Below are 51,862 nucleotides of genomic sequence, written 5' to 3' on the forward strand. Positions count from 1 at the left end.
TACAAGTAACCTAGCCCATAAGTGCCAGCATACCAGCATGGTCCAACTCAGCAGCCTTCAAGTGTCAATGTTTCTGGTAATAATGATTTACAGAACCCAACTCAGACATGAATACATTTTTTTCCTTTCTGTATGAAATTTAGGAGGTAATACTGTCATGCTGTACTGGGACTCTATTTTAATAGACAATAGATATAACCAGAATATCGGCTAATTTATAATGCAGTTTTTATCGAAATCAAACACTAGTTTTCAGTGTCATAAAGCACTTATTCATAATTCTTATGAAACAATTATGAACATAGTATGTAAAGAGGAGTCACAAGTTTATTCTACAAGATTTTTATAATAGGTATTCAATTCTGTATAAAAATGCAAACATCACCTTTATTGTTAACATTTACATTTGGTTCTGTAAACAAAGTTGGCAGAAAAATCCTAAGAATTTTTATACATATTTATAAAAATTTCAAGAATATGGTCTTTACCCCCTTTGAAAGGTATTTATTTTTTTAAAGTCTAAAAGCCAGTAAATGTAGAAGTTGAAGGGGAAGAGGAAAACACTGACAACAGATTACTTGACTCTTCCTCCCCCCAAATATCAAATACATCACATATTCCACCATTTTCAGTGTAGCTTGTGAAACCCAAAAATTCTGACGTCTCTTCACTAGTCTGAAATAAGTCCAGTAGAGACTGTGAACTACAAATTCTGTTTTCTTCTTGTGTAATAAGACATTCAGTTCTTTTCTTATCTAAATCTACATTTGGTGACAAATTTTCTTTTTTATTTCTTCCTAATAATATTTTCACTTTCCGACAGATTTTACCAGAAGGTAAGCTATCCATATTCTTGATGTCACATTCACTGGGTTCCTCAGAATGACTCTGGGATGGAGTGTTTGCCTGAAAAGTTAGGTGCTCCCGTGAACTGTTTATTGCGAACAGACCAGAATCATGACCAAATATTAAATGAAGGTCCTTTTCCTTCAGATCCTTTGCCGGAAAAACCATAGCATCTGACTTTTGTTTTGGTTGAGATGCACCATTATCCGTACTGTAATTAGAAACTTCTATAGATGTCTGTAGCTTACATGGACAATGATCTGTTCTTACGTTTTCCAAGTCATTTTCATTTATAATTAACTTATGTTTAGAAACATCAAGAATGCATCCCTGTCCATTTTTATCTGGAGGTAGATGTGTAAAATTTTGTTTTATGTCATTTTCAGCTGGATTTAACATGGAAGATTTATTAGTTGTTTTCTCATCAAGTCCTTTCAATTCGTTTGAAGGGTAAGGGATGTGCTCTGAAATAAACACAAGCTTTTCTTCAGGTTGCTGGGTTTCTTTATACAGGAACCCCTGCTTGATTACCTGTACATTATTGTCCCTGAAGTCCTTCTGAGAAATAGGTTGTAATTCTAGCTTTTCTTTTGGTTCAGACTTTTTCAGCATATTCACAGTAACAGGCGAAAGGGATCCAACACTGTATTTTAATCTTTACAGGGGGAGAAAAAAAAAAAGAATTGCTATAAAAACTTTTAGTAACTGAAAATTAAATTAGTAAAAATGTTTAAAACTATTTACAAAACTTATTTAACTTAGGCAATATTACAAAATACAGAAATCTTAGCATTCAGTCAAACTTACTTTAAATGTTTTTAAAGTAATAAAACTTTGCAAATACTGAAAACTGTAGTGTACCCCTCTTCTAATCCACATTCTTCTCTTTCTCCAGAGGTAACCGTATCTTGAATTTGTGTTTAAAACTATTTTAACCACATAAATCAAAGATGATAGTAAAAAGATTTGTGTCTCTCTTCATTATCCTGAAAAATTTCATAACTTCGATACTGTGGTTTACAGTAATTCTATTTTTTCATTTTAGTTAGCAATGTGAGATGAGTATTTATTGGGAAACCTAAGGCAGAAGCATATATTTATTTATATTTAAGCCTAGAATATCTAATATCACAGGTAGCTGGAAACTTGATATCTTTATACTTCTAAAGTAATCCTTAAGTACCACACACATATTTGAACTGAAACCCTCTTGTTCATGGAGTCTCTTGATATCAGACAATCCTAAATTATACACAAATAGGAATAAACTTAACAGCTTACTAATTATGTTTTATGTTAAACATGTCACAGATAACAGAGAAATACAGAATTCCACCTCCTCCATCAGAACCAGAATAGTTCCTTTTGTATTTATTTGCCCACAGAGATTAAAATTATACATATAATAACATAAATGATTAAGGAATACCTGCTTATTTATAAGTACTAGTTCAGAATTTTGTTGCAAAGATTAAGTTTTTAGGGAATTCTAAATTTTTACAGTAAGTCCATATAATTTTTTTAAATTTACTTTTTCCATCACCATTTATCCCCTCTAAGCTCATATCATTTTAATAGCTGGATATATGCCTCCTCTCCAAATATTGTATTTTAAATCAGTCATGAACAACCATTTTGAACATTACAGAAATATGAGGCTTCGAACTATATTCTACCTAGATACAGTAAAAAGACTTTCTGGTTAATGCTCAGAAACTGTAACTTAGTATCATATTTTCTAATCTTCTTCATGTCTTAAGATTGATCTAAAAATAGATATAAGAACTGAATAACCTATAGAGTTATCACCAATTCTAGGGTATATCCACATGAAAGCATTTCTTTTTATTTTAGATTTACGGGCATAATCTAACCAGGATCATTTTGTTGATGTGCAGTTATTGTACACTGAACAATACAGTATTCAGTGTTTAAAAATCCTGTCAGTACCTTTAGTAATTATTATTGGCAAGCAGAGTTTAAGCAGAAACATCTAATAAAGTACAAACAAGGCTTAAAATAGGTAAGTGAAGGAAGGCTTCTTACAACTTAAGATTAACTAAAAATTCTAGCATTTTTAGTCTAAATGGATTGTAAATTTCATGACTTACCAGGGATTGATAAACTAGAACATGGGCTAAATCTAGTCTGCAGTCTATTTTCCTAAATACAGTTTCATTGGAACAGCCATATCCATTCATTTACCTAATGTCTGCGGCCATTCATTTACCTAATGTCTGTGGCTGCTTTCACTGTACAAAGGCAAAGCTGAGTCTTATGGGTCACAAAGCCTAAAATATTTACTATCTGGTTCTTTTAATTTAAAAAACCCCTCCTCTAGCCCTGGTCAGTTTGGCTTTGCGGTTAGAGTGGAGGCCCGCAGACTAGAGAGCAGTGGGTTCGATTCTGATCAAGGGCACGTACCTTGGTTGCAGTTTGATCCCTGGCCCTGGTCGGGATCCTGCAGGAGGCAACCAATCAATATGCACCCCCCCCCATCCCACCCTCTCACTCTGTCTGAAAATCAATGAAAAAATATCCTCAGGTGAGGATTAAAAAAATAAAATAAAACAACACACCCCTCCTCTACACTATAATGTTAAGAAGAGGACCTTAAAGGTAATCTCAGATAAACACTTTTGGTAGTAGAGAGAAGAAGTAATCTGTTCTTAACCATATTTACATCCTCAAAATATACATTCTTTCTAAGAACAGTAAACTTTGGATTTATTTTTAGTTTAATAAATTAGTTAATATTCTAGCAAAATTTAAAACTTATGTGATAAATTACCTTTTCTTTTTGGGCATGTCCTTTTCATATTCAACAAAGTCCAAAACTAACTTAGATACAATATCATCAACAACTTGATAGCGATTACTCTGTGCAAAGTTTCTGTGTTGCTCAGTTAGGAGATGCTAAAACAAAACAAAAAAGCATATAAATCATAAAGTTGTATTTTTAAACCAATAGATACCTTTTTGTTCAGGTTTTCTAACATTTACACGCCCCTAAAATTAGGTTTCTAATAACTACTCTAAATTAATACCTTTTACTAGAACTTTAAAGGATCTTAAGAAGTAAAAATAAAAATAACTTTTGAGAAACTACCAAAACCACAGTTGACCCTTGAACACAGGGATTAGGGGTGCTGACTCCCTCAAAGTAAAAAAAATAAAAATCTACACATAACTACACCAGTTGTCCCTCTGCATCTGTGGGTATTGGTTCCGTGACCTCCTGCAGACACCAAAATCCTAGAATGCTCAAGTTTTCTATATAAAATAGCATAGATTAATGCAGACAATCAACCCTCAGCATCCATAGACTCCCAATTTCGGATCAAAAACAGTACAAGTAGTTCTTGAAAAAAATCCACATATTTCAGTGAACCAGCACAGTTGAAACCTATTTGTTCAAGGGTCAACCTTACTTTGGTTTTCAGTCTTCAATGAGAAAAGTCAAGTAATAAATTGTGGTTTCAATGTAACTGAAAACAAATGAGCTACATCAGAAAAATGAAGGTAAAGATGGAGAAAGAATAACATTCAACATTTACAGTGTGCTAACATTTCAGAAAACACTTTTTCCTTTACTACTTTATTTTATCCATATACAATTACCACTAAGTAAGGTAGGATTTGTAACATATTCAGTGAATAAAATGTTGTAATTTAACATACAAGAATCCAAAACAAGAAGCTGTAAGGTAGATTAAAACACACAGATGAAGTCCAATGAATGCTGTGAGGTATAAAAAAATTTATAACTGAGGAACACATTTGATTCTGTTACCTCGTGCTTATAATGGAGAAAACAGAGAAGTTATTCTAAATCTTAAGAGTGGTCAAGAACAAAAGTAAACAAGTTCAGTGTATTGGAATAAATAAAACTCACAGGAAACAAAGTTCCTTCTGGACAGGTGAAATCTCCAGGGGAATTCTATTATTTGGCTGTCAGCTATCAGGGAGTTATATCCAAAAGCATGTACCAAGATGATTATGGAAGAACCTCTCTGTTTCCCTAGTTTCATAAAATTTTAACTTTGATGATTTAATTCTATTTCCAAAAACTAAATTCTCTAGTTTTAACAAAAGAACAAGTACAATTACCCTTAAATAACTCGATGTGTGTGAGTGTGTGTGGCGTTAGGAGTCCCAAATCCCTTTGCAGTTGAAAATGTGAGTTTAATTTTTTTTTATCCTCACTCGAGGACATTTTTTATTCAGATAGAGTGGGAGGGAGAGAGAGAGAGAGAAAAACATGGATGTAAAAGGGACACATCGAGTGGTTGCCACCCACACGACTGAACCAGGACCAGGGACAAACCGCAACTGAGGTACGTGCCCTTAGTGGGAACCGAACCAGGGTCTCTCTGGACCGCAGGCCGGCGCTCTAACCACTGACCCAAACCGGCCAGGGCGCGAGTTTAATTTTTGACTTCCTAAAATACTAATAGCCTACTGTTGACTAAAAGCCTTACCAATATAAAGTCAATGAACATATATTTTGTATGTTTGACACCTGTTTATTAGATGCACTATTAGTATCTACATCAATATTGTCTTATATGATATAAAAAGCACTTTAGCCCTGGCCGGTTTGGCTCAGCGGTTAGAGCGTCAGCCTGCGGTACAGAGAGACCCGGGTTCGGTTCCCGGTAGGGGCATGTACCTCGGTTGCAGTTTGTCCCCGGCCCTGGTTGGTCGTGCGGGTGGCAGCCACTTGATGTGTCCCTTCACACCGATGTTTCTCTCTCTCTCTCCCTCCCGCTCTATCTGAACAAAAAATGGAAATGTCCTCGGGTGAGGATAAAAAAAGAAAAAGCACTTTAGATATTACTAACAGTGGACATCAAAGATGAAAAGATAATGTGAAAAAGATTCCTTGTTATCTACAGGTATAATGATTCATGCATTGATAATGAAGCAACAATATGATTACTTCATGGTAGAAAGAAAAATCTCCAAAAATTTCTCCAATATATTTATTGGAAAAAAATCTGCAAATAAGTGGATCTGCACAGTTCAAACCCATGTGTTTAAGGGTCAACTGTATTCTGGAATATATATGTATTCACTCCTTCCTTGTAAAATTTACCACATAAAAATGTCCAGTAATGTTAAATGAATGAAAAAAATGACTAAAATTTAAAAAGAAACATTAAGTTCTGATTCAATTTATTCATGTTCTTGGAAGAAAAAATAATTTATTAATTTAAATAAATAAAGAAAAACAACCAACTTGTGTGTAGTTCCCCTCTATCTACAACTAGCTCTTCTTACTCATCCTGTAAGTGTTGATTTAAATGTCACTTTCTCAGCTGAGTCTTCTGTGTCCCTCATTCTACATTAAGTACCCTCATTATTCACAATTCACTTTGTTTCACTATTTGTGATTCATCCCACTTGCAAATACATGTTTTATATCTATCTTCTCTGCCAGACCATTAAGATGTACAAGGACAGAGAATATATGTCTGCTTAATATCAAGTAATGAATTTTAAAAAAAAATGAATGCCTTGATGCAGACTAAGAAGTATATACATGAAAAATTGTAAAAAAAGTTTTAAATATCAATCCCAACATCTACTTTCATTAATTTTCCTTCGTTGTGGCAACTAGTGACCAAGGTTTGCATTTTCTAGCTGCTCCAACATTATCTGAGCATCAAATTAGGATACAAACTGACATTAAGGAAAGCATCTATTCTAGATTATTCTACTGTAACAGCAAAATACAATTTAAGGACCAATCTATAATTTAAATTTTCAAAATGATTTTTGCGAAGGGGAAATATTTGAGGTAGTTTAGCTTCTGATTAAAAGTAATTTTAAACTAATTGTATTTTTCTCCTTTACTATATAAATAAAACGCAAGCTGACACAAAACACTAAAATATTTTGGGTTATAAAACAAACTTCAATTAAGAGTCAGTAGATAGTTTATGAATCAGATGTTTTTAAATTTTATTCTGTCTCCTTAACTTTTCTACCATCTTCTACCAAAACCAAGCACCAACATAAATCTATCTAGTTACTAGATTCTAGTATATTAAAAATTAACAATTCAAATTATAATAGCTAACACTTAGTAAGCACAGTGCCAGGCACTGCCTAAGGTCACACAAACAGGAAGCCAGGATTCAAACCTGGGCAGCCTGGATCCAAAGCTCTTGCTTTTAAAAATCAGTTTACAAATTATTGCAACAGTTCCCATTTTTCATTTTCTCTTCATCCCACACGTCCTTCCAACTATTCTATTTCTCTTTCTGCTACTTCAAAGAATTGTCTTCACTTTATTCTCATCCTCCCATTGTAAATCACATGCCCATTTTTTAATTGCTCAAGCCTGCAATATTAAAGTCACTCACAACTCATCCTTTCTTAATCCCAACATCAATTCACTGGCAAATCCCCTTGGCCCTACTTTTAAATTATATCCACAATCTGACCATGTCTCTCAACTTCTACCACCACTGCTTAGTCTAGGCCTCCATCATCTGTTCTTTGGTCCCAACAATCAGCTTAATTTAGCACTTTGGTACTGTTTATTCAATATCCATAAGTCTTATTATTCCCTCATTTCTCTCAGGTCTCTACTCAAATATCACCTTATCAGCTAGGTATTCCTTGTCTAGTCTACATAAATAACAACATCACCATTCCTGCTTTATATTTTTTTATAGCACTGACCTAAATGGGTCTCTATAGATACTTCATTATTCTTTTATCTTATGCTCACTTATCACTCATCCCCCTCCATAGAATGTAATCTTCACAAAGGCAGGAAATTGGTCATTATTCAATATTATTTGCCCAGAGCAGTGATTCTTACACAGTAGTTGCATAATAAATATTTGTTGAATAAATTAATAAAAATGATTTTTCAATATACATTTCCTTACTCGGGGTACATAAAATTTCAGATAAGTCTATCAAAAAGAAATACAGCCCTGGCCGGTTTGGCTCAGCGGTTAGAGTGTCCGCCTGCGGTCCGGAGAGACCTGGGTTCGGTTCCCGCTAAGGGCATGTACCTCGGTTGCAGTTTGTCCCCGGCCCTGGTTGGTCGTGTGGGTGGCAGCCACTCGATGTGTCCCTTTCACATCGATGTTTGCCTCTCTCTCTCTCTTCCTCTCTCTCCCTCCCACTCTGTCTATACAAAAAATGGAAAAATGTCCTCGGGGGAGGATTAAAAAAAAAAAAAGAAATACATACTACTTAATAATTTATCAAGCTGCAAACCACAATCAGATATTTATTTATAGTTTTAGAAATATCAACCCCTAAACATAAAATCATGTTTACAGTTTCGAGATCTTCATATTTTTGCAAGCAGCATTCACAATATCCTTTTTTTTTCTTCTCTTTCAATTGAAGTTGAATTGGGATTCCACCACATTTATTGCCATCCGTTTGGATCCTGATAGAAATATATGATAACAGAATTAACTGCTGAACATAATTTTAAAAATTTATAGTCCCCACCGATCAAACAGAATCTTCCATAATCTGCACAGAGATTTATATCAACAAATACTTTTAAGCATATTTCTTTTTAAAACAACTAAGAAGCAAACAAAGAATGTAATGATTCTGGAGCATATTTCAGTTCACTTAAGAGAAATTGCACATTCTAATCATTTGCAAATATTTTCAAGCTCCCCACCTGACCCCATCTATCTAATCTGTCTAAATGTGACACTCTTTGAAAAAGATTCAAACGTCAAGTCTAAAGAAAGAAAAACACAAATATACAGAGGACACGGAACCATGAGGGTGATCTCTCTCTTACACATTAGTGTTCGAACATGTGCGCACGTGTACACACACACACACACACACACACACACCATGGCATTAAATGAATTATGTTCATGTTTGTTTAAATGTATAAAAAAAATTACTTAAAGGTTAAACCAACCTTAGTTTAACCTGAGTTTGCTTTTGGATGTTAGATGGCTTATCTATATCAAATGGACTGGAAGGCTTCTGAATAGAATAATTTATGTAAGGCATACTGGTCAGCTGAAGATAAAACGGTCTATAAAGTCTAAAAGAACAAAAAGAAAAATATATGAAATTTTGATGATAAAAGAAAACATGTCTCATATTTCACATGTATTTAAAAATAATGTAATTCATCTGGAATCTGAAATAAACAACAGAAATCATTTAGACTTTCCTTCTAGCCCCAATTTTTTAAAAACATAACACACCTAACAAAATTTACTACCTTAACTATTTTTTTAAGTGTGGAGTTCAGTCAAATTAAGTACATTCACAATGTTTTGAAATCATTAACACTATCCATCGCCAGACTATTTTCATCTTCCAAAACTGAAACGCTATACCCACTATGGTATAATGATAGATTATTTAATTAATAATTAAACAGTAACTCCCCATTCTCCCTTTTCCACCAGCTCGACTACTACTATTCTACTTCCTGTCTCTATGAATTTAATGACTCTAGGAACCTTATTAAGTGGAGTCACGCAGTGTTTTCTCTTATTTCACTTAGCATAATATACTCAAAGTTCTTCCATGTTGTAGCATGTGTCAGAATTTCATTCCCTCTTATGGTTGAATAATATTTCATTGTATGTATACACCACATTATCCATTCATCTCTCTCTTTTTTTTCTTTATCTTCACCCAAGGACATTTTTCCTTTTTTTGTTCAGATAGAGTAGGAGGGAGGAAGAGAGAAACATGGACGTGAAAGGGACACATCGAGTGGTTGCCACCTGCACAACCCAACCAGGGCCGGGGATAAACCGCAACCGAGGTACATGCCCTTAGCGGGAACCGAACCTGGGTCTCTCTGGATCGCAGGCCAACGCTCTACTGCTGAGCCAAACCGGCCAGAGCTATCCATTCATTTCTTAACATCTGGGTTGCTTTTGCCTCCTGGTTACCTTGAATAGTGTTGTGAACATATATGTATGTGTATGTATCTCTTCAAACCCTATTTTCAATTACTTTGGATATATACCCAGAAGTGGAATTGCTGGATATAGTATTTCTAATTTTTTGAGAAAGCTCCATACTGGTTTTTCCATATTGGATGTACAATTTTCCAATCCCTCCAACAATGAACAAGGGTTCTAATTTCTCCACATTGTCACCAACACTTGTTATTTACTTTTGCAATTTTTATTAATTTTTGTTACAGATGTTTCCTTTTCGCCCCCAGACACTGTCCTCCCTGTCCTGCCCCCGCCACCCCAGCATTGCTGTCTATGTCCATTGTTTACACATATGTGCATATAAGTTCTTTAGTTTATCTCATCTCTCCCCCCAGCTGAGGTTTGTCAGTCTGATCGGTACTCTTTTCTATGTCTCTGGGTCTATTTTGTTCATCAGTTCACTTTGTTAATTATATAAGTGAGATCATCTGTTATTTGCCTTTCTCTGACTGGCTTATTTCGTTTAGCCTAATGCTCTTCAGGTCCTTCCATGTCATCTCAAAGGATAAGAGATCTTTCTTTCTTACGGCTGCTGCACAGTATTCCACTGTGTACATGTACCACGGCTTTTTTTGTCCACTCATCTACTGATGGATGCTTGGGCTGTTTCCAGATCTTAACAACTATAAATAGTGCTGCCATGAACATAGGGGTACACATATTCTTTCTGATTGGTGTTTCAGGCTTCTTAGGATATATTCCTACAAGTGGGATCACTGGGTCAAATGGCAGATCAATTTTTACTTTTTTGAGGTTAACACCATATTGTTTTCCATAGTGGCTGCACCAGTCTGCATTCCCATCAGCACTGTCTACAGTCCCCTTTTCTCCACTCCCTTGCCAGCACTTACTGTTTGATGATTTGTTGATGGCAGCCATTCTGGCAGGTGTGAGGCGCTACCTCATACTTGTTTTAATTTGCATCTCTCGGATGATTAGTGACATTGAACATGTTTTCATATGTCTCTTGGCCATTTGTATGTCCTGTTTGGAGAGGTGTCTATTTAGGCCCTCTGCCCATCTTTTAATTGGTTTTTTTTTGTCTTCCTTTGGTTGAGTTGTATGAGCACTCTATATATTTTGGAAATTAACCCCTTATCTGATATATCATTGGCAATTATGCTCTCCCATATAGTGGGCTCCCTTTCTATTTTGATGCTTGTTTCTTTCACTGTACAGCCTTTTAGTTTGATGTAGTCCTACATATTAATTTTTTCCTCCGTTTCTCTTGCATTAGGCATTGTAGCAGTGAAAAGTCTCTGCTGCATGTGATGTCTGAAACTTTGTTGCCTACATTTTCTTCTAGGATTTTTATGGATTCACGAGTCACATTTAAGTCTTTCATCCTTTTTGAGTTTATTCTTGTGTATGGTGTAAATCGGTGGTCTAGTTTCATTTTTTTTCTCAAGCAGCTATCCAATTTTCCCAACACCATTTATTAATAAGGCTGTCTTTACTCCATCGTATGTTTTTGCCACTGTTGTCAAATATTAGTTGAGCATAATGTCTTGGCTCAATTTCTGGTTTCTCTATTCTGTTCCACTGATCTATATGCTTGGTCTTGTGCCAGTACTAGGCTGTTTTGATTATAGTGGCTTTGTAGTATAACGTGATGTCTGGTATTGTGATCCCTCCAACTTCGTTCTTCTTTTTCAAGACTGCTGTGGCTATTCGGGGTCTCTTTTGGTTCCATATAAACTACTGTAATATTTGTTCTAGTTCTGTGAAATATCATTGGTATTTTGATGGAGATACACTGAATCTATAGATTGCATGGACCTCCTTTTATTTTAGGTATCATAATTTTTTGCAGCAATGGTAAAAGGAGTTATTTTTAGCTTCTCTTTCTGTGATTTCATTATTGGTGTATAAGAATGGCGCTGATTTCTTGATGTTAATTTTGTATACTGGTACTTTGCCAAATTCTTTTATTAAATCTAGATGATTTTTGATGGAGTCTTTAGGGTTTTCTATGTACAATTATCATGTCATCTGTAAATAAATAATGACAGTTTCACTTCCTCCTTTCCAATTTGCATCCCTTTTATTTTTTCTTTATGTCTAATCACTGTGGCCAAGACTTCCAGTATTGTTAAATAAGAGTGGTGAAAGTGGACATCCTTGTTTTGTTCCTGTTCTTAAGGAAAATGCTTTTAGTTTCTGTGCATTCAGTATTCAGTATGATGGTGGCTGTAGGTTTTTCATTTATGGCCTTTATTATGTCAAGATATGATCCCTCTATTCCCACCTTGCTAAGTATTTTCTATCAGAAATTGGTGCTGAATTTTGTTGAATGCTTTTTCTGTCTATTGCTATGTTTTTTATCTTTCATTTTGTTTATGGGGTGTATCACATTTATTGATTTGCAAATATCGTACCAGCCTTGCATCCCTGGGATGAATTCCACATGGTCATGATGGATTATTTTTTTAATGTATTGCTGGATCTAATTTGCTAATATTTTGTTAAAGATTTTGGCACTTATGTTCATCAAGGATACTGGCCTGTAGTTTTTTTTTTTTCCTAGTGTCTTTATCTGGTTTAGGAATTAGAATTATGATGGCCTTGTGAAATGGTTTGGAAGTCTCCCTTCTTCCTGAATTTTTTGGAATGGTTTGAGGAGAACGGGTGTTGTTAGTTCTTTAAATGTTCGGTAAAACTCTCCTGGTAAAGTTGTCCAGGCGTGGCTTGTTTGTTGGGAGATTCCTCGTTATATCTTCAATTTACTTCATTGTCATTGGTCTGTTCAAGTTTTCTATCTCCTACCAGTTCAGTTTTGGGAGACTGTGTGTTTCTAGAAATTTGTCCATTTCACCTAGATTGTCCAATTTGTTGGCATATAATTGTTCATACTATTTTTAAACAATCCTTTGTATTTCTGTGGTGTCAGTTGTTACTTGTCCTCTTTTGTTCTGATTTGAGTCCTGTTTTTTGGTGAGTCTAGAAAGAGTCCATCAATTTTGCTAATCTTTTGAAAGAATCAGCTCTGTTTCACTGATCTTTTGAGAAGTTTTTTTAGTCTATGTCGTGTATTTCTGCTCTGATAATTACATTTCTTTCCTTCTGCTTGCACTGGGTTTTTCTTTTTGTTTTCTAATTCTTTAAGTTATGAGGTTAGATAGTGAATTAGAAAATTTTCTGTTTCTTGATGTAGGTCTGTAGTGCTATAAACTTCCCTCTCAGGACAGCTTTTGCTGTGTCCCGTAGATTTTATTGTTATACAGTATGTTCATTTTCATTGGTTTCCAGGAAGGTTTCAATTTCTTTCTTGATCTCCATGGTAACCCATTCATAATTCAATAACATGCTATTTAGCCTCCATCTGTTCAAATGTCTTTGCATGTTCTTATTGCCACTGATTTCTAGTTTCATGCTATTGTGATCTGAGAAGATGCTTGATATGACTTCAATCTTCTTGAACTTGTAGAGACTTAGTTTGTGTCCTAACATGTGGTCTATCTTTTTTTCTTATCCTCACCCGAGGACATTTTTCCATTTTTTGTTCAGATAGAATGGGAGGGGGAGTTGGAGGGGGAGAGAGGGAGAGGGAGAGGGAGAGAAACATTGACATGAAAGGGACAAATCGAGTGGCTGCCTCCCACACGACCCAACCAGGGCCAGGGACAAACCACAACCGCGGTACATGCCCTTAGTGGGAACCGAACCCGGGTCTCTCTGGACCGCAGGCCAACGCTCTAACCGCTGAGCCAAACTGGCCAGGGTGTGGTCTATCTTTGATAACGTGCCATATGAACTTGAGAAGAACCTGAATTCTGCAGTTTTAGGGCATAACTCTGTAGATATCCATTACAGTTGTCCCTCAACACTTCATGCTTTGACTTTCATGACTTCACTCTATCACAGTTTAATATATCCATTATAAAGTTGATTGAGACAGTGAAAATGATACAGCGTGTACTTGGTTGTCTAATCAATTATACATCCCTGAATTACAATTAAAATTACTCTACGTATGGACTGTAGGCCTATGTATTCAAGCACCCCAGGAATCCTTCAACACCAGGTGCAACCACTAGAGTCTGGAACGGATTAACTGCAATAAACAAGGGAAGACTGTAAATCCATTTGATCTAGTGCATCATTTAGAGTCTCTGTATCCTTGTTAATTTTTTATCTAGACGATCTATCCAGTAATGTCAGCGAGGTGTTCAAGTCTCCTATGATTGCAATGCTGTCAATTTCTCCTTTGAAGTTCTCCGGAAGTTTTTAAATATATTTTGGTGCTCCTGTATTGGGTGAATATACATTTACCAAGGTTACATCTTCTTACTGGATAGATCCTTTCAATATTATCTAGTAGCCTTCTTTGTCTCTAGTTTTGGCCTTTATTTTAAAGTCTATTTTATCAGATATGAGTATTGCTACCCCCGTTTTTTTCCTTTCCATTTGCTTGTAAGATTTTTCCATCCCTTCACACAACCTGTTGAGTCTCTTATTGTGTGGTGGGTCTCTTGTAAACAACGTATATATGAGTCATACTTTCTTATCCATTCAGCTCCTGTGTTTTTTGATCAGAGACTTTAATCCATTTACATTTGTTATTATTGATATTTACTTATTACCATTTTTGTTTATTGTGGTTCTATTTTTCTTCCTATTTCTTCTACTAATTACAACAGTCCTTTTAACATTTCTTGCAGTGCTGGTTTGGTGCTAATATATTCATTTAGCCTTTTTGTTTTGAATGGAAAGCTCTTTATTTCACTTTCTATTTTGAATGATAGCCTTGCTGGATAGAACAGTCTTGGATTCAGATCTTTGCTTTTCAATACCTTACTTCATGACATTCCCTTCTGGCCTATAGTGTTTTGTTGAGAAGTCAGCTGATAGCCTTAGGGGGTTCCTTTGTAGGTAATCTTTTGCTTATCTCTTGCTGCCTTTTGGATTCTCTATAATTTTTGGCATTTTAGTTATTATGTGTCTTGGTGTGGGCCTGTTTGGGTTCTTCTTACTTGGGGTTCTGTGTGCTTCTTGGACTTGTATGCCTTTTTCCTTCACCAAATTAGGTAAGTTTTCTGTCATGATTTCTTCAAATATGTTCCCTAACCCTTGCATATTTTCTTCTTCTGGAACTCCTATGATGCAGATGCTGTTACGTTTCCATTTGTCCCACAGTTCTTAAGCTGTCTTCTTGTTTTTTCATTGTCTTTTCTTTCTGGTTCTGATAGGGTGACTTTTTTCTACCATCTTCTAATTCAGTGCTGTGGTCCTTGGCTTCCTCTACTCTTGCTTATTCCTTCCAATGTTTTTTATTTCTGTTATGTCATTCTTCATTTCTGCTTGGTGGTTTTCCATTTCCAATTGGTTTGATTTCAATGTTTCTATATCTTTACTCATGCTTTCTTTCCTTATTATCATCACTCTGAACTCTACCTGTGATAACTTGCTTAACTGAATTTCATTTCTCTCTTCTTCAGTAGAGTTCTCGTTTTTTCACTGGGGATTTGTTGTTTCAGTATTTTGGCCATCTCAGTGGGTTTTGGTGCCTGCCAAATTTTCACTGTGCATGTGAGTGTTCCACTGGTTGTGACTCCCTCTACTAGGTTTAATGAGTAGACCCATGTAAAACACCACTGTCAAGTCTTACTTTCCTGGGTAGATTTGCAAGCCCAGGAAAGGCTCAATTATCCTCTAGCTTTTTCCCTTGAAGCTATTAGTCTCAGTTGCTTGATGAGTCTTGGGTTGTAGCCCTCAACTGAATGAAAAAATCCTTCAGGTGTTTAGGGTAAGAGAATTTCCAGTTTGTGGGGCAGATGCTTGCTGGCTATTAATGAGCCTCAATTTGCATTTCTCTAGCCTGGCAGGATGGTATTAAATTCCTGAAGAAGGGGCTGTTGCTTCTCCCCAGGACTCTGGGAAGAGGCTCTTTAAGATGGCTACTATAATGTGAGGAAGTGCTTCAGCACAAAACTCCCATTGCCCTGCCAGCTCTCCAAGCTCCTGAGTCTCTCCACATAGTTCCATTCCAGTCAGCCCTCCCTCTGCCGGAACCCAAGGTGAGCAGCTATAGCTAATTTAGTGCTCTGTCCCAGCCCTCTGTGCTATAGAGTCGGCTTGCAATTTTAACTCTGAGGGAGCTGCTCACAGCTAAAACAGCTGCTGTGTGTGGGCTCCCAGTCCACCCTTTCACACCTTTGCAGTTCCTACCATGCTGATTTAGTATCCTTTCTGTCCCTGGTTATATGGGTCCTCTCCAGCTTTTCTGTTGGGTTTTCTCGACGATTGGTTTTTATTTTAGTTGTACTTCACAGTTGGTTTGGAGAGATGGTCTGCGTAGCTTCCATTCACTATGTCACCATTTTAGAATCTCTTTTTATTTTATTTTAACAGTGGCTATTCTAATGGGTGTGAGGTGTAATGTAGTGTAATGATTTGCATTTCTCTGAATAGTGATGTTGCCTATCTTTTCGTATGCCTACTGGCAATTAGTATATCTTTGAAGAAATGTCAAGTCCTTGGTCCATTTTTTAATCAGGTCACTGAGTCTGGCCAGTGTGGCCCAGTGGTTGAGTGTAGACCTGTGCACTAAGAGGTCACTGGTTCAATTCCCGGTCAGAACACATGCTCAGGTTGTCGGGCCTGATCCCCAGTGGAGGGCATGCAGAAGGTGGCCAATCGATGTTTCTATCTCTCCCTCTTACTTCCTCTCTCTCTAAAATCAATAGAGAAAAAAATATTTTTTAAAAAAACCTCCTCCTTAGAAAAAAACAAAACACTAATTTTCTGTTGTTGAATTCTTTATATTAACAGCTTATTAGATAAATGATTTGCAAATATCTTCTCCCACTCCATGGGTTGCCTTTTTACTTTGTTGTGGCCTTGGGTGCAAAGAACTATATAATTTTGATGTAGTCCAATTTATTTCATCTTTTGTTGCTTGTGTTTTTGGTGTCACTTCCAAAAAACCACTACCAAATCCAATGTCATAAAGCTTTCCCCCAGTGTTTTTTCCAGGAGTTTTATAGTTTTAAGTGTTTGATCCACTTTTGAGTTAATTTTATATATGGTAAGGGCCCAACTTCATTCTTTTGTATGTGGATATCTATTTTCCCCAGTACCATCTGTTGAAAAATCAAAAAACCTGTCTTTTCTCCACTGAATGATTTTGACATCCTTGTCAACAATTTTTGATCATATGTGTAAAGATTTATTTCTGGGTTCTTTATTCTTTCCTGCTGGTCTGCATACCTATCTTTATGTCAGCACCAAACTATATTGATGACTGCAGCTTTGTACTAAGTTTTGAAAGCAGGAAGTATAAATCTCCAACTTTGTGCTTCCTTTGCAAAACTGTTTTGGGTGTTCTGAGATTCCAATGAATTTTAGGATGGATTTTTCTCTTTCTGTAAAAAGTTATTGGGATTTTGATAGGGAATGCACTGAATCTGTAGATCACTTTGGGTACTACTAACATCTAACAATATGAAGTCTTCATATCCATAAACATGGAATGTCTTTCCATTTATCGGTGTCTTTTCCAGGCCTAATTTTGAATTGCATTTTCTTCCCACAGTACACAGAAGCGTTTATCACCTCAGTGAGTACCCAAGAGAATTAATTACACATGTCTAGTTGAGTAATTAATCACACATGTGTAACTGAGTAACTGGTAAGTCAAGACAACGTAATCTGATTCTCCGACACCACCTTAATTTACTTACGCCTTAACATTAATATTACCCTATAAAATGTCAGGGTGAGCTTAGGAAAACTACCAAGTAAAATGTTAGACCCAGCCCTAGCCAGGTAGCTCAGCTGGTTAGAACGTTGTCCCGATACATCAAGGTTTTGGGTTTGATCCCTGGTCAGGGCACATACAAAAATCAAACAATACTTAAATAAGTGGAACAACACATCGATGTTTATCTGTCTCTTTCTCTCTCCCCACTCTCTAAAATCAATAAAAAAAGAAAAAAGTTAGACTCAGATTTATATTTCCAAATAGTACCTGATCATTTCTTTTTCATGAAGCAATTGTTAAGCAGTTGTTATAAACCATATGGTACTTAACTGCATTTACCCAGATTAACGGTCATTTGAAATATCAAAGAAATGAGTTGGTCTCAGGGTTGTTCTAAACTGGGCATTTCAAGGGATTATTACCTATAACATACTGAAACAAAATTCAGTCCTTAAACACAATTAATTAATGCTACTTTCTGTTACTTGTGCTACATGCATATTAATATAAATCTAATATCACAGTATTTACAGAGATACATTAATTAGGTAAGATTTTCTCTTTTGATATTGTATTTAAATCACAAAGATTGAACTTAGATACTTACTGGCTCATATCTTCCACCTTTAAAAAAGGTTTTTTGAGTCTACCTGCTTGAAATCATATAAAACAAGGTATTAGATATTAAAACTCCAGAAAAAAAACACTTTTTTTTCCAAACAAAACTACTCTGGCTCAAAAAAAAAAAAAAACCTTTAAAAATCCACCCAACTATGTACCTACCCAATATTCATTTCATTTCAATTAGGAGTTTTAAGTCTCAGGTGAGTTGGTTTACAATGTGAACCCATTTCAAAATACAGAAGCTCTGTCTACATTCTGAGATTCTGAAACTAAATGGATCCTCTAAAGGATCTATGAGTAGCATTCAGAAGGCTCAAAAACTGCAACAGAAAAAAAAAAACCCAAAACACTCAGCTTCTATTTTTACTAACCTCTGATAGAAATTTGACATTTACAGTCACCCCTCACAAGGGACAACTGTATAGTAAATAAAGAATCCTACTTCACGGAAATTCATTTATTGCAGAAGAGTCTGGAACTGATTAACTGCAATAAACAAGGGCCAACTGTACTCTAACTACACATATAATCAACATGACACAGGAGTATTACCAGTGCTAGTAATTTTGATACAAATTAAAATGGGTATTTTCCTATTATATTAATTGCTACAGATATCTCAAAGCATCATTTATTCTCGGGACCGCAGGCCAACACTCTAACCGCTGAGCCAAACCGGCCAGGGCAAAGCATCATTTATTCTCATTGCTTCAAAATTATAATAATCAGAGTCACTTTTAGAGCTTGATTTTAATGTGTAATAAAAGCATGTACATCATCTCATTAAAAATTCTAATAGCTGAATTTCAATATAATTGATTCTCTTAGTAATCTAATAATTTAAAAAATTTATTTAAAAACATTTTACTGAGAAAGGGTCATTTGCAGGCTTCAACCTACTGCCACAGGGGCCAAGGTTCTTAAAAAGGCTAGAAATTACTGAATAAGTCATTTAAAGAGTAATTGACATGATTTTTAAAGAAAATTATGTTCTATTTTCTAAAGCAAACCAAACACATTTTGTATCAAAATACTTACTTCTTGTTTTCTGTGTGCCAACACCTACTCTTTTCCCCTAAAAAAAAAAAATTGATATAGTGAAAATACTGGGTTTGAAAGTACAGTAAAAAGAGCAACTACAGTTATGCTCAATACCCCTAAATTTTTAAAAAACCACCACAGAGGGAAAAAAAAGATAAAAAGCTGATTATTTTGGTTTGTGGGGGACAAAAACGAGAAAAACTTGCTTTTTAAAATTAACTCAACCAAAGAAACGAAAGGAAATGATTATTCGAGAATTAAAGAACTTAACCATTGAAATGGAATTCAGAAATACAAGCTTTATTTTATAATACACCCAACTATAGTACCTTGCATCCTAGCTATAATTTCTGTCTTCACAAAAGAAATCAACTAATAAAGAAAAGGTACAGTTAATGAAATAATCATATAAGTCATTTTTATGCCCTTATTCAGTAGAATCTTTATGATAAACTGGACAAAGGAATTATTTAAAAAGTATTATAGCCCTGGCTGCGTGGCTCAGTTGGTTGGAGCATCGTCCCGTTCACCAAAAGGTTGTGAGTTTGATCCCTGGTCAGGGATACCAATCAATGTTTCTCTCTCACTTGGATGTCTGTCTGCCTGTCCCTCCCTCCCTTCCACTCTCTCTAAAAATCAATGGAAAAAATATCCTCAGGTGAGAATTAACAACAAAAAAGATGGAATACATCCAATATGGTCAATCAATCCCACTGATTACCACTAAAAACTCTACAATACAATTAGCAACCACCTGAAGACTGAAAAATAAACAAAAGTACATTGTTGAAGGAAGTAAAAATTCGGAGAAGCTACCTCTAAGGCGGTACATTTCTCATCACCCCCCACCCCCATCTTTTCTCTTGCAGTGTTGCCTTAAGGATGAATCTACAGTCATGGAGTTGGTGGGAATAGTGAAGCCAGTAACTACTTGTCCCATACAAACCCCATATTTCTAGCTAGAAAGAATCAGGAAAGAGGCTCCTACATCAAAAGATTACAGCGAGAATCACTATATTATATCTTGTTTCTTTTCTCCCACATTTTTGCTCTTGGGTGGGTTCTAGTTGTGAAACTGAAATTGTAACAGTATCACAAGCAAATAAAATGAAAAAATCTTGACTTCATGATCAGAGGAACTACAAAAGGGCCATTGCACACTGGAGTGTGAAGGGCAACCACAGAAAATAGCAAGCTAGAGAAGGGGATCCCTAATTCCTTGTATAAATCCACATAAGTACCAGGCTTAACTCTAAGATGCATATTCTAAGGACAGATACAAAGCAAGAGCTTTCAAAACTGGAATTAAGATTCAGACCACCACCCAAGTCTTGGACTACTCTATAAGTAATATATATGCAAAACTAAAAGAAAGCTCCATATACATCTTTGAAAACTGAAACTGAGATTAGACCTGCCACCTACACAAATTGAGACAGAATTGATAGTCTGAACCAAACTGAATGACTGCCTGCAAAAACAATGACAGCAACAACAACAAAAATCCACCTTCTCCAGAGAATTATAATAGATCTGGAGCCTACACAACATTTACAATGTCTAAAACAAAGTCAAAAACTATTTGACATATTTAGAACCAGGAAAATATGATCAATTCTTGAGAGAAAAAGACCATCAGATGGAAACCCTAAGATGTTATTCCTGTTGCAATTATCACAAAACCATAATGATATATTAAATGTAAAAGGAATAAAAGGGTATGTACACCATGCAAACACTAATGAAAAGGAAGTTGGAGTAGCTATATTAAATCAGACAGAGCAAACTTCATAACAAGGAATACTAACAGGGACAGAGGAATACATGAGGTAGGCAATAGTAGGTTTATAATTGTTAGTGCTTGAAACAGTATTATTTATTAATTATTGTATCATTTTTCCATATAAACAACCATAAACCCATTTTTTTGAATACCCTGTACAATAATAATATTAATTCACCAAGAAGACATAAGAACATTAGATGTGCACACTTAACAATGTGCAGGACAAAGAGTAAGACATAAGAGAAAGTTCAAAATATTGTTAATTAGACAAAGATGAAAATACAACATATCAGCAATAGGAACTCTCATTCATTACTGGTGGTAAGGCAAAATGATATAGCCATTTTGGAAGGCAGTTTGACAGTTTCTTATAATAGTAAACGTACTCTTATTGTATGATCCAGCAATTATGCACCTTGTATTTATCTAAATGAGCTGAAAATTTATGTCCACACAAAATGTACACATGGATGTTTATATCCATAATTTGTATCTATCACCAAGGTGTCTTAAGAAAATAAATGGATAAATCAAATTATTCCATTCAGACAATGGAATATTTGGCAATAAAACAAATGAGCTACCAAGTCATGAAAAGATATGAAGGAATTTTTAAATGCAAATTACTAAGTGAAGAAGCCAATCTACTAGGCTACATACTGTCTGATTCCAACTATATGACATTCTGGCAAAGGTGAAATTGTGGAGATAGTACAAAGATCAGTAGTTGCCAGAAAAGTGGGGAAGTACATAGATGGAGCACGGAGAATTTTTAGGGCACTGAAACTACATTTCAGGGTACTGTACAATATTGTGATAGTAGACGTGTCTAAACCAAAAGAAAAGTGAACCCTACTGTAAACTATGGACTTTAAGTAATGACGACTTAATATAGATTCATCAATTAGTAACAAATGTACCACTGGTGTAGGTTGTTGATAGCAGTGGAGATTGTGTGTATACTGGAAGCAAGAGGTATATGGGTAGTATCTGTACTTTCCATTCAATTTTGCTGTGAACCTAGAGCTGCTCTAAAAAATAAAGTCTAGCCCTGGCTGGTGTGGCTCAGTTGGCTGGAGCATCGCCCAGTACACTTTAGGGTTGTGGGTTCAACTCCCAGTCAGGGAACATAACCTAGGATGCAGGTTTGGTCCCCAGAGGCAACGGATCAGTGTTTCTCTATGTCCCAAATCAGTAAACATATCCTGTGGTGAGGATTAAATAAATAAATAAATAATTAAATAAAGTCTATATATTAAAAAATATCTAACATAAAATGTTTGGAATGTAGCTAAGGCAGACTTTAAAGGAAATTTACAGTAAAGGTGGTTCTTTGAAAAGATAATAAAATTAATAAAACTAGCCAGGTTGACCAAGAAAAGAAAAAAAAACAACAACACAAAATACTGCTATCAGAAGTGAAAGAGGAAACATCATTATAGACCCCACAAACACTAAACGCTTAATAAGGGAATGCTATAAACACTTTTGCCATCAATTTGACAATTTTAACAAAATGTACAAATTCTTTGAAAAACACAAACTATTGAAGTGCACTCAAGAAGAAATAAACAACCCAAGTTTCCTCTAATATAGAAATTGAATTCATATTTGAGAATTTTCCAACAAAGAAAATTTCACACCCAGATAACCTTACTGGTAAATTCTACCAAACATTTAAAAAGGACAACTGATTTTCAAAAACTTCTTTAGAAAATACAAGTGGAAATACATCCCAGTACTTTATAAGGACAGCATTATCTGGATACTAAAACCAAAGACATCAAAAGAAAAGACATCCAATATTCCTCAGGCACATATATGCAAAAAATCCTCAAAAAAAAAGTTTCTGGTAAACCGGAAAGGGGGGGGGGGCAAAGCACTTTAAATAAAGCAGTGGAACAAACACATTTATCCAATTTAAACAACTAACAAGAATATTTATGAGAATAAAATTAACTTGTTAAAATTTACAAGCATTATTTAGTGTGCATAAGATTTATATCTGGCCCTGGCTGGTTTGGCTCAGCGGTTAGAGCGTTGGCCTGTGGGCCAGAGTCCCGGGTTTGGTTCCCACTAAGGGCATGTACCTTGGTTGCAGTTTGTACCTGGCCCCGATTGGGGTCATGTGGGTGGCAACCACTTGATGTGTCTCTCTCGCATCAATGTTTCTCTCTCTTTCTCTTTCTCCCTCTCTCCCTCCTGTTCTATCTGAAGATAAATGCAAAAATGTCCTCTGGTGAGAATAAAAAAAAAAAAGATTTATATCTGTCCATTCAAGACCCATAAATGCATCTTCATTAAAAAGTTTTATGTTTTAGTACTTGGCAAACAAAAACAAAACAAAAAAATAGAAGAGAAAGAAAAAGTGACAAGAAATAGAATCAAGTTGATCAATTACACACATCCTGGATTATAGAGGTATTTAGTATTTTTATCCTTTTTGTTAGGAGAGGAAAAGTAAGATTTTTCACATCCACTTAAAACAGCTTTCACCACGGTTGAAAGCTGTTTGGTTAGATAGTCATCCCGTACACCAAAAAGTTTTTGGGTTTAATTCTCTTCAGGACACATAACTAGGTTGCAGGTTCGATCCCTGGTCCACATGTGTACAAGAGGCAGCTGATTGATGTTTCTCTCACATTGATGCCCCCCCTTCCTTCTCTCTCCCTTCCTCCCTCTCCAAAATAAATAGAAATATATCCTCAGGTGAGGAAAAACTAAACACACAAAAAAAAACTTTTAATTTTTTTCCTAGTGCCTGGCACACAATACTATTTGTTGAATACTCAATGAACAATGGGGGGTTACATGTGTAAACAACACCCAGTGTGAAAAAGATATGATCTGTACCCTCATGAAGTTTATATTAGATTCAAGTCACTGGTTAGGCACTGAAACCTGTTAATAAGTATCTTTCAAATCTTCCCCTCCCTTCCTTCTATTACTGCTTTAAGCAGAAGTACATTTCTCCAAATTACAGACATATCGTCCCAGAGTACTTGAAATGTGTGTGTATTCAGAATCCATAAATGTCCTTTTGAGTTTAACCTTTATACATTTCTATGTACAATCCAAATAATCTGCAAGTGCAGTAGTATATTTAGCATATTTCAACAAAGAAATATCCACCCATCATTTTGCAAAAATTTGGAAATAGTCATTTGGAATTTTCTTACTTGCAAATGAGACAACCAAACAGTGTTAGCAGAATTATTAAAATACTAGGTAAATCATTTGTTCCTGTCTGCAAATTGTTCATATTTTATGGAAATGAAAATTTGTTAAATATGTGAAGTCACAAAGACTTTATAAATCTCTGTATATAACATGTATATGTAGGATAGTTATGATTTTAAATGTTTCTTAATGAAAATTATGTTCAAGAGAGTTCAAAAGCCACTGTCCAACTGCCAGTCTTGCCAGCAAATATTCTTTTTTAAAATATGTATTTATTGATTTTTTTGAGAGAGAGAGGAAGGGAGAGATAGAAACATCGACGTAAGAGAGATACATTAATTGGCTGCCTCCTGCACACCCCCTACTGGGGATGGAGCCTGCAACCCTGGCATGTGCCCTGACCAGGAATCAAACCAAGACCTCTCAGTCCATGGGACAACACTCAATCCACTGAGCCACACCGGCTGTGCACCAGCAAATATTCTTTACTGGTAAGCAGATGATCTTTCCAAAATGCCTATCCAACTAGTTCCTCTGCTGTTAATAACCTCTCAATTATTTTCCAAACCCTTCAAGATAAAATACAACTCCTTCATACAGTATAGTCTCCTTTATACTCTTTACCTAAACCTACTAATTTTTTCAGCTTCATTTCCTGTCATTCTCTCAATGGTCAGAAAATTTCCAAAAAGATGCCATCCTTATGACTTCATGTCTTTATATATACTCTTCTATATATTTTATTTTCCTTTTTAGGTTATAGTCATTTAAGGATTGAATGAAGAAAAAGCAGACCACAAAAGAATGCTCGGAGAGACAGAAAACCATTTGAGTTAAGAGATGGAGAAGTTCCAGAAGAAAATATTAAGTTCAAGGGAAAATGAATAATAACTGAGAACCAAAAGTGTTAAATTGATTTGGAAATTGGTCAGTAGTTTTACTTCACATAGGTTGAAGAGTGAATGAAAAGCATAAAAGTGGAGGTTTGAGAAGTTTGGATGATATACAGATCAGAGAGTAGTTAGGTAGGAACATGAGCTTAAGGAAGGTTTTATTTGTTTTAAAAAATGCAAGAGGCTTAATTATATATAGAGGCTTTAAGGAGGAAGCTATTAATAGGGAAGAAAATGAAGATATGGAAACATTAGGTCTAACACAGTGCAATGTCCAATCGAGTTGTTCATAAATATTTTGAGGTTAGGCCAGATAGTCATGCTACACAACAATATTTTGCTATACCACCATCTAAAGCAGTTGAAAAGTAAATATATTTCCTACTATGTTCCCAAAATGAATATATGTATTATCATGCAGTAAATTAATTTGTGGTGTTTTCTATCCAAATGAACAGTATTTGTTAAAAGTAGCAGTAACCAAAGAAGAAACAAAACTATGCCACCATTCCAGGAATAACTTTTACCTCATGAGTAAATCCTAAAGTTAAATGATATATAACAACAATTCAAATAACAGAAATATGCATATAGTAAGTACACAGGTTTACCTCTAGGATATTCTGGCAATAGTATTTTCTACTTGACAAACAACAGCAGTAAAACTACAGATATGTAAATAAAAATCAAGCCTGATCACGTTAATTAATTTAAAAATTAAGGAAAATCACATACCACATCTCTTACAGAAGTGCTTGATTTCTTGAGTAAACACAATTCTTTTTTCTTTTGTTCAATGTAGTATCTAATGTCTTTATTAAAAGAAAGAAGGGTTTAAGATTAGCATTTTATCTTTGGAGCTAACAGGTATCTCTTGCAATCAGAATTTTCACTATGGGGGACAAAAACAGATACTTATAAGAAATAAAACAAGCATAAAATCCTTACCATCAATATGAAGAATTTTTACTCCCCACGATGAGGCATTTGACAATATACTATTTGAAGAAATAAAATCCTGTAAAAAAAAAAGTTTGACAGTTTTTCTAGGCAATTACTATTTTTTTTTTAAAGTTTTTATTAATTTTTTTTTTTTATCCTCACCCGAGGACATTTTTCCATTTTTTGTACAGATAGAGTGGGAGGGAGAGAGAGAGAGAGAGAGAGAGAAACATCGATGCGAAAGGGACACATCGAGTGGCTGCCACCCGCACGACCAACCAGGGCCGGGGACAAACTGCAACTGAGGTACCTGCCCTTAGCGGGAACCGAACCAGGGTCTCTCTGGACCGCAGGCCAACGCTCTAACCACTGAGCCAAACTGACCAGGGCAAAAGTTTTTATTAATTTATTTTTGTTACAGATGTTACTCCTTTTCCCCCATTGACACCCTCTTCCCGATCCCCCCTCATCCCCAGCTATTTTAAATAAGCTGAATTTAAAAATTATTTGAACCAATGTCACTGAACAGATCCTATAGTTACAACAGCAATGACATCAATTTTTATTTCTGAAATTTCTAAAATCAACCCTACTTAGCATATTCCCATGTTCTTGACAATTAATGTATACTGTAGCCCTTACAGTTAATAGTTTCAAGAAATTATTCCATTTAAAAATACAAAAACGCCACGAGCTTCAGAAATCTCAATACTTTAAAAGGCCACAAGATGGAGATATTTCTTCATGAAAAGCAGATTCTGTGCTTTGTAAAATGATATACATGCTTATATTTAGGGTTTTCCTATTAAAACGAGGAAAGGAATTTCAAGAATATCTCTATTTTTCCACTTGAGTTTTTAATAACAATATATACTGTGAGTTTTTAAAGTTCCTACTTACATGGTCCTTGATAGCCTTTTCAGCTAACAATTTTCCTCTGCTCAAACATACCTATAAAAAGACCAGAGAACAATCAAACATAAAAAGTTATAATACAAGTACCTCATTGAAAAAGGTTAAACAGATAAAATAGCTAAAGTAAATGGATAAAACTTATAGATACATTTTAGTAAAATATAAAATTTAAAACAAGTACATTTTATTTATACAATTCTTAATGACTACCACCAAAATAAATGTATAGTAAAGTAATAATTCCTTAGGCTATTTGTAAAATATGTCCTATTAAAAAGTTTTTTTCTTCCTATCTTTTTTTTGGTGAAGCAACTAAATTGAATTGAACGTGTCAAGACCCAAGGTCAGTTCTATAGTGAATTCTATTAAACATGAAAAATAAAAGAGCTAGGTTCCTCTGAAACTGTTTACAATTCAATAGTAAGTTTGCATTTTAGTTCACATTAAACTAAATATGTAATACTAGAATTAACTGTACATACTGGTTTTGTATTATATTTCACTTTTTAAATAAAGCACTAGAAAAAGCAGTTGAAATGCTAAGAACAACAATTAATGTGAAACTAGTCAATGGTGTATAATCTCATTCCTCCAAAAAAAATTAAGTAAAAAGATGATTAAGCCCTTCCTCGGTCTCCTCACCCTCTTTGACTTTTTCTTTTATATATTTGTCTATTTTTTCAAGTCATAATCTCTTGCATAACTAATTTCTTCTATTCTCTGCCTGCCCCCATTTTTTTTTGCTTCCCAAATGGCTACAGTAGATAACATGAAGAGGATATCTTAAAACGATGCTTATATTTCAATCTAAAAATAAGATAAACAGTTTAGTTTTTAATCTCTTTCCTTCTCCACACCCAATTAAATCAGCTTAACTTATTCATTATATCTTCCAAAGGAGTGGAAGGGGTATGATGTCAGCAATTCTAGAACAGGGGTTGGCAAACTTTTCCTGTAAAGGGCCAGATGTTACATGTTTTAGGCTTTGCTGGCCATGTAGTCTCTATCCCAATTATCCAATTCAGCCTTTATTCATTTACATATTGACTGGTTGCCAAGAAAGCAGTAAACAGTCAGTCAATATGTAAACAAATGGGTATGGCTATGCTTCAATAAAACTTTATTTGTGGGCAATAAAATTTAAATTTCATATAATTCCCCTTTGTTGCAAAACTTTTGATTCCCCTCCAAATTACAAATGTAAAAACAGCCCGGCTGGTGTGGCTCAGTGAATTGAGTGTTGGCCCATGGACTGAAAGGTCCCAGTTCAATTCCTGGCCAGGGCACATGCCCAGGTTTCAGGCTCGATCCCCAGTAGGGGGTGTGCAGGAGGTAGCAGATCGACGTTTCTCTCTCACATCAATATTTCTATCTCTCCTTTCCTCTCTCTCTAAAAATATCAATAAAAACACATTAAAACAAAAAAAAAAAAAGTAAAAACAATGATTAGCTTGAAAACTATAAAAAACAGGCAACAGGTTGGATTTGACCCGTGTCTATAGTTTGCTAACCCCACTCTAAAACAAACAAAAGATTTGCATTTCTTCTTTAAAACAATGATCTACTGTTATTTATTTTGGTATGTGCCCCTAGCGGGAACTGAACCCAGGACTCTCTGGACCGCAGGCCGACTCTCCAACCACTGAGCCAAATCGGCCAGGGCTACTGTTACTTTTTAGTTGTAAATTACTCTAAAAAAAATAAAAGCCATCCTTAAATGCAAGGGTATACTTTAAGAATGAAAGTATAACTACACAAGCACTATTAGAAAACAAAGTCACCTTGCTATCAGACAGCAACCTTATTAATGACAGGAAAGCTACACATAATGTAGATAGACATTGTTCTATCTAAGCGAACTCTGCTGCCAGCCTGCTCTTGAAAATCATGAGATCCTCAGGCTGTAGCCTTTCTGAGAAGCTCAAAGCATACTTAAAGAGACTTACTGTATCTGGAGATTTAAATGAACTTCCATCATGGCTGGGATGAGGTGAAGTGGTTTCTGCAGTATATGCAGATTCTGGACTTGGTACAGGAGAAATTCGTCCAAACGTTTGTGCAAATTTAGCTTCCTTTTTATTTGAAATAAGATAACTGATATCTTTGCTAAGAAATTCTTCAACTCGCTAATGGAAAACAAAGTATTTTTAAGTAAATCATATAAATCAAAAACTGTTTCATATGCTAAGCACAGATAAAATGCCAATTTGATACATTTTGTATTTTGTAAACTGTTAAGTTTTTATACAGTATTCTTCTGAACCTAGAGTCCTGAGTAAGCATGATGAAAATTCCAATTAGAACACAACAGCAGATGCCAGCTACTATTTTTAGGTATTTTACACATATCCTAATTAATTTACTACACATAACAACACCATGGCACTGATATTATCCACATTTTGTGGAGAAGAAAACTGAAGAGAAGTTAAGTGACTTGCTTGAGGTTACACCAGTAGTAAATAATAACAGAATATGAACAGGTATTTTGATTCAAGTTCATGCTCTAGATTTACTGAATAACGAAAATGTTCTTTATCAACATTGTTCAATATGATAGCAACTTGCCACATGTGGCTGTAGAGTACTTGAAATTAACTAACATGACTAAGCAATTGAATTTTAAATTTAAATAACCACATGAGGTTAATGGCTTCCTACTAGACAGCAGTTAAAAAAAAAATCATAGTTATTAACATCATGCCACAGAACTTAAACTAATGAGGAGGGAACCTCACCCTTAAGAGTGTAAGGCAGTTTGTTTGAAGAGAATTTCCCTACTAAAATGTTTGAAAACCACTACTTAAATGCCTGAATTTATACACACGTACCAAAGTCAGTATTACTGAAGATCACTCCCATCTAAGCACAGGAAAATTAAATAGAATACTTTAAACAGCTATATCTAAATTCTACAACTCACAATATAAATGGGGATAATTTTTAAAATGAAACAAAGTGTGTAATCGATGAGTTAATTTCAAGTAAGCATTCAGCAGAATGTGCTGCTAAGGCCAGTGGTCCCCTTGGTTAAATGCAAATCATTACTTCCATTTTTTCCCCTGAGCAACATTTTCATTAACCAGTAAATAAGTATTCACATTTATTTAGTCTAGGGATTACAAATTCAAATGCCTACAAGGGCCAGCAGAAATATAAATGAAGAAGTTACACATCAAATACTTTCATTTTCATAAATATGTGGCCCTAACATTGCCAGAGTCTCCAATTTTTCAAGAGAAGCCCAATCTTTTACATTTAAAAAAAATTGTGATAAAACATACGTAACATAAAAATTTAACCATTTTCAGGTGTACAAATCAGTGGCATTAAATACATTCATACTGTTGTGCAACCACCACCACTATCCATTTCCAGAACGTTCATCATTCCAGCTGAAACTGTATACATTAAACAACTCCCAATTCTCCCCTTCTTTTTGTTAATCCTTTGTAATATTAGCAGGTGCTCAAACCAACCACACAGACATATATTTTGAATATGCTCTTTCCTCTAGTTTGTTCATTTTAGTATATTACTAGACTCTCAAGATGCAGCTCAAACTACATCTCTGCTATAATTTCTAAAGGCAGAGTCAATCATTTCCATCTCTATATTCTAACGGCAATTTCTACATAATTCCTGTTAAAGTATTCATAATGCTTTACTGTCAATTTATTTTGGTGACTTATATTCCCATATAATAAGAATTCCTATAGGACTAGACTACCTCTTGAACTTATTTTTGCATCCTCAGCATCTAAAATAGTGCTGGCATATGGGAGACACTGGTAGAATAATTTTTTAATGAATTTCCATGTCCAAATCATAATCATTCTTCAAAGCTGTGTTCAAATTGTGTCTGCAAAATGGCCTGCAAGATCCCTCAGTTGGATGTAATCTTTCCCTCTCCTTGACATTCTATGTTGTATTAAAATAAATGTACCCATGCCATCTCTACCTAGCTGAGGGAAGATGAATATCCGATTTTTTTTTTTTTTAAATCCTCACCTGAGGACACTTTTGCATTTATCTTCAGATAGAGCAGGAGGGAGAGAGGGAGGAAGAGAGAGAAACATCGATATGAGAGAAACACATTGACTGGTTGCTACCCACACAACCCCAACAGGGACCGGGGACGAACTTGCAATTGAGGTACGTGCCCTTAGCGGGCACCAAGCCCAGGACTCTGTGGTCCGTGGGCCGACGTTCTAACTGCTGAGCCAAACTGGCCAGGGCATCAGATTCATTTTTTGACTCTAACAAAACACTTAATACTATGCCTTGTATAGCTGACTTAGTTTTATTGTGGTCTTCAATATATTAGCTATTGTTATTTTCTTATGACTCGATGTCACAATGAATATCAAATAACTCTATATTCAAGTTCATGACAGGGCAATGTATCTGCTCTTATATCTCTATTCTTCTCCTTATTTTAGTCCAAACTGTTTTGACACGGACCTAAATGCCAGACTGGTTCCATGCCCTTTTTAGATGGTTTTGCAAGTTACTTTCCTTGCCACAATTAAAGATTATTTCCCATTACAGACTTCACTGCTGGGCTCTTTATGGTTGAATTTGTCAGAAGTACACTCTCCAGATACATGAGTTATTTAGAAGATTAGAGAAAACAAATGCATAAAGTGGACAATTAAAAGAAAAGGACAAAGATGGTACAAATCTGAAGATAAATTTTTTAAAAGACTAAGCATTCCTAAAAAGTTAATAAGAAAAATTTTTCCAAGGAATATCTAATTGAACTAAATAGTACCTGAAATTGAATCCTAATACTCTTAAATTAGTGTCTAGAGGTCAAAGTTTCTTTATAGCTCACTAGGAGATCTTCATAACAGTCTTTTTTAGTGGCAGAAGTGGTAATGTTCTAGGAACAGAAATCAGGACACCACTCAATGATTGGAAAGATAGTGTATAGAGAGATCAGAATTTGATAAAAAAAAATTTTCAAAAAGAAATTAAGGAATAAAGTTAATAAATCTATATTGTCTAAAGCATAAATGAATTCAAAATTTGTTTCTTTCAAGTGCCTCAGGAACTGATAGGGGGTGAGAGGAGAGAGAAAATTGGGGACAGTCCCTGTACTGGCTTCTACACTGCTGTTATAGCTAGAGCAGTTCCCTTTTTGCTGGCTTTACACATTGGACATCTGAATATGATTTCATCTGAAGTGTCCCACTGCTAAAAACACAAATCTAAAATCACTGATTTGGATCAGAAGAATTCATGGTTATTCATTATATATGACAAAGCTGCAAGACCGTATCAGATAGTTTCTTTGTTACCATTAATTGCTGGAGGAACAGAATGGTGCAGTAGCATGTTAGTTTGGGAAATCCTACCCTGGGCCAGTCATTTACCTTCTCCTGATCCATAAGTACTCAATTTCTAAATTTCTAAGGTCCTTAACAAATTAAGTCATTTCTGATAGGTTGGTACAGTCAACATGGTGGCAGACCTATAAAACATGACTTTTAGGAATACAATCATATGGTTACTATGATATATGCTACTATAACAAAATGTGTCACAATGTTTTAAGAAAACGATAGCAAAAAGGTAGAATAGCTTTTCAAAGACAGGTAAGTAAAATATCACAACAATAAACAATTCCAAAAAACTTGTTACTTGTTCTGTAAATTTCTATTCCTAGAATGATAGAAAGGATCTGTTCAAGTTGTTAACCTCAACAAACTCAAAGTGCAGGAGAAACCTTTTAAACAGGAAGAATTAGGAAATTAATAAAATCTTAGCCTTACTTGCTAAATTTTACCTAAAATCAACCTTAATCCCAAGAAAATCTTAGAATTTTACCCGAATTTTCTAACTTCCTAATAATTTACTCAATGTATAAGGAAGGAAAGTAGGAGGTTTTCCAAATTCTTAATCCAAAATTCTGTTCCCTTAATGACATTCATTCTGTTGAGACTCTTATCACTGAAGAGCAATTTTAGTTCTTATGTTTTCCTTGTTCTGCAAATAACATTCTTCATGTTACGCTAATCCAGACAAATTTATGTACCTCCCCAACAATCATAAGCAAGGAGTTCCTGCTTTCTGGAAGACATCCCAGCATTACAATGAGAAGGCAATTAGCAATTCCACCAGGACAAGGGAGTCTCCCTTCTCACACTTTCTGAACTTTACACTAAACTAATCAAGAAACCTGAAAGTTTTGCCAGGCTACAAAAGGTTAGAACAGATAATTTTCCATTAATGATATACAGCTGATAAAAAGTCTAAGCTTGGTGCTTACATGACTGCTTTCCAAAATGCAAAATTTAAATGATATAGTAAAAAGTACTAGTTACAAATTTTTCCTTTTTTGTCAGTGTATGATTTTGACTTACCCCTCCCAGATCCTTAATGTCCTTTTGCAGTTTTTCAGATATGGTGACAGAAGGTAAGTCAATGTAAAATACCTTTCCCCAAAGTGGCTTATATTTGGATTTTTCTGGTTTGTTATCAGTTTTCAGAGATTTCAAAGATGGTCTGTTTTTCTCATTTTTGAGATGGACTCCACCTATTGTTTAAAAATTTAGAATTAGATGTTTTCTAGACAGAAAATTTCTAGTTTTAAAAATAGTTCTTTATACAATAATCATATCACAGAGCGGGAAACCTTTATCCCACCAATTTAAGTCATATTTCTTTGTAGTACCACTTAGGATAATGGAGGAATACCCTAAATATTTTAACAGATACTGCACTGTCATTATTGTTTACAGTCAACAGTTGAGTCTGAAGGAAATACTCATGTGTTTATGTTTTATATATTAAGGCAGGGAACTACATAAAACCTTATTGAAAGATTTCCTCCTTAGAATGTAAACTTCATGGGGTGTTTACGCAACAAATATTTCTGGAGCGTTGAACACCCAAAACTAGTGCTTAAAATGTTAAACATTTAGTAACGCAAGAAACCTGTTACCGAGAATGACCTAGTCCTCAGAGATTCCTCAGTGCTCAAGGTTTAGTTTCAGTTTGTCCATCCATTAAAAAATTAAATGGTCCGTTTGGAGAACCAAAATCATCACTCATTTATTTCCTTTGAAAAATGGTCTGAGATCCAAACTGCTTTAAAAATTAACTTTTAGAACACAATCTGTTTACAAATTGGAAATCACACATCATACACATATACAGACTAACAAACATTGTAAATGAAAGTTTGCTTTTGTCTATTTGAAAACAGCAATGGTGTGTTTGAAATGCAAATACTTTCAACTTCATGAGTGGAGAACATAAAAGAAATAACCTGAAACCCACCCTCAATCACCCAAATCAATCACGAAGCGAAAAGCCACCGGAACATCTGCTTTAAAACGGAAGATGGAGCCGCAGGACCTGCAGGCGCCCCGGCGAGTTCCCGGGTCCGCACATTGTTTTCAGGTTTTACAACCAAGGGCACCACCTGGAATGTGGGGGCCGCTGCAGGAACGTGGGCGAGCGCGAGGGCCGGGCCGAGATCCATCCCCTTTTTGAGGCAAAACGCTGAATCGAGGGAGCCTTCCCTTCGGGCCCCCGAGAAGAACGCACAGGCCAGAAGAGAAGCAGGGAGCCGAAGGGAGGGCTCTACAGAATCAATGGTGGAACCAGGGGGGAGGGAAAGATTAAAGGGACTGCAGGCGGAGGAGGGACTCCATACCCTGGAAATGCCCTTTGCTGTGGATCCTCATGGTTGTGGAGTTCATGGCAGCCGCCCGGCACCTACATGCTGGATCCGGAGAGGGTGGCGTGCCGGCGGGCCGAGAAAACGCGGCTCCCGAGGCCCGTCGACCCGCCAATGCCTCTCCCCTTCCGCAGGCGACCACCGCCACGCAGTGGCGATACCGCGTCTGCTTGCCGGCTTCCGGGGCCGGGTTCAAGGCGCAGAAGAAGGGGAAAAGCACAACTAGTGGGTTGCGGCGGTTGAAGATTTGAAAACGCGTCACGCGGCCGCGGCGCCGAGACGCGCGCCCCGCCTTCTCTCACGCCGCGCTCCGCGCCCCGCCCCCCGGCCCGCTGGCGCTCGCCCCCACGAGCCCGCCTCCTCGCGCCGCGCGCCCCGCCCCCACGAGCCCGCCTCCGCGCGCCGCGCGCCCCGCCCCCACGGGCGCCGTCTCCGCCCCCGCCCCCACCGCCGCCATGCCCTCTGCCTCAGATTCGCGCTTTTCCGCTCGCTACTTGGCGTCCCTGCGCTGCTCTGAAGAGTCTTTGTGGCTCCGCGATGACCAAACGTAGCGGATGCAGTTAGCGCCGGAGGCCGCTCCGGCCCTCCGCTAGCGTCACTCGGTCTGCTAGGGTTGCCGGGATCGCCCGCGGTCCAGCCCTCGTTTCCACCAGGTACGCTTACTTGTGGCGGGTCGGCCGTCCAGGAGTGTGGAGGCGCGGCGGCTGCGGCTGCGGCTGCGGCTGCGCTGGGACCCCGTTTCGCGCCGGGCGGGGAGGCTGCGACAGTCCTTGCTCGGCCCCCTGGAGTCACGGAGCGTGGCTTTCCCGCGATCACTGCCGACCCCGCCGGCGGGAGACAGGCCGCAGAGGGACGTGCCGGGGTGAGGACGGCGGGGACGACGGGAGGAGGGTCGGGTCGGGAGGCCCCCGCCTAGGACGCCCGGTTGGTACTTGACAGGGTGCGCTCGTCTGTGGACCTCAGTTCTGCAGAGACCTGTTTTATTGTGCAGAAGTTTATCTCGGCAATAGAAAGAGTGGGATTTGAAATCTCACGTCTAGGGTTTGGGGTCTGGACCGGCCACTTACCAGCCCGTAAAACTTTGGTTAAATGACCTAATCTCGCCTTGCTGGTGTGGCTCAGTGGTTGAGCAACGACCCGTGCAGCAGGAGGTCGCGGGTTCGATTCCCGGTCACAGGCACTTGCCGGGGTTGCAGGCCCCATTCCCAGTGGGAGGCGTGCAGGAGGCGGCCAATCCATGTTTCTCTCTCCCTCTCCCTCTCTCTGTCTAAAAATCAATGAAAGCATATTAAAAAAATAAATGTCCTAATCCCTTTGAGCCTCAGTGTCTTCATCTAAAATGGGGATGATAATGAGATTATTGTACGGATTAAATGAAAATGTTTTGTAAAGTAGATTGATTTTGTTTTGTAAATGGAAAAACGCTTCACACACACAAAAGAATTGTTTGGATATGTTTCTGCTTGTAAACTCGAGGAAGAAGAGGATTTAATATTGTACTGCCTTGTATTTCCTAAAAGCACTCATTGAATGGTAGATTTCTGACCTAGTAATTCGGGAAAGTTAGTGCCAATAACACCGATTTGAAAATAGGTACCTGAAAGCCTGGACAAGGGTGGATTGTGATACCTTTAGCCAAAAAGGAGAACACAGAGAGATGGTTCAGGTTTGATTAGGGAAATGAGAATTTTGTTGTGGATGGCTTTAAGTTGAGTGGCCTGGGGAGACAATCATGGAACTTTTATTGGACGGTTGGTAATATTTGTAACTCGGGAGAGATGTCTGGGAGGTGGTGTGGGGGTGGGGGGCACTAAAGGGAGGAAAGATTGATTTGAGAGACTTCGCACATATCTTGAGAGGCACGAGGAGGTGTAGTTTGAACAAACATTCAACGTGAGCATTTCTATTTGGGAAAAACAACCTATTTTCAAATGCAAACTACAGAAAGAGCATAAGATTTTTTTTTTTTTTTTTTATCCTCACCCGAGGACATTTTTGCATTTTTTGTTCAGACAGAGCGGGAGGGAGAGAGAGAGAGAAACATCGATGTGAAGGGACACATCGAGTGGCTGCCACCCGCACGACCAACCAGGGCGGGCCGGGGACAAACTGCAACCGAGGTACGTGCCCTTAGTGGGAACCGAACCCGGGTCTCTCTGTACCGCAGGCCGACGCTCTAACCGCTGAGCCAAACCGGCCAGGGCGAGCATAAGATTTTAATGTTTATAAACAGTGTTAAGAGGTTGAGAAACTAATATAGAATATACCTACAGTCCTGGGAGGAAATGAATTGCTTAGGAATGCCTGTGAATAAGAAGTAGTAATGAGCAGAGGGTGAGGAAATAGTGAAAGATGGAGAATAGGCTCAAGTTAGGAAAAGAACTGGGAACAAAACTTACTGTGGAAAGTCACAGAATTGCAAACACTGGGATTGTGCAGGCTTCACTAACTAATTACTTCGGGTAATTTTGAACCTCAATTTTAATTTTTGAAACGGGATAATAAATACTTCTCAGGTGTGATGATTAATGAAACATTTTTGAAAGCTTTATTAGTACAGTGCCTGGCTCAGAGTCAGAGCTCAGTGAGTGCTGTAATTGTGGTAGACTCCAAACCAGCTGTCTATCCTCAATAATTCAAAAAGGCTAAGACTTGAAATGTAGGCCTTGATTCCGGTTGTTTAAGATGTCATTGGTTTCTTTAGTGATCATTTTAGTATATTGCTAAGGTAAGTACTGTAGTAGGAGATAATGATGGGCTTGAAGTGGAAACAGATTGAGCGTACTCTTGGAAAAAATCTGTCGGTGTAGGGAATTACAGTGATAGGAAGGGAAGATTAGATCTCTGGAAGGTTTACGGGATATGGGAAGGGTTTAAACATGTTCCTATTGAAGAAAATAAAAAACTGGAAGCCCATTTTATGTTCTAATGAAAGATGAATCACCTTCCTTATCTACTATAATTAGGAAGGACCATAACCTAGCTGTACCCTCTACTTTTAGACACACCCTTGCCTGCATTGTAGGTGATAATGCCAAGCTATGAAAAGCAGAGTCTGTTTTACTGGATAGTGTTAGTAACTTTCTAATCTGTAACCCAAGATTAATTTTTATTTATTTTTTTAATCCTCACTGGAAGATATTTTCCCATTTATCTTCAGATAGAGTGGAAGGGAGGGAGGGAGGGAGGGGAGAGAGAGAGAGAGAAACAAACATAGATGTGAGAGAGACACATTGATTGGTTGCCTCCTGCACAACCCAAACTGGGGCCAGGGACGAAACACAACTGAGGTACATGCCCTTGGCTGGGATCGAACCCAGGACTCTGATCCGTGAACCGACGCTCTAACCGCTTAGCCAAACTGGCCAGGGCTGATTTTAAAAAATTTGTCATTGGAACTCAAATCTTTTAGTAGCCACAGAAAGAAGGACTTGGTCCTTTATATATGGCCTGTAAGTATAGAAACCTTATTATGTTATGTCAGTAAACAGGGATATTGGTAAGAGAATAAGGTTTATGTTAAAGTATACATTGAAATTTTGCTTCACATAAAAAAGTATACAGACATTCAAGAAGAATACTTGTGGTGAGAAGTTTGGTTAAAGAGTTCTATTAAGCAAAGTAGGAGAACACAGAGTAGAATGACCTAATTAAATGAATATTTAGCTTGAATCAGGAGAAATGAATTTATTTTGTATTGACTATTTCTAAACAGTTTTATGGCCTTGGGCAAGTATTAACCTTTCTATGCTACATTTTCCTCATTTGAAATTGAAGACATGCCCTGGCCTGTTTTGTTCAGTGGAGAGTGTTGGCCTGCAGACCAATGAGTCGCAGGTTCGATTCTGGTCAAGTGCACCTACCACAGTTGCAGTTCATCCCTGGTCCTGGTTGGGTAGTTCGGGAGGCAACCAGTCAATGTGTCTTTCTTACATCAGTGTTTCTCTCTTCCTCTCTCTCCCCCTCTCTCTCCCTCCTACTTTATCTGATGATAAATGGAAAAAAGGATTAAAAAAAAATGAAGACATTATCTGCTGAGTCAACCTAGGAACTTTTTGTGATTATCAAATGAGAATTAATTGGCTTTTTCAGACTACCTTTGACAAATACAAATATAAACATTTTATTTTAGAATCTAGACAAATGGATTTATTTGTTCTTTTGTAATATCACGTTTCTATTTTCTTTTGCTTAAGTCTCTCTACCTGGCTGGCAATTTTTCCTCTCTGCTATTTATGGCAAGCCTAGTTTAGATACAGACTTTATCTCCAGCTCATTTGGAGCCTTCCATAATTCCTGTTTGATTAATTTGGCAACTATTGATATATTATATTCTGAAATGTATTCTGTTGTTATTTTTATTATTTATTTTCATATTTTAGAGTTTCACTATCCTGGCAAATTGGGGGGTCTGAGGTTTTTCAGAGGTTACGTTCTCTTAGTTTTGCTGGCTAAGCATATAAAAGGATAGTGTTGGATAGTGGCTGTGGCCCTGAAGTCCATGTCTCAAGTGAGCATAGCTGGGAAACCAGGGAAAATTTAGCATGTCAAATCCTTGAACACAACCGAGGTGAAGGGTTAAAATGGAGAATAAGCAACATAGGAGAATTCAAAATTTGAGAGTGGATCCCCCTGAGGCAGCATAATTCAGAGGCTGCTGTGGCACTTGTGGGAACTGGTAAGGAAAATGAGCTGGTTCAAAGGTCATATTATATTCTGAACTAGACTGTAAATTTATTTCAGGTAGATTACGTATTTGGCCTTGACTGTAAAACAGTCTACTCACCTATCCCACTTCTTTCTTTCCTTCTCTATTGATTACCTACAATGTGCTATGCCCAGTGAGATTGGTTTTCTATAAGACTCCATAAAAGTCTCATCTAAAATTTAAAAAAATGTAATACTCTTAATAATTCACATACAATAAAGTACACCCATTTTAAGCATACAGATGGATGAGTTCTAACAAATGCATATATCCATGTAATTACCACCCCATAGAACATTTCTGTTCTCTCAGAAGGTTATTATCCCTTGTTACAATCTTCCTTTTCCCACCAGAGATAACTATTCTTCTGATTCCTATGATCATAAATAGTTTTGCCTGCATTTCAACTTCATATAAATGGAAACATAATGTATATGTTTTGGGTCTGAATTCTTTTGCATAACATTTTTTTTATGATTCATCCATGTTACTACTTTTATCAGTAGTTGCTCCATTTTGTTGCTGAATAGTATTTCATTGTGCGAATATACCACAATTTATTCATTCATCTGGTGATATTTGGGTTGTTTCTAGTTTTGGACTGTTATGAATAATACTGCTATGAACACTGGTATTTAGGTCTTTTGTAAACATATGTTTTTATTTTTCTTGGAATTCCTGAATCATCATTACTGAATGTTCAATTAACATTGTAAGAAACTACAGAAGTTTTTAACCCTTCTCTCCAGCAATATGTGAGAGTCCCAATTGTTATACATCCTAGGCACTCACTGGGTGTGAACTGGTGTCTTGTGTGGGTTTTTTGTTTGTTTTATTTTAGAACATCACATCTTTATTTTTATAATATATTGCTAAATTTTCCTCTAATGTGATTATACCATGAAGTGATCATTTTAGTTTTATTACAAATCATATATATCAGATACAAATGTTGTCTTTTTCAAAGGCATTATGTAAACCTTAATGCCATAGGATTTGGGGGAAATTTATTGGGGAGAGATGAAACATCTTGCTCAGTTCCTGGCATGTAGATTAAATAGAGGTTACATTATTATTATTTTCACTGTTGGATTACTCATCATTATATTGCTGTAGAAAGTTTATTCTGTTCATTACAATTCATGTGAATTCTCCCACAATCCACTTAAGGTAGCTTCTTTCAATCTTGGAGATTTCTTTCTTTACCAGAGTTCTATTTTACCCGCCCTGCTTAACAGCGTCCTTACATATATTTTGATCTTGATTTTTGATCACCCAGGGGTATTATATACTGAGATTGGTTAGGAAGTTTATGTAATTCAGTTAATTTATACATTTGTGACATTCTTTTTTTTTTTAATCCTCACTCAACATTTTTTCATTTTTTGTTCAGATAGAGCGGGAAGGAGAGAGAGAGAAACATCGACATGAAAGGGACACATCGACTGGCTGCCACCCACACGACCCAACCAGGGCCAGGGACAAACTGCAACCGAGATACATGCCCTTAGAGGGAATCGAACCCAGGTCTCTCTGGACCGTAGGCCGATGCTCTAACTGCTGAACCAAACTGGCCAGGGCCATTTGTGACATTTTTATTAAAGATTTGATTTTAAGCAAAGTGAAGTAGAACCAAACTTTGTTTTATTGTTCCTATTGAGTTTTATGAAAATAGCATGTGGTTAAAAAAAAAAGTTTTTAGTAGCTAATACCAAGATGTTTATCTTTTATGTTAGATGTAAGAACAGAATGTTGATAGAATGACCAAAAGCAAGACCTTTAATCTAGATTCTTTTTTTTTTTTAAAAAACATATTTTATTTATTTATTTATTTATTTTTTTATCCTCACCCGAGGACATTTTTCGATATTTTGTTCAGATAGAGTGGGAGGAAGAGAGAGAGAGAGAGAGAAACATCGATGTGAAAGGGACACATCGAGTGGTTGCCACCCACACGACCCAACCAGGGCCGGGGACAAACTGCAACCGAAGCACGTGCCCTTAGCGGGAACCGAACCCAGGTCTCTCCAGACCGCAGGCCAATGCTCTAACCGCTGAGCCAAACCGGCCAGGGCTAATCTAGATTCTTAAATTTGATACTTTCAGTGAGGTGACTCAGCATTTGTCTCAAATAATTCTAATTAGTTTATTTGTTGCCATTACTTTTTTTTTTTATAATTTACGTTTCTCTCATTGCCATTTTTCTCTGGGATCCTTAATTAATCTTGATCTAGTCATCTACTAGTTTCTATCTTCAGTTGAGAAATGCATATTGTTATCACTAGTCCTTTTTCATCTTGGACATCAATAGTCTTCTCTCCACCAACAAATGCATTTTGAAATGACATGTAGTTTAAAAAAAATTGATGTGAAATTTACATAACATAAAATTCACCATTTTAACCATTTTGAAGTATACAGTTCATTGACTTCTAGTTATTCACGGTGTTGTACAATCGTCACCGCTCTCTAATTCTAGAATATCTTCAACACCTCAAAAAAAACCTAATACCCTTTAAGCAGTCATCCCTCATTTTTCCAAAACCCCTGGCAACCACTAATCTGCTTTCTGTCTCTATGGATTTGTTAATAATGGACATTTCCCATAAGTGGAATTATTTTAAAAATATGGGTTTTTTTACCTGGTTTCTTTCATTTGATGTAATATTTTCAAGGTTCATCCATGTTGTAGCATGTATCAGTACTTCTTTTTTTTACGACTGAATATTGTTCTTTTATAGAAATACACCACATTTTATTTGTTTATTCATCATTTGAACATATAGTTTTCACTGTTATAAATAATACTCTGAACATTTCTGTATAAGTTTTTATTTAGATGGTATGTTTTCTGTTTTGGGGAGTTATATACCTAAGAGTAGAATCTTGCTGGATCATATGATAATTCTGTGTTTAACATTTTGAGAAACCACCAAACTGTATTCCACAGTGGCTGCATTATTTTTCATCTCCACCAGCAGTGTAAAAAGTTTCCCATTTCTCCACAGCTTCATTAACACTTTTTGTTTTTGGTATGTGCCCCTAGTGGGAACCAAACCTGGGACTCTATGGTCCACAGTCCGACACTCCAACTGCTGAGCCAAACCAGCCAGGGCATAACACTTTTTATTATCCTTATTTATTGTTTTAAATTATAGCTTTCCTACTTCGTGTGGAGTGGTATCTCATTGTGGTTTTGATTTGCATTTCCCTAATGATCAGTGATGTGGAGCATCTTTTCATGTGCTTACTGGTTATTAATATGTCTTCCTTGAATAAATGTCTGTTCAGGTCCTTTGCCCATTTCTTATTAGGCTTTGTCTTTTTGTTGTTGAGTTATAAATGTTTTTTTCAATATTTTGTATACTAGACTCTTATCAGATATGATTTGAAAAAATGTTCTTCAATTCTTTGGCTTGTTTTTTCACTTTTTTTTTATCCTTACCCGAGGACATTTTTCCATATTTTGTTCAGAAAGAGTGGGAGGGAGAGAGAGAGGGAGAAACATCGACGGGAAAGGGACACATCGAGTGGTTGCCTTTCGCCCAACCCAACCAGAGCCAGGGACAAACTGCAACTGAGGTACATGCCCTTTGCGGGAAACGAACCCAGGTCTCTCTGGACTGCAGGCCAACGCTCTTAACCACTGAGCAAAACCGGCCAGGGCTGTTTTTTCACTTTTTTCATAGTGTTTTTGGATACAGTAATTTTTGACTTGATAAAATTCAATTTTTATGCTTTTCTTGTACTTTTTTGGTGTCATATTTAGGAATCTATTGCCAAATTCAAGGTCATTTAGTTTTACTCCATCTTATCTTCTGTGAGTTTTATAGTTTCACTACTTATATTTAGGTCTTTGACCCAATTTGAGTTAATATGAGTTTATGGTATGAGTTAACGGTTCAACTTCATTCTTTTGCATGTATCCATTTGTCCCAACAGCATTTGTTGAAAAGACTGTTCTTGCAGTCTTGTTGAAAATCAGTTTGTTATCGGAGAAATGAGTGGGTCCAATTATCCCAACATTAGTGGGAGTGGGGCTCTTGTGATATCTTCAGAAAATGAATTTTCTACGACTCCCAAGGAAGAATGAGATGTGGTAAAAGGTTTTATTTTCGTGGAGTTACATCCCTTGGGTGGTAAAGTCCCAGTTCCCTTAGTCCAGTCCTAGAAAAGGGGTAGCTAGGGATTCAACAAAGCTAGAAGTAGGGCCAGTGTCCAGACTTTTCGTTTCATGGTGAAGCTGTCCTTTCTGGCGTCAGACATCTGGCTAGTCACAGTCCATGAGACCATTGTGTGGGTCCCACATGGCTATGAGCCATGTGTGGGAATGCTCCCCTATAACAGGAGTCCCAAGAGTGCCAGAACGAAGAGAGGAAGAGAGAGGAACTTCCTTTGTTCAGAAGATTATGTATCTCAGATTTCCTTCCCTTACAGACATGCTACTGACTTGTTCCCAGGTGTGACTGACAGGTAAGCACCTTCCCACTTCACTCAGATTTGACTGGCCATGCATCTAAACTGCCTGTGTCCAGTTCCTTTTCTTTTTCAAGATTGTTTTGGCTATTTGGTGTCTCTTAAAATTTTATATGAATTTTAGGATTAGCTTGTCCATTTTGGCAAAAAAGCAGTTAGAATTTTGATAATGATTGCATTGAATTTGTAGAGTGCATATTGCCATATTAACAATATTATCTATTCCTTTCCATGAACATAGGATGTTTTTCTGCTTATTTAGGTTTTCTTTCATTTCTGCGGTGTTTGGTAATTTTCGAAGTACAAGTCTTATACACCTCCTTCGTTAAATTTATTTCTAAAGTATTTTATTTATTTATTTAATCCTCACCCGAGGACGTTTTTCCATTTTTTTGTTCATATAGAGTGGGAGGAAGAGAGAGAAACATCGATGTGAAAGGGACACATCGAGTGGCTGCCACCTGCATGGCCCAACCAGGGTCGGGGACAAACTGCAACCGAGGTACGTGCCCATAGTGGGAACTGAACCCTGGTCTCTTGGGACCACAGGCCAACACTCTAACTGCTGAGCCAAACCGGCCAGGGCTCTAAAGTATTTTATTATTTTTGATGCTATTGTAAATGGAATTTTAAAAAATTTCATTCTTAGATTGTTCATTGCAATATAGAAATATAACGGATTATTGTATATTGATCTTATATCCTACAGCTTTGCTGAATTTGTTTATTAGTGTTGATAGGGGTGTGTGTGTGTGTGTGTGTGTGTGAATTCTTTAGAATTTTCTAGATATAAATTTATTCCATCTGTGAATAGAAATAGTTTTTATCCCTGACCAGTTTGGCTCAGTGGTTGAGCGTCGGCCTGCGGACCAGAGAGTCCCGGATTTGGTTCCCGCTAGGGGCACATACCACCGGGAAAAAAATAAAATAAAATAATTTTTACTTCTTTCTTTCAAATCTGGATGCCTTTGTTTTTATTGCCTAATTACCCTTACTACAACTTACAGGATGATGTTGAGTGGAAGTAGCAAGAAAACAGACATCCTTGTCTTTTTCCTGACCTTAGGGTAAAGCTTTTAGTCTTTTCCCATTAAGTATGGTGTTGTATGGGTGTTGTATAGATGCCCTTTAACAACTTGATGAAGTTCCCTTCTTTTCATCTTTGTTGAGTATTTGTGTCATGAAAGGTTGTTGGATTTTATAAAAAAGTTTTCTGCATGAACTGAGTGTTAATCATCTGTGTCCTTTCCTTTATTTAATTAATATGGTATATTTCATTGATTGATTTTCATATGTTGAACCACCTTTGCATTTCTGGGGCAAACCCCACTTGGTCATGGTGTAAATTGTTTAGATATATGGCTCAGTTTGGTTTACTAGTATTTTGTTGAGAATTTTAGCATCTGTGTACATACATCTATGTACATTTGTAGTTTTCTTGTGATGTCTTTTTATGGCTTTGGAATCAGTAATATTGGCTTCATAGAATGAGTTAGGAAGTGTTCCCTCTTCTGTTTACTGGAAGACTTTGAGAAGAATTGGTGTTAATTCCTTTTTAAATATTTGATAGAATTCATCAGTGAAGCCAGCTAGTCTTGGATTTTCTTGGGAGATTTTTTATTACTAATTAAATCTCTTGTTGTAAGTCTATTTTATTTATTTGTTTGTTTGTTTATTTATTTATTTTATCAATCCTCACCTGAGGATACTGCTTCATTAATTTTTAGATAGAGTGGAAGGGGAGGAGGAGGGGAGAGAGGGGGGGGGGAACATCAGTGTGAGAGAGACACATCAACTGGCTGCCTCCTGCACATCCCTTAGGGCCAGAGATCAAACCTGCAACCCAGGTACACGCCCCCGACCGACCAGAATTGAACCCAAGAACCTTTGGTCCTCAGGCCAATGCTCTAACATCTGAGTCAAACTGGCCAGGGCATTATAAGTGTATTTTGACTTTCTGTCTCTTCTCAAGTCAGTTTCGGTGATTTGTGTGTTTCTGTGAATTTGTCAGTCTCATCCAGATTACTATATGATTTGTTGACAGATATTTGTTCATAGTGTTCTCCTATAATAATTTTTATTTCTCTAAAGCTGATAGTATTGTATATACTTTAATGCCTGGTTAGTAATTTCAGTCTTTTCTTTTGTCTTTGTCACTCTGGCTAAATGTTTGTCAATTTTGTTGATCCTTTTAAAGAATTTGGTTTTATTGATTCTCTATAGATTTCTACTCTCTTTTGTTTATTTGCATTCTAATTTATAGTGTTTCTTTTCTCTGTTTTGGGTTCAGTTTGCTCTTCTATTAGGTTGCATGAGGAAGAAGATTAGGTTAGTTATCTAAGATCTTATTTTTCAATAGGCCTTTACAGCTATACATTTTTCTCTCAACACTGCTTTTATAGCAAATCTTAAGTTTTGGTATGTTGTATTTTCATTTTCCTTCACCTCAAGGTATTTTTTTTTAAATTTTGAAATTCTTTGATCTGTTGGTTAAGAGTATGTTTTATTTTACATATTTGTGAGTTTTCAAATTTCCTTTTGTTATTGATATCTAACTTTATTCTATTGTGATCAGAAAAGATATTTTGTATTATTTCAGTCCTTTTAAATTTATTGAAACTGCCTGGCCAGTGTGGCTCAGTGGATTGAGTGTAGTCCCATGGACTGAGAAGTTCTGGTTTGATTCCCTATCAGGAGGGCACATGGCAGAGTTGTGGTCTTGATCCCCAGTAGGGGGCATGCAGGAGGCAGCCGATTGATGTTTCTCTTTCACATCGATGTTTCTATCTCTCTCTCCTTTCCTCTCTCTCTAAAAAATCAATAAAAACATTTAAAAAATATTAAAAAATAAATTTATTGAAGCATGCTCTGTGCCCTAACATGATTTATCCCAGAGAATGTTACATGTTCAACTGAGAAGCATATATATTCTATTGTTGTTTGATGGAGTATTCTGTGTATCTATTAGGTCTAGTTGACTTATAGTGTTGTTCAAGTCTTCTAATTCCTGTTTATCTTTTGTCTAGTTTTATTTATTATTGAAAGTGAAATATTGACGTTTCCAATTTTTGAACTACCCATGTCTCTTTTCTATCAGTTTTTGCTTCATATAATTCAGAACTCTGTTGGTCGGGGGTGGGGGTGTGTGTGTGTGTGTATTTGTAAATGTTATAGCTTAATAGACTGACTTGTTTATCATCATATAACATTCTTCTTTATCTGTTATAACAGTTTTTGTCTCCAAATCTATTTTGTCTAATATTAGTATTAGCATTTTAGCTGTCTCATTGGTTACTGTTTTCATAGAATATCTTTTTCCACTTTCATTTTTAATCTAGTTGTGTCTTTGGTTCTAAAATGAATCTCTGGTAGTTAGATCACTTTTTAAATTTATTCTTCTAGTTTCTGTCTCTTTACTGGAGAGTTTAATCTACTTATATTTAATGAAATTATTCATAATAGAATATTTTTTTGTTTTGCATATGTCACATGTTTTTTTGATTTTTTTTTTGTTGTTGTTAATCCTCACCTGAGGATATTTTTCCATTGATATTTAGATAGAGTGGAAGGGAAGGAGGGAAAGACAAACATCGATGTAAGAGAGACATATCAATAGATTGCCTCCTGCATGGGATCGAACTTACAACCCAGGTATGTGCCCTTTACCAGGAATTGAACCTGAGACCCTTCGGTCAGTCCTATGCTGAGCCAAACGCACCAGGGCTGTGATATGTTTTTGTTCCTCAATTCCTTTATTACCTCCTGCTTTTGTATTAGATAGAAGTTTTGGAAAACATTTTGGCAATTTCTTAAAAAGTTAAACGTGCACTTGCCATTTGGTCCACTCGTTTTATTCCTAAATGTGGATAATCATAGCTCCTTTATGGTTCCATTCATGTGACAGTCTCTCTCTCTCTGTTGTTTTTTTTTTTTTTTTTTTTAACTCATTTTTATTGTTAAATGTATTACAGATATCCCTGCTTTTTTCCCCATTGACCCCCTCCTCCCCAATCTCACTCCCCTCCAGCCTTCCCCACACTATTGTCGGTGTTTATTGTTTATGCATATATGCATAAAAGTTCTTTGGTTTATCTCATTCTGCCCTCCCTCCCCCCTTCCCTTTGAGATTCGTCCGTCTAACAACCAATTTGTACATCTTTTTTTTTTTTATCCTCACTCAGGGACATTTTTTCCATTTTTTGTTCAGATAGAGTGGGAGGGAGAGAAAGAGTGAAAGAGAGAGAAACATCGATGTGAAAGGGACATATTGAGTGGTTGCTACCCACACGACCCAACCAGGGCCGGGGACAAACTGCAACCGAGGTATGTGCTCTTAGCGGGAACCAAACCCTGGTCTCTCTGGACCGCAAGCCGACACTCTAACTGGTGAGCCAAACCAGCCAGGGCCCAATTTGTACTCCTTACTTCCTTCATCTTTTTCACCCATTCCCTCCAGCCCCTGCCCATCTGGCAAGCAACAAAAAGTTCTCAGTATCTATGAGTCTGTTTCTGTTCTGCTGGCTCATTTTGTTTGTAGATTCAATTGTTGATAGATATGTATTATTTGCCATTTTATTGTTCTTCTCCTTCAAGAAGACCCTTCAACATTTCATATAATACTGGTTTGGTGGTGATGAACTCCTATAGCTTTTTCTTGTCTGGGAAACTTAATATGCCCATTGATTCTAAATGATAGCTTTTCAGGATAGAGTAGTCTTGGTTGTAGGTCATTTCTTTTCATCACTTTGAATATCTCTTGCCACTCCTTCTGGCCTTCAAAGTTTCTTTTGAGAAATCAGCTGACAGTCTTATGGGAGCTCCTTTGTAGGTAATGAACTGCTTTTCTCTTGCTGCTTTTAAGATTCTCTCTTTGTATTTAACCTTTGGCAGTTTGATGATGATGTGTCTTGGTGTGGTCTTCTTTGGGTTCAACTTGTTTAGGACACCCTGTGCTTCCTGGACTTGTATGTCTGTTTCCTTCACCACGTTAGGGAAGTTTTCTGTCTTATTGTTTCAAATAGGTTTTCAATTTCTTGCTCTCTCTCTTCTTCTGGCACCCATATTATGTGAATGTTGGCACGCTTAAAGTTGTCCCAGAGGTTCCTTACACTGTCCTCATTTTTTTTTCCTGCTGTTCTGATGCATGTTTTTTTGCTTCCTTATATTCCAAATCGATGGTTTGCTTCTTGGCTTTACCTACTCTACTATTGATTCCTTGTAAATTATTCTTTATTTCAGTTAGTCATCCTTCATTTCTGACTGGCCCTTTTTTATGTTGTTGATGTTCTCACTAAGGTCCTTGGAGGTCTCATCAAGTTCCTTGAGCAGTCTTATAACCTGTTTTCTGAACTCTGCATCTGATTGATTGCTTATCTCCATTTTGTTTAGTTCTTTTCCTGGAGTTTTGTTCTTTTCTTTCATTTGGGACACGTTTCTTTGTCTCCTCATTTTGGCTGCTTCCCTGTTATTGTTTCTATGTATTAGGTGGCGTTGCTGTGTCTCCTAGGCTTCGTAGGGTGGCCTATTGTTGTAGGTGTCCTGTAGGATCCAGTGGTACAGCCTTCCTGATTGCCCCAGCTGGGCCCTTGAGGTGCACCCCTAGTGTGAACTGTACACCCTTCTGTTGATTGTTGTTGGCAAGTCAATGAGAGGGATTTACTGGGGCTGATCAGCAGCAAGGACTGGCTGTGCCCCCTGAACTCTGGCCTCTGACTACCTTGGAGGATCAGCTGTGTAGGGACCCACCACACAGAACAAGACTTACTTCATCAGGGTTCTGGTACCCACTGAGTCCACTCCTTGGGTGTGTCACTTGTGGAGATGGTTGGGTGGTGGTGTTTCAATGTGGTCTGGAGCTGTCCACTGGGTGTGTGCTGACGCTGGGGCAAGGTCACCCACCATCTGTGTTCTGTCCAGGGCCACCAGGCTTAAGCTACAAAGTGATTTGCCGATGGCTTCTTCTTGTGCTGGGCTTGGAGGTGACCAGGAAAAGCCAAGTTGTGAACTAAGGCTGGCTTCTTCTAGTGGCAGGCCTGGGGTCATTTAATGAGAAATATGGGGCTCGCTGAGACCAGATGCTGCTTGTTTGAGAGATTTTAAGAAACTGAAGCAGGATTCAAGACAGGTCAATCCTATGGTAATGCCTTTGGAAACAGCTTGGGTGGGCCCAAATGTTGGGTGGTGCAGGGCCTCAGGGAATCACCAGGGTGGGGCAAACAGTGTGAGCCAGGTTGCTGGAGTCCCAGATAGGCGCCTGTCTATGGCCCAGGGAAGGACTCACCAAAGCAACATCAGCCTCTGCCAGCAAGTCAGTCCAGGAGAAAGCCACCACTCCAGTCCTCCTCCTGAGGCTAAACAGCTCAGGTCTTCCCTGTATGTCTCTGGCGCCCCTCAAGCTGCCTCCCCTCCAAGCTTACATGGAGCACATCCAAGTAAGTCCGTGTGCCTCGGGCCCTTTAAGAGGAACTGCCTGGGACTACAGCAGCCTCAGCTTCCCTCTGCCTCAGTTTCTACTGGGTTTTTCAGCCAGAAGTTATGGGGACTTCTCTTCCTGGCACTGGATCCCTGAGCTGGGCGCCTGGTGTGGGACAGGGACCCCTTACTCTTCAGGGAGGGCCTTCCCAGCCGAGGCATTATCCTAATTTTTATACACCACACGTGGGTGAGGGACCAACCCATCCGCGCCTCTGCCCCTGGTCTCGATGTGGCTGCTTTTGCTTCTTTAATTTCATATTTTAGTACTTTCATTTAGCTCGATGTCAGACAGTTCTGAATGATAGTTGCATTGTAGTTTAGTTGTAATTTTGATGTGGTTGTGGGAGGAGGCTAATACCGCGTTTACCTACACCGCCATCTTGACCAGGAGTCATGTGACATTCTCAAAAATGCAAACTCATCTGTAGTGGCAGCAGATTAATAATTGCTTTAGAGCAAGGAGGGGTGCTAGGAAGTAATTACAAAGCAATGGGAGGAAAATTATGGGTATGCCAATTATATTCATTTTGTTGATTGGTGATGGTTTTATGGGTTGTCATTGCTTATTAAGTTATAAACTTAAAGCATATGCAGTTCATTGTGTGTCCATTATGTCTCAATAAAATATTTAAAAAGTAAAGAAAATAAAGATAAGGTGGTATGTATATGTACACACATACCTACACATATATACAATGGAATGTTATTCAACCATGCGAAATCCTGCCATTTGTGACAACATGAACGGACTTGTGGGCATTATACTAAGTGTAATAAGCCAGACTAAGACAAATACTGCATGCTGAATGTTATTATTTGTATGTAGAATCTTTTTTAAAAAAAAGAGTAAAACTCACAAAAACATTGGAAAAGTAGCTGTCGGAGGCTGTGGGGATGGAGGAAATAAGAGGCTGGAAAGATAATATGAACTCTGAGCTATAAGATGAATAAGGTCTGAGGATCTAATATAAAATATAGTAACTATAATGGATAACACCGTACTGTATAATTGAAATTTGCTAAGAGAGTAGAACTTAAATATTCTTACCTAAATAAATAAATAAAGCTCCACCGTTACAGCTTAGTGGTTGAGCGTCGACCCATGCACCAAGAGGTCGCTGGTTCGATTTTCAGTCAGGGCACATGCCCAAGTTGTGGGTCAAATTCCTGGTGGGGGGCATGCAGGAGGCAGCCAGTCGATGTTCTCTCTCTTCGATGTTTCTATCTTTCTCTCCCTCTCTCTCTAAAATCAATAAATGGAAAATAAATAAATAAATAAATAAAGGGTGGTTATCATATGTTAATGAAGTAGATGGGAGGAATCTTTTCACAGTGTATTTGTACACCAAATCGCCATGATGTACACTTTAAATATTTTACAACTTTATGTCAATTTTACCTCAGTAAAGCTGAAAGAAAAGAAATAGTCTTCATAGTATATTAAGATTGGAAATAAAATTCTTTAATGTGATAAAAAGTCTCTGTTTTAAATAAAAGTGTACAGCAAACAACATCCTAATGGGAAATCTTAGAATTTTTTTTTAATTGAGGCGTGGAACCAAGTATACTTATTTTCACCACTCTATCTTAACACTGTGTTGGAAATTCTAGCTTGT

At 37.0% G+C, this 51,862-nt stretch overlaps 1 protein-coding gene across 5 annotated transcripts; it reads right to left on the reverse strand.

The window, feature by feature from the left end:
- Positions 1-306: 306 nt before the first annotated feature.
- Positions 307-34,805, reverse strand: DBF4 (DBF4 zinc finger). Of its 5 annotated transcripts, none has more exons than XM_036247180.1 (12): positions 34,565-34,805; positions 33,267-33,439; positions 28,845-29,024; positions 26,884-26,934; positions 25,990-26,059; positions 25,777-25,853; positions 19,180-19,216; positions 18,125-18,170; positions 8,768-8,896; positions 8,152-8,266; positions 3,638-3,762; positions 307-1,501 (listed from the first exon to the last, which is right to left on the reverse strand). In XM_036247180.1, the coding sequence occupies exons 1-12, from the start codon at positions 34,608-34,610 to the stop codon at positions 520-522; spliced, it is 2,031 nt and encodes a 676-aa protein (XP_036103073.1). In that variant the 5' UTR covers positions 34,611-34,805; the 3' UTR covers positions 307-519. The 5 variants fall into 5 exon arrangements, with proteins under 5 accessions (XP_036103073.1, XP_036103077.1, XP_036103074.1 ...); XM_036247181.1 differs by having other exon boundaries at positions 474-1,501; positions 18,125-18,167; positions 34,565-34,790; XM_036247185.1 differs by lacking the exon at positions 34,565-34,805 and adding an exon at positions 32,277-32,387 and having other exon boundaries at positions 481-1,501; positions 33,267-33,371.
- Positions 34,806-51,862: the final 17,057 nt, after the last annotated feature.

This window comes from Molossus molossus, unplaced genomic scaffold (assembly GCF_014108415.1).
Source record: "Molossus molossus isolate mMolMol1 unplaced genomic scaffold, mMolMol1.p scaffold_m16_p_7, whole genome shotgun sequence".
Classification (NCBI taxonomy): Eukaryota; Metazoa; Chordata; class Mammalia; order Chiroptera; family Molossidae; genus Molossus; species Molossus molossus.

Excerpts from the sequence above, each read along its gene's own strand:
- DBF4 (XM_036247180.1), bottom strand. The coding sequence starts at position 34,610 with ATGAACTCCACAACCATGAGGATCCACAGCAAAGGGCATTTCCAGG. Across the intron at positions 33,440-34,564 it reads CAGCAAAGGGCATTTCCAGG|GTGGAGTCCATCTCAAAAAT; the intron begins GTATGGAGTCCC and ends TTTAAACAATAG. Across the intron at positions 19,217-25,776 it reads GCACTTCTGTAAGAGATGTG|GGGAAAAGAGTAGGTGTTGG; the intron begins GTATGTGATTTT and ends TTTTTTTTTTAG.